The sequence below is a fragment of the Chrysemys picta genome, chromosome 1 (genome assembly GCF_011386835.1).
Source record: "Chrysemys picta bellii isolate R12L10 chromosome 1, ASM1138683v2, whole genome shotgun sequence".
In the NCBI taxonomy this organism is placed as follows: domain Eukaryota; kingdom Metazoa; phylum Chordata; order Testudines; family Emydidae; genus Chrysemys; species Chrysemys picta.
Genome location: NC_088791.1, coordinates 118,744,756 through 118,802,253, shown reverse-complemented (window position 1 = coordinate 118,802,253; position 57,498 = coordinate 118,744,756). Strand labels below are relative to the sequence as shown.

General features: G+C 42.9%; 1 protein-coding gene across 1 annotated transcript; it reads left to right on the top strand.

Moving 5' to 3' along the window:
- The first annotated feature begins 12,800 nt into the window (after positions 1 to 12,800).
- On the top strand, positions 12,801 to 55,222 carry LOC101953145 (solute carrier organic anion transporter family member 1C1-like). Its single transcript, XM_005296590.5, has 15 exons — positions 12,801 to 13,111; positions 23,371 to 23,516; positions 24,130 to 24,271; positions 24,340 to 24,472; positions 25,738 to 25,868; positions 26,639 to 26,785; positions 35,347 to 35,445; positions 36,132 to 36,377; positions 37,674 to 37,838; positions 38,955 to 39,150; positions 42,169 to 42,334; positions 45,412 to 45,593; positions 48,916 to 48,980; positions 50,581 to 50,698; positions 52,740 to 55,222. The coding sequence occupies exons 2-15, from the start codon at positions 23,406 to 23,408 to the stop codon at positions 52,960 to 52,962; spliced, it is 2,124 nt and encodes a 707-aa protein (XP_005296647.2). The 5' UTR covers positions 12,801 to 13,111; positions 23,371 to 23,405; the 3' UTR covers positions 52,963 to 55,222.
- The last annotated feature ends 2,276 nt before the right edge of the window (positions 55,223 to 57,498 follow it).

Genomic DNA, 57,498 nt, shown 5'->3' with positions numbered 1-57,498 from the left:
GTAGCTTCACTCACGTTCCTGTTTCTAACACAGACTGGAGCAGCTGCTGTCCTCTCACATTCTATAGCAGGGGTGGCCAAACTTACTCACCTTCTGAGCTGCATATGACAATCTTCAAAAGTTCGAGAGCCTGCCAGGGCTCAGGGTTTCAGTACCGCAGGAGGTACCTGCCAGGGCTCGGGCTTCAGCCCTGGTCCTGCTGAAGCCCCGAGCCGCATCAGGTGCCTTCTGTGGGGCTGAAACCCCAAGACTCCCCTACCTGCTGGGCAGAAGCCAGAGGTGATGCATAGGCACCTGGGGTTACATGTGCCCTCAGATTTTTGCCAGGGTTTGCTGGTCCCACTCAGTTACATGGTGCCTCTGGGCCCCCTTCCTGCACCACAGCAGCTGGAGCTGTGGCCATGAGGAGAGGCAGTGGCAAACAGCTGGTAGCAGCAGGGAGAGCCTCTGCTTTTGCTGCTGCCTCTTCCCACAGAGCTAAAGCAGTGGCCCCTCCCTGCAGCTCCCAGCTGTTTGCTGCTGCCTCTCCACACTGAGCTAACAGCTGAGAGCTGCAGGGAGGGGGCTGCTGAGAGTAAGGGGGAGGGCAAACCTTTAAATTGTGCCCCCCCACTCTCAGCAGGCACCAGCTGTCTCTGCCAGATGCCCTGAGCTCCCCTACCCCCACCAGTCTGGTAGGCGGAGAATGGAGGGGCATGGGTGACTCCAGGAGCCGCACTTTAACTGGGAAAGAGCCGCATGTGGCTCACAAGCCATGATTTGGCCACCCCTGCTCTATAGGAAGAGTGAATGGGAGAGAGTGCATTTTGCTTCTGGAACAGTGTGTGACCCTGATGATCAAGCCCCCTGTACCCTATGGCAAGCTGGATCTAATGTCAGCAGCCAGGTCTTTTGGTTTGGTAGCACTCTGGTGTGGTGTGTATGTGTGTATATATATATATACACACACACCACACCAGAGCGCTACCATATATATATGCCAGCGTCTTTGAAATTTTTAAAATGGAGGGTTTGAATGAATTCTTTGTGAAACTGAATAATGCTTTCAGTAAGTAATGCATTCAGTAGCCGCTGTGCTACTACTTTTGACATTAAATTCAATTTATTTTAAGTCTCCACATTTCCAGGGACTGAGTCAACCTCTGCATTACTCCAGTTTTACACTGGTACAACTCCATTAACTCAATGAAGAATCAAACCCTCAGTGTTCAGTATGCCATATATTTTTATATTGATAATGTAGACCTGCATCATAGAAGATTTTCATCAGGAAGCTGGAGGTTTCAGTAACTGGATAGAGGAGATCATTCTGGCTTTTAGGCACATGAGGTGGTGTAAGAAACTACTTGGCATTGTGGCACATTAGAAGGATGTTTTTGCTAAAAAGATCATCAGCGCAAATAGTTTGAAATGTTAACAATTAAATGATTAGGTTTCAGAGTCAACACACCATTGAGCTGAATAGGAACAATTTATATCAGTCTTAGAGTTCTTTATTTAGGCTGCCTGAAAAGTAACAATCTTGCTTTGGTTCAAATTTGATTTACATTTCTAGGCTGCAAGGTCTAGACATTTTATTTTTAATGAAAGTTGGGGGGCATGATTCTGTCGCAAGAGGTGGATTCTGCAGCCACAGATTAGTGGAATGCCTGGGGTCCAGCGGTTGATGCTAGTGAGAAGCATGTACCAACATGTGTAAACAAATCTAAAGATGCATAAGAACAAGCACAGAGAGTTACAGCTCCAGACCTCATTCTGTAGGGGCTAGAAGTGGAACGAATTTTTCCTACCAGGCTGTGGAGCTGCTCCAATGCCACTACTTCTGCCTTGAAGTTGCTGTAACCCCTGCTGCTGCTGCTGCACTCCGTGGGACAAAATAGATGGTAATCAGTCCCACATTTCCCCCTTTCATGTCCTGTGGCCATCCCCAGCTGCAAGGGGCACGGAGGGGGCCTCTGGAACTGGGCTATGCAACAGTCAGGGACTCTGCCTCCCTTGTGGGGGTTTCCCACATATTCACATTGTACAGACCCACTCCCATCCTTCTGCAACAGGGACTTTCTACACCCACAGAAGAAAGGGAAGGATCTTCCCCAAAGTGTATACATTAGATCATCTAAATTACGTTTTACTTTTGGGGTGCTTATGTGTGTTTGAAACATCTGGCAAAATTTGCATTGACTTTAATGGAGCTATAATTTCATCCCTGGAGGTTAATGTTTCCCGCTCCAGTTATGTGGTACTTCACTGTTGGGTTTTTCACAGCTAATTCTTTTGAAAAAATAGGCCATGCCCCTTCTCGCTCTCTGCAGCAGCCAGCAGAGCTGGACTGGAGCACTGTAGGAAGCGGGAGGAGGGGTATATAATGCATCCAGTAATAGCAAGCACAGTTTTGTGTATTTACCCCAGACCTCCGAGGCATTGTGCTTGCCTGAAGCATGGTGCCTGCTTCAGTTTCTTCATTGTTCTTGTTACCTCAAGTTATTTGCTTAAAGTCACCATCCTGCGCTGTGGTAATTATATTCTTCCAAAGCTAGAGTTAAAATCTCACAAACATTTCTCTCCAGTCAGTTTGGTGCCAAGGTAACCTGGGAAACTTGAATAGATACAGGGCTCTGAAGTCCCACAGTTGTGTGCAACAACAAAGCTTAGTTTGTTACCAGTTTCAAGGGAACACTGCCAAGGATTTCTGGACTATTTAACTCACTGTATTTTGAAATTGTACTAATCAGGTAGGAAAATCCTCAAAGTTTTAAAGATTAATTCTTTTAGTTGATATGTTCACTCTGTTTTTAATCTACAAAATATGCTTCTCAGTTCATCTGATTCAGTATGTGGACATTAGTAAAGGGACACCATAAACAGACATTTTGAAATCAATACCTGTCTATTTAATCTATTTATCTATTGAGAGGCAGGCATGAGAGAGAGAGAATGGTGTACAGGTACCACAGGTCTTATCAGCATTACTTTGAGATGGGCATATTACTTGCAAGTGCCAAAACCGTATGTGCATTATACAGGTGATCACAAATGACTGTTAATAAAACCTTAATAACATGTCACACCATCATATGTCTGTATGTCCCATGTCTGTTACAGAAAGCTTTTGTTTTTAGTATTGTTTTTGGAGATTAAAAAATGTATTGAAACTATTTCTTGTATTTCTCCAACTATAAAGCCAGGTGACTCAGATTTTCATTTGAGTTTATAGGTGTTCTCTGGCTAATGACCTTGAGATATATCCAGCCTTCCAATAATAAAGAGGTTAATTCTGCTGTTTATTCTAATGTATTTCTAGTCTCTGGCTCCATTAATTATGCCACCTCATAAAGTGCACCCAAACACCTTGGCTGGGATTTTCATAAGAGCCTAGGGGAGTGAGGTAGTGAACGTCTATTGAAAATCAGTGGATTTTGGGTTCTTAAGTCCCAGCCTTAAGGAACAATCTAAATGATTCTGCATTATGGTGGAAAAGCCAGGTTTAGATACAGGGTAATATTTTCAAAAGCAAGGTAGTCCCACTTTCAAAAAATGCCCTAGGCATTTAGGAGCCTAAGTCCTGTCAGCTTTCAGTATAACTTGGTTTCATATATGCCTACGTCACTTTTGAACTTGGAATCTCAGCTCCTATGTCAGTTAGGAGTGTTTGAAAATTTTAGCAATTAACTTGTTTCAATTTTCCAGGCTGGTAGTAGGCTAAGCATGACAAAGTTATCTGCCAAATATGCTATAGTCCTTGACAATTTACAGCTCCCCATGCCAGATCACATGTGTAAAGGGCTTTTATTAGTGCCTAGGGGAGCCAAGGCCCAGATCCTCAAATGTATTTAGGTGCCTAAATAGGCAAAAGTACCTATTCTCCAAGTTGGAGGTCATGTATCACATAATTATTGCCTCCAAAGATGGGTGTTTGGGAAATACAAAGGGAAAATGCCAGTGATGCAGGGCAGAAAGGTATGTATTGTGGGTGGGGAGTTATTTAATTCTTCAAGGTTGGGCAGTGTGACAGGAAAGTCCTCATTTGGAGAACAGTGGGCCAAAAGCCCATTATGGGTGCGGGGGAAGGGGAAGAGATTGAACTCAAAGACGGTGTTTTATGTAAAATGTCTTGATCCCAATTGTGTGCGTTTTTAACAACTGGCCTGTTTAACAGTGTTACCATTTAACTGGCTCCAAACAGACTTTGAAGCTAGACATCTCACCAAGATGAATGGCGAAGCAAAGCAGTACAGTTCATACTGTACCTTTCTGTTACTATTGTTTTGGGGCAGTTTTCTGGAAGGCTGGACAAACAGGCAACAGTAACTGCTAGCTGCAACATGAAGGTTCTTTTGGATGGAAAAACAACCTGTAGAAACTTTACTCAATAAATTAAATAAAAATCTTGGGCTTCCACAGAAAACTCCAGAAATTGCTAAGAGTGCCCGATAGAGCATGATCTGTGCTTTATTATTTTATTTGACATAGTTTGCCATGTCACATTGTATCATTGTTCTCAAAACACCTCTTAAATAATCTAGCTAGCAGGGAATTCAGCATCTTGCTGCTGCTACCTTATATTATAAAATCCGTACCCCCACTGATAACAGGTGTATCCAGGCAAATAAGTGCTTAAGAACTGTATTAAACCTAAGTATTTTATTTATTTATTTGCTATTTATTATAGGGACTACTAAGGGCCAGTTGCAGGCAGTGGCAAATCCCACGCTGAGTTCAATAGGATCATTAGCCCCAAATTTCTTTCCTTTTTTTGGTAATTATTTTTATTGGTTGCCATGTAAAAGGTTGGCCTCATAAAACCTTTCTCCAGAAACTAGAAAAAATGGAAGGTTGTTACACTGGAGAAAAGTCTCAGGTTAATTAGACCAGTGGTTCTCAACCTTTTTTTCATTTGCAGACCCCTAAAAACTTCTGAATGAATGTGCAGACCCTTTGGAAATCTATTGTCTGTATAGATGAATTCGGTTCGGTCAGTTTTCACGACCCCTTAGAAATAGTCTGCGGACCTCCAGGGGTCCCTGGACCACAGGTTGAGAACCACTGAATTTGACTACCTTTTCTTGTCACGTTTGCTAGTCGGAAATGGCTTGAGCAGTGAAGGTTAGACGTGAGTATGAGCTTTCCCTACATTCAGAGATATTTGGGTCCATCTCAGGCTTGTCCATACTAATCAGTGCAGATATTTGTATTTAGAGAAGGCTTTACTTTTTCCCAGCGCATCTTCTCTTCTTATTTGGTGATATCCTACTACTGAATTTGTGACATCAGACATTTCCATGGCAAGACTGTGATGCCATTACCAAAGGATTATAAATTTACTAAAGGATTAGAGAAATGGAGAGTCTGGTACATGAGAGAGAACTCTTATGTTTAAACATGGTTGGCTGAAATAATACCAACAGGAGCTCTGAAAATGGCTAGCACATTACAGTTTGTACTCTGTGTGTGTATGTGTGTTGTAAGTTTTCTGCAGTATTACAGGTTGAAGGATCTAAGGGAACTAATTCATAACCACATAGAAAGCTCCTCCCTCCCTCAGCATATTTCAGGAGGAGCTGATGTCTTTGAACTATAACCAGTGTATTCATTCAGTTCTTTTTCATATTTCTGTCTTTTACTCTATGTCCTGTCTTCACTCTCTTCTTAAATGTTGTAATACCTAAAGTATGAGAAACTCCTTCATCATTCATTTTTCTTTGAAAGCAGATTCAGACTAAATACTTCTGCAAAACACTGAAAAAATCTGCGTTTGTTTTATTCTGCATGGCTTTGAAAGCAGATTCTCTCTCTCTCACTGGTTTTGCATTTAATACTTTTTGCCCCCTACTTCCCCAGCTCCTGCACAAAAGGAGAAAACCACAAGAAAAGCTGTAGTTGAGGCTCTCTGACAAAGCAATGCTTTTCAAGAGCTACTTTGTACCCTTTGAATGTATTTTCATAAAGCAGGGGAACATAAGGACTTTGAGTTCCTCATTCTTTACTATCCTTCTCACCCAGAGTGAAATCATAAGTGTTTAATCATTGCTTAAGAAATAGTTTAAGAAATGCAACCTGTTAATCTTGTCTTTTTAAGGGCTAAATTCTCTGCTAGTTAAAACTAAGTTCAACTCCCCTGAGGCTCGCATCAGTAACCTAATATAACCAGGGCCCATTTTACATGAGTACAGGGGATCTGCACCAGTTTACATTAGCAGACAGCTTGTTCCCATGGTTTTAGGATATATCCCCCATCGAGGTGAGATGAGGAACCAGCAGCCACTCCCGCTCTGGCATTCTACCTGAAGCCAGCATAATGCCTCCAAAAGTGCTGGGGGGGGAGTATACCCAAGGGGCCCCACTTACACCCTTTTACCTAGTGCACATTCACATCCCCAGCAACTTCATTAGGCCAATGTCCACCCTAGAGTTCCTCAGGCTTGTGCTTGGCCCCTATACAGAGATGCAAGGGGCAGGTGGGAAGGAAAAGTTCCCTTGCCCCCTACCCTTCCCTTTGCTTCTGCCTCACCCACCATTGTATGCCCATGCAGGAATAGATGCAGTCTAAACCCTTCATTTATTATTTTAATTCTCAGTGTTTCTGGACCACAGGCTCTTTCCAAGAAATATAACTAAATAATTTATCATGAAGTAAAAAATAAATATTCTATAGAACCAGAACTTTCGCTTAAAGTGGTACCAACTAAGGCACACACAAGACATGACGAATGGGTCATCTGGCTAATACATTCAGTACCTTATCATAGTTCAGCTCAGCCACAGACTCCTTTAGTTGTGCGGAAATGCTCCTTCAGAAAAATAGCATCGTGGCAATTTTAAGTCAGTTAAAAACATATTTATTTGATAGGATGTTCTCAGGTTATTCACATGCAGTCCAATTTCTAAGCAAGCGTCTGTGTATAGAGGTAACTACTGAAACGTGGAGGGTTTGTTTACCTCATTAATATTGTGAAATCTGGCTGAGCACACGAGAATGAAGAGAGTTGTTCCTTCTTGCCCTGGACCTTGGGCAGTCGTTTTCACCAGTGGGTATAAAGTTCTACCATTCAGGTTCAGTGACACTTTACCCGCACACTGAGCACGGTAACAGAAAATCAGGCCCAAAGAAAGTATCACTTCAGATATAGCTACAGCTGAGTTACTTTACATCAGATTTTAGGCAGTTCATTGTGTATTTTTTTAGAAACTTACTGCAGTAAAATGGGCTGTAATTTTTGTTATATTCTTACCTCAGTGTATGTTACTACTGTTTAATATGACTTTTATGTACATATAGGCTACATCTGCACTAGGAGCTAGGGGTGTGATTCACCTGCTTGTGTACCTTACTTGCGCTAGGTCTCATCCAGCTAGCCTGAGCATGAATAGTAGTGTAGCCAGGGCAGCACAAGTAGCAGTGGCATGGCTGAGATGTGTTAGAATAATAGAATTACAGGGTTAGAAAGGCCGGCAAGGGTCATCTACTTAAACCCCTTGCCAAGATGCAGGATTTGTTGTGTCTAAATCATCCAAGACAGATGGCTCTCCAGCCTCCTTTTGAAAACTTCCAGTGAAGGAGCTTCCACAACCAGGGCCGGCTCCAGGCACCACCTTGGCAAGCAGGTGCTTGGGGCGGCCACTCTGGAGAGGGGCGGCAGGTCCAGCGATTTGGTGGTAATTCGGCGGATGGTCCCTTCCGCCGAATTGCCGCCGCAGATCGCGATTGCGGCTATTTTATTTTTTTTTTGGCTGCTTGGGACGGCCAAAACCCTGGAGCTGGCCCTGTCCACAACCTCCCTAGGCAGTCTGTTCCATTGTCCTACTGTTCTTACAGTCAGGAAGTTTTTCCCGAGATTTAATCTAAATCTGCCATGCTGTAGTTTGAACCTATTGCCTCTTGTCCTGCCCTCTGTGACAGGAAAAAATAACTTTTCTCATCTTTTTTTTTTTTTTTTTTTGAGCACATACTCACCAGCAGGAGCGCCGCCAGCTTTTCGGCCGCCCTAGGCGGCGGAAGGTCCCACCCTGAAATGCCGCCCCCCCACAGAGGCAGTGGAAGGTCCCGCCGTCGAAATACAGCCACAGTTGCCACCCCCCAAATTGTAGCGCCCTAGGCGACTGCCTAGGTCACCTAATGGGTTGCGCCGGCCCTGCTCACCAGTTTCAGGTGGGTTTGTACTTGGCAGGGCTCAGCTGTGACTCTGCTAGTGCTACCCTTGCTGCCGTAGCTCACTCTAGCATGATGAAAGCTAGCATGGCTGTGTATGCACGAACAGGGATATCACACTCCTAGCTCATAGTGTAGCCATAGAGGGAGATATTCTATGATACAAACAGGAATTAGGCACCCAACTCCCAAAGCATTTTAAGGGCAGCTAGGCATCTAACAAACTCCCCTTTCTGCCTTTGAAAGTGTCCCCATAATGTTTTGCTTGTTTGTGTGGGGATAACCATTGCTTGTTTGTGTGAGCAGCAGGTCCACTTCTAAGAAATAATTCTGTTGGTGAAATTAAGGCCCTGATTCAAGATACTTCAGTGTGTGTGTAGCTTTAAGCATGTGCTTAAGTATCATGCTGAATTAAGATCTAAGACAACAAACCCACTTTTCTTGTGATAGCCACATTATTGGGTCCATTAAAATTAAATGGCCTTTTAGATATAAGTGTTGTGTGGGAATAATCCTCAGGGTGAATAATTTTTTGCTGCAGAAAGGCACCCCACCTGCTTTTCAAGGGAGCTATGAATAGTTGTCAGACTTTAATTTTTATTTCAAGAGACCATTCTCCATATAAGATGGGTGTCCGAGGGGGACTGGGCCTGCCCATCTGCTGGAGTGTTTTTCTATCTTTGTCTCCTATTATTTATCTCTACAATCCAGAGATCTAGAGTAGTTGAACTATTAATATAATGTCACATGAAGGGTCAGAACATCCCATTCCCTGCCACACACACATTTACTGAGATGTAAGATCTCTGCCAGAAAAAAATACAACCCAGTAGTTGAGCATAAATAAGTTAAACACAATTCACTATCCTAAAAGCTATTTGTGTCTTTCATTGCTCATGGAAGTCAATGAGATCTTGCCATTGGATTCAATGGGCATAGGATTAAGCTCTTATTCTCTTCCGCTTATTTCCTCAATTGTCCCTCCAGAATAGTGCTGAGTTGCAGCTGGCGTAGGAAAGCCGGCATTGTGGCTGCTTTTTTGCTCTACCAGCCCTCTAGATAAATAGAGGAGTTTGGTGTACAGGGTGTGAACCAGTTTCAAGAGCACTTAAGTCACTAAAGGGGTGAAACTATTAAATGAAACTTCAAAGCGCCATTGAATTCTGTTGATTGTGGATTTTGTCCATTTTTATACATATGATTATAAAGTTCTGATTGGACATCTAAGTCTCATTTTCTGGGTTTTACTCATCATAGGCATAGATCCTACAATTGGATCCATACCAGCAAAACCCTGCACTGGTCCACTGGCATGGACCTGATTGCAGGATGTGGGCCAAGGCTAACAAGGGGCTCATGACCATTTTTCCAAGTACTCCATAATATCCATATAGTTAAAACACTGTCTTAAAGGCAAGTGTTGGTCACATTACACATAACCCGAAATTAAGTAGCCGGAGGAGAGACTGATTTATTTTAAGTTATTTTGTGGGGAGAGCCCTAACATTTTAGAGAAGCTTTTGTTTTGTTTTTTTTTTGCTTTGCTTTTTATAACTGAAGCATTAAGAACCATGAAAAGCTGGTTTTCTTTAATTAAACAAGCTTATGTACTGAAAGGACAATAGGTCATTTTTTTGACAGCTGCGTCAGATTTCATATCCCTTAATCTGAATTCTTTTAAGAATGAGGAAGTTTCAGTGCTCACATTCATAATGCAGGCTAAAAAAATGGGCTAATTAAACTATGGGCCTATTATTAAAAGACTAACAGTGACATGGTGATTAAAAGGAGTCTGAGTACAATTTACAAGTTTTGTATATCTTCTTATACAGTAGCAAAAATGAACTGCAATTTGATTTGCTCGCACAAACCAAATATCAGATCTCCTAACCCAGTGTAACTTAAATCACAGTGTAGAAATGACCAATTCACTCAATTCATAGACTCCAAGGCTAGAAGGGAGCATTGTGATCATCTAGACTGTATAATACAGGCCAAAGTACCGCCGGCTTGTTTAGCCTAACCAAAAGAAGGCTGAGGGGAGATATGATTGCTGTCTATAAATATATCAGAGGGATAAATACCAGGGAGGGAGAGGAATTATTTAAGCTCAGTACCAATGTGGACACAAGAACAAATGGATATAAACTGGCCATCAGGAAGTTTAGACTTGAAATTGGATGAAGGTTTCTAACCATCAGAGGAGTGAAGTTTTGGAACAGCCTTCCAAGGGGAGCAGTGGGGGCAAAAGACATATCTGGCTTCAAGACTAAGCTTGGTAAGTTTATGGAGGGGATGGTATGATGGGATAGCCTAATTTTGGCAATTAATTGGTCTTTGACTATTAGTGGTAAATATGCCCAATGGCCTGTTATGGGATGTTAGATGGCAGTTACTACAGAGAATTCTTTCCTGGGTGTCTGGCTGGTGAGTCTTGCCCACATGCTCAGGGTTTAGCTGATCGCCATATTTGGGGTTGGGAAGGAATTTCCTCCAGGGCAGATTGGGAGAGGCCCTGGGGGTTTCTCACCTTCCTCTGCACCGTGGGGCATAGGTCAGTTGCTGGAGGATTCTCTGCACCTTGAAGTCTTTATAACCAGGGGTTGGCAATCTTTCAGAAGTGGTGTGCCAAGTCTTCATTTATTCACTCTGATTTAAGGTGTCGCGTGCCAGTAATACATTTTAACGTTTTTAGAAGGTCTCTTTCTATAAGTCTATAATATATAACTAAACTATTGTTGTATGTAAAGTAAATAAGGTTTTTTTAAATGTTTAAGAAGCTTAATTTAAAATTAAATTAAAATGCAGAGCCCCCCGGACTGGTAGCCAGGACCCGGGCAGTGTGAGTGCCAATGAAAATCATCTTGTGTGCCACCTTCGGCACACGTGCCATAGGTTGCCTACCCCTGTTTTAAACCATGATTTGAGGACTTCAGTGGCTCAGACATAGGTTAGGGGTTTGTTGTGGGAGTGGGTGGGTGAGATTCTGTGGCCTGTGTTGTGCAGGAGGTCAGACTAGACGATCATATTGTTCCCTTCTGACCTTAAAGTCTATGACTCTATGACTCTAATTCCTAGAGCAGATCTTTTAGGGGAAAAAAAACAATGATACCCTATCAAGCAAAGCAAATAATCAAATATAATAAGTAAAAGCATGATAATATAATATGTAGTCTATTACCAACCAAAACGCAGTTACAGCTGTGAACATGACTGAATAGATTATTGGCACTTACCTACGAAGATTCTGATAAGAGGTGGTATTGAGTTGCTTAAAATGTCTTTTAGGTTACAATTTCGTTTCGATTTCAGGATTAAAAAGTAAACTATTTAATATGTTACTGAGTCAAATGAACCACTAGCAGACCTCTCAGCTGGTGATGTTCTATGAGTGTGAAGAAGGCTGATTATGCTTAGCATTCGAAGTGTCTGAGGAGTCGTCTGCACTACAACTGGGAATGTGCTTCCCTGCGCAGGTAGACAGATGTGCTAGCTCGAGCAGAGGTAGCACGCTCAAAATAGCAGAGTAACTGGTGTAGCACAGGCAGCAGCTTGGGCTAGCTTTCCGAAAATGTGCCCTCCCGGACCCCTTGGGTACATATTCGGTGGCTAACCCAAGTTGCCACCTGTGCTACCCACAGCTATGCTGATATTGTTAGTGTACTAGTGTACTAGTGTACTAGTGCACAAGCGCAGCTAGCACATCTCTGTCTACCCCTGCTAAAAAGCACGCTGTCCCAGCTACCGTGTTTTAGTAGGGGTATAGAAGTTATGGGATAGGAAAACTCCTTTTATTCTACATTTACAGCATATTTAAAAATCATGGTTGCTAAATTGGAAATAAAATCAATGTTTGTGGTTCAATTTTCTCTAGCTTCTGACAAAAGTAAGCACCAGGCTGTTGCATGCCTTGTTAAAATTTTGTTTCCCTGATAGTCTTTTAGTAAGAGCTAGAATGGCTTCCAGCTCAGTATCTGTATTTGCATAGCACACGCTTCCACCCAACAGAAGCATGCTGATACCTGGTTCAAAGAATGTATGAGCTCTGCTGGATTTGAGAGCTGACGTTCTAAACAGGGCAGGTGTGTGGGGTTTTGTGTATGTGAGAGAGAGCCATATTAGCTATAATTAATGGGATACATCCTTGTGTCTGGCTGAGCTGGAGTTAGCACAGTGCCTATGAGAGGACAAAGGGGGACCACCTTTGTGTTTCCTGCATCCCCAATTTGGTCCCTGGAGTAAGTTAGAGCAGCCTCAGAGCTGCTCTAACACTCACTTGGGACTGTTATGCTAGCCAGTAACTTCCTGAGTTACGGCCATGCCCTCTTTTCTAGGCACACTCCCTTTTCTTCAGCTCCCAATTAGGGCAAATTTACTGCCCCTTTGTGCCATGGGTGTGGCACAAAGGGGCTGTACCAGGTACCAGGATCTCTAGATGTGAAGGGTTAGTTCAGTCCCTAGAGATATTTCAGTCCTTGGCTTCTCTACTGAGACTCTCAGCAAGGGCATCAATTAATGCAAGTTGTGGTGTTTATAAAGTGATGTGGACACTCGTTTAGAAACTGAGCCTTTACCCTCAAATTCCTTTCACACAGGCCACCAAACAGCTATCAGATTTTCAGTGTGAAAGGTTTTTAGTCCAGCTTTAGCATTTACTCTGTAAAAAAAATAATGAGGAAAACATGTTTTTTTTTCTGTGAGAGGCTGGTACCAGTAGCGCTCTAGAAGGCAGAATGCCAAATCAGTGACTCTGCAAGAAATCTGCCTTTTTTTGGAAAGCTGTTGCCTCAGAGGCTTTGGAAAAGTTTTGAAATCACAGTAAAAAAGAACACCGAGGTTTAGGAATGTTGTGGAGTATCCTCTACCTTTTAAAGAAGGCAGCCCTCCTGCCGTGACGTTACACTGGCATCCTGCAGAAAGCTCTGGAGCACTGAGAAGAAAGGGTCTGACACAGAAGTGACACAAGTAAGTTCTCTTTCTCACTCTCTTTCTTTCTCAGCTTCTCCCCCCCCCCCCCTTTTTTAAACGATTAAATGCTACCTATGGGGGGGGGGACTACTTAACACTAAGTAACACTGGATTTGTTTGTTGGTTTTGCTTAAACATGGAAGACACTATTTAAATCCACAAAATACAAAGGTACAATATAACTAAAGCCAAAATATACTTTTTTTAAAAAGGACAATGATTGTGGACAGCTGGTGTTTTCACTGATTTATTTTAAAAACTTGTTTACACAAGTGATTCAATAGTTTCTCAGGATTCGTATTATTACACACTGCTCACTAAAAATATTACTGGCTCACAAGGAAGAGCAGGAAAATGCCTACATAGAGTTTAATGTTTGTTATCATTTAAAGGTGAATCCTTAGTTTAGCAATATAGCACTAAACATTTAGAGAAGAAAATCCAGTCATGCAATTTAAATGATATTTATCTAAAGGAGTCAGATATTGTACACAGTTAATCGTCAGCAAAAGATAAGAGGGCACAAAGTTCATTTGCTTTAGAGAACTCCATTTTTCAGCTCAAGTCTCATTAAGACTAGAGTAGGCTTGAACACACAATACATTAATGATCTAAACTGTGAATGCTTATTGGATTTGATATCTAATTGTTAATGATTAGCACCTCTTCAATTGCCATTAAAACCAACATTTTCCAAAGCTAGTACTGCTGAAATTGGAGGTTTTGGGTGGCTCAGATGTGAATTTTGGCCTTTCTGGGCACTCCTGGAGTTTTCAGATAAGTCACCCCTGGGCTGGGAGACCAGAACAATGCAACGGAAGAGGGACATGGTTAAGCGGTTGGTCAGTCATCCTGACTTTTCAGAAGCCCCAAAATGATTACCAGGATCTCAAACACGTGCTGCTGTTCTACTCATGGCAAGGGCATGACTAAGTTAGCAGGAGCAAGTTAATGCACCGATATCCTTCTCCCTCTGCCAGAGCAGGCCTGTGAACATCCTTATGACTGGAACAGCCTCCAAGGGCTCTATTGAAAGAGCAGGCAAGAAGGAACATGGTGGAAATTGGCTAGGCCTCATGAAAGGGCCCAGTGGTGACTGGCCTGGATAACCCTCAGCAATGGCTGTTAGAGTGAAATATAAAGAACCTAGAAAAATTAAGGCTACATACACAACACTAAGAAGTGACACCTTAGTTGAAAAAACACAAACCATCATGTCAATAATTTCAATACACAAAGAACAAATAGCATTAGACTCTTATGGTGGCATGGTGTCATTGCAGGACATCCTGGTGAGCCATGCTCTGAGGCGGTCACGGAGGGGTTCAATAGGGTAGCTGCTCGGCTGTGATAACCTTCTGTGTGAGGGCACAGAAGAGCTGGGCAGGGAATAGCCAATGTGTCTGATGGTGAGTGTGTGACTCTCTGTGCAGGAGAGAGTCAGTGACACAGACTAGAGGAGAAACCAAACAGGAGCACACATACGCAAAAGGCATTAGGCAATCCGCAACTGAAGAGAGTTCAGGGAGCAGGGAAGGGCAGTGATTGAAAGATGGAACAAACAGGGGCGGCTCCAGGAACCAGCACAGCAAGTGCGTGCCTGGGGCGGCAAGCCGCGGGGGGCGGCCTGCTGGTCGCTGTGAGGGCAGCAGTCAGGCAGCCTTCGGCGGCATGCCTGCAGGAGGTCCGCCGGTCCCGCGGTTTCAGCGGCAATTCTGTGGCAGGTACACCGAAGGCGCGGGACCGGCAGATCACCCGCAGAAATGCCGCTGAATCCGCGTGCCCAGCGGACCGCCTGCAGGTATGCCGCCAAAGGCTGCCTGACTGGCATGCTTGGGGTGGCAAAAAACATAGAGCTGCCCCGGGAACAAACTACAGGCTGTGCCCTACTAGCCTAGGATGGGTGCAATGGGCACTTAGAGGAACAGTGCCATGGTAATATGGTAGGGTTACCATATTTCAAAAATAAAAAAAGAGGACACTCCACGGGCCCTAGCCCCGCCCCTTTCCCACCCCCGCCCCCACCCCAACTCCGCCCTTTCCCCGCCCCTTCCCCAAAGTCCCCGCCCTAACTCCCCCTCCTCCCTCCCAGCCACACGAAAAGGGCTGCCCGAGCGCTACCGGCTTTACGGTTTGCCGGGCAGCCTCCAGACCCTGCGCCCCCGGCCGGCGCTTCCCCAGCACAGCTGGAGCCCGGGAGGGGAAGCGCCCAGCCGGGGGCGCAGGGTCTGGAGGCTGCCCGGCAAACCATGAAGCCGGTAGAACTTGGACTTCGGGCAGCCCCTACGCCTCCGGACCCTGCGCCCCCGGCCAGGCACTTCTCCTCCCAGGCTCCAGCTGCTCTGCTCCTCCCCGGACTCAGACTTTGGCTCTATTTAAGAGCCAAGCTGCCCGAGCCAGCGCTACCGGCTTCGGGCAGCCCCCTTGCCTCCAGACCCTGCGCCGCCGGAGCAGAGCAGCTGGAGCCAGGGAGGAGAAGTGCCCCGCCGGCGGCTGGGGTCCGGAGGCAAGGGGGGCTGCCCGAAGCCGGTAGCGCTGGCTCGGGCAGCTTGGCTCTTAAACAGAGCCGAAGTCTGAGAGGGGAGGAGCAGAGCAGCTGGAGCCCGGGAAGGGAAGTACCGGGCCGGCGGCTCGGGGTCCGGAGGCAAGGGGGGCTGCCTGAAGCCGGTAGCACTGGCTCGGGCAGCTTGGCTCTTAAACAGAGCCGAAGTCTGAGAGGGGAGGAGCAGAGCAGCCACGGGAGGGGAAGTGCCCGGAAGGTATTTTTCCCGGACATGTTCGGCTTTTTGGCAATTCCCCTCGGACGGGGGTTTGAGTGCCGAAAAGCCGGACATGTCCGGGAAAAACCGGACGTATGGTAACCCTAAGTATGGAGTGGTGGACTGGATGGAGCAAAAGGTTTTGGTAGGAATGCAGCAGCAAAGTGCTAGTTAATCTGAGGTCCTAAAAGAGCAGATCTAGGGCAAGGCTCTTCCCTATCAGACACAACTTTAGTGGTTTCCAAATCAACCTATCACTGAGCTTCTCCCAATTTTCATTTGACCTGTATGGCAAAACATGCCATTAATACTTCATGCCCTCAACATGCCTGTCATATGCATTGACAGCAATGGTCTTGGTTTAGGATAAGACTTCAGCATTTATACAAGGGAAGCAGAAAATTATACATGTGGGCAGCAGGGACCTAATGAGTTCTTTACCCATAAAATACATCCCTGTGTGCAACATCCATGATAAGTGCTGTCATTCTTGCCCTCATTAAGCTAGAACTTCATCTCTCATCTTTCTTGGAGTTCTTATCCTCACTGGCATTACAATGTCCGGAATCACCTCCAGGATCCATGCAGAACCTTCTGTGCCCAGTACTTCAGTTGATTCAGTCATGATGTGTGTGTGTTGGAATGTTGAGCACCTCTCTGGAAATGTCCCTGATTTTCCCTTACACTATCCTGAGTGCACAGACTCTATTAGCATATGCTAACGAGTCTTTTCCATATGGCAATGAGGTGCTGGTGGGTAGAGCAGGCAGATGGGCATTTTCAGGTAATTTGCATTTTGAAAAGTCCTCTCTCTGTGGACCTGTGCCTTCCCCAAGTGCCTTTTGCCATGCAGAATCCTGATCCCCTTCCAAATCACAGACTTCCATTCTTCATAATTATTATTGTGCCTGTCTTGTATATCTGAAAATAGGTAGTTTTCACAATTGATACTCCTGCTGTCAATGAGATAGGCTGCATACCCATGTCAGCAGCTACATGATCAATTCCTTGGTACTTTGGTACTTCCCACTGATGACTGAAAGGCAGGGGGCGGTGACTGCTGCTGCTCAAGAATATTAGCATAGTCCTTATGTAGTGTGTTAGATATGCACTGATTATCCTCCTGATTGTTGCCCAGATTGGGATGCATGGCAAACTTGTGATGGATCCAGGTTGCCAGAGCAGCTAATCTGTAAATGGCATTATAATAATCATATTTAGCACTTACATAGTGTATTTCGTCCTTAGGTTTTCAAATCACTTTTCAAAGGAGGTTAGTAGCATTATCCCCTTTTGGGGACACTGGGGCATAGAGAAGGGAAACATGACTTGTCCAAAGTCACCCAACAGGCCAGAGCTAGGAATAGAAACCAGGTACCCATCTAGTGCTCTGTCCACTATTCCACACTGCCTCACCCCTGTGAAGTCTGCCTACAGCAAAGTCTGAAAGTTCCATGTGACATTACGTAGCCAAAACTAAGCACTGAATTTCCTTACTGTGCCTGCAGTGGGACACCTTTGAAAAATCCCCCTAATGAGAATGTAGCATCTCTGAAATCAGACCCTTGACCTGTGTATATTTAAGATACAGGAGATGGATAAAAGTGTCATGGGCCAAATGCTCTACTGGTACAAATTAGCACTGTTCAAAAGACTTCAGTGGTGTTACACCAATTGGTCTCAACAAAGAATTTGTCCCTAAACTCTGTTACTTGTTAAAATCCTCATCAAACCCCAGGGCCAGACCACAACATTTTGGCACCTGAGGCGGGGAGCTTAAATGACACTCCCATACCCCCTTGCTTGGGCCAAAACTTTGAAAGGTCTCAATTCTGCCTTCTTCCTGTTCTACTCCTCTCATGGTACTGCTCTGCTACCTACCCTAATAAAGGAGAACTAACAACTTAAAATGCCTTGTTCAAAAATTTTAAGTAACACTTAACTTTCAAACGCTTGAACAGCAAATGTAACTTTTCTTGTCTGCATAGTAAACACTGGCATTTTTATCTGTTTGAATAATCAAAGTGGTGCTTTCCGTGCCTTCTTGGCTGCAAAGATTTGAACTGCTTCCTGAAAGTCCACAGTCTGGGCCATCTCATGCTCTATTGAGATGGTTGCAAGGCCGACCAGCCTTTCCTGTGTCATTGTGGAGCATGGATGTGTTTTTATTAACTTCAGCTTGGAGAAGCTGTGTTCTCCACTCAGGGCCGGTGCAAGGAAGTTTCGCGCCCTAGGCAAAACTTCCACCTTGCACCCCCCCTCCAGCCCTGCGGCAGCTCCCCCCCCCACCCTGAGGCGCTCCCCTGCAGCAGCTCCCCCCCCTGCCCTGAGGCGCCTCCCCCCCCCCACGGCAGCTTCCCCCCCCACCCGGGGAGCCGCGCGGCAGCTCCCCACCCCAGTTCACCTCTGCGCTGCCTCCTCCCCGAGCACACCGCCCCTGCTCTAATTCTCCTCCCCTTGCAGGCTTGTGGCGCCAAACAGCTGATTGGCGCTGCAAGCCTGGGAGGCGAGAGAAGTGGAGCGGCGATCGCGCGCTCGGGGAGGGGGCGTAGGAACGCTGTAAAAAAAAGTTGGGGGCACCACTTTTTGGCACCCCCAAATCTTGGTGCCCTAGGCCCCGCCTAGTTTGCCTTAATGGTAGCACCGGCCCTGTCTCCACTGGCAACTGTTACAGGAAGTGTTAGAAGTATGCGCAGAGCCACAAAAGCATTTGGAAAGAGGATGGTCATCTTATTTGTGCACATATATTCCAGAACAGCCTTTGGAGTTGATCCTGCTGAAATGTATCTTGAAAGGGCTTTCAGTTCATCACCTAAATCACTTGCATCAATGTTGCGCATGTCATCATGTGTCAACACTGTCTCTAGTGCTCTGCATTGCTGGTGTAGGTCTTCTTCAGGTATAGTGAGGAGTTTTGGAATATCATACAACATCCCAAATATACTGCTGTGTTCCTTGAGCTACATGAAACGTTCTTCAACTGACTGTATTGCACAATCTAGCACCTGGTTAAAGAATTCAACTTTGATTTGTTGTTTGGGGTCTCTTATGGGATTATCCCAGGCCTCGTAAGCAAAATGTCTTCTTCTTCGGTGACTCTTGTATTCTTGAATGGATGGGAAAATAGCTTCAGTGTGAAGTTCCTCTGCCAACTTCTGTGCACTCTTCAGAACGTTTTGAAATCCCTCATCTGACCGGTAAGACTGTAGGTATGGCTTTGCTTTGTCCAGTTGTTCCATTGCTCCAGATATATCAAGGTCAACACCTTGGAGTCTCTTGCTTACAACATTTATTTCAAACAGTATGTCATGCCACAACACTAAGCCACACAGAAATTTGAAGTTATGTATGTTTCTGGTGATTCCATTTCCCTATGCCACTGTTCTCCCATGAACAGTTCCTGTCATAACATTATCCTCCATAATGGCAACTATGGCATCATCTATCTTCCCAATTTGGTGTTTGATAGGCTTTATCGCCTCCACTCGACTTTCCCATTTTGTGGCACTCAGTGGTTTCAGTGTCAGAGAGGATGTTCCCAGATGTTGCTTCAAAATTTGCCATTGATGAGTTGATGCAAAGGAAAATACATAGATGCTTTGAATTACATTAAAAAATTCAACAGCCTCACTAGAAGCTGAGGCTACATCACTGACCACCAAGTTCAGTGAATGAGAACTGCATGGGACAAAAAAAGCTCGAGGATTTAACTCTCGGATCCGTGTCTGCACTCATCTGTTTTTAACTCTCATGTTGGCACCATTATCGCAGCCCTGACCTCTCATGTCAGCTATCGCAATTCCCATATCTTCCAGCTTTTTAAGAAGCACATTTGTCATACCAGCTCCTGTAGTATCATCAATGTCAATACATTCTAGAAAATGTTCTCTGACAGTCACCGTTGCAGGAACATTTTCACTAGGTTATGTTGTTGTTACAAAACGCACCATTAAAGTCATTTGTTCCGTATGGCTGATGTCAGGTGTGCAGACCAGAATAACAGAGTAATATCTTGCTGACTTCAGATCTGCCACAATCTTCTGTTTGACTTTTGTTGCCAGTAACTGTATGATCTCATTTTGAATTGTTTTTCCAAGGTAGTGGTGTGTGTACATTTCTTGGGTGGTGACTCTTCTTAGATACTCCTGGAGTACAGCATCAAACTCAGTCATCAACTCCACAATTTTAAGGAAGTTTCCATTGTTTGGCACATACAGCTGATCTGAAGTGCCACACAATGCTAGGTTTTGGGTAGCAAGCATTTTCACAATGGCAATGAGCCTTTTCAGAACATTTTTCCAGTAAAGAGACTCTGATGCAATCTTCTCTGGATGCTGATCATGTATGGTGACCTTTAACCTTAGTCTCATCTCAAGCTCTTTCCACCTATGGAATGCTCTCTGGTGATTTGATGCCTTCTCATGGCATTCCAGATTTCTAGCTAGATTTTTTCAGTCCTTTGTTCCTGTAGGACCCAATGTGGCTGGAACATTAGACTGGAAGAGTTTTCAACAAAACCAGTATGCAGCATTCTGGATTTTTGAGTACATAAGCCATCGCCTCTCCACTTTGTCACCATTGGGGATTTCACGCCAGTAATGTGTTGGATGGAAACTTCTATTTTCATTGTCTTTGGGGAACATGAAGTTTTTCACTTGCTGTGGCCCATGCAGTACAAGGAAGTCCCTCAGGCTACTGCTCAAGTCGGTGCACAGTCCCGGATCATCTAGACTTAAGGAACTAAACTCAGCAGCAGCTGTTTCTTGTGCCTCCACCACACTCTTCTCTGATCTACACTTTTCTTCAGGAATGTGCATGGTTACATCCATTTGAGATGGAGATATGGACGCTGCAGTAGCTGCCAGATCACCTTCACTCTGACTAACTGGAAGATCAGGCATCTCCTCACCACTCACATCCTCACTGGGTCCGGAAGGCTCACCGTGAACATTTGTGTCTAACGTATCTCAGGAGAGCTCCTTCCTGCTTAGATAGAAAAGCTTCCTTTGCTTTTTCTTTTTCTGAATGCTGCCCCAGAGGGGCGTTTTCTTCTTTCACTCATGACTGCTGTTCTGTGCCAGCTATAGTGGCTCTCAACACTCAATTGAAGGGAACAAATAAGCAGGCTGGTAGCAGGGCCTGAGTGAAGGAAAATATCAGCGTCTTAAGGGCCTAACTGGCTCCTACTACTTCAGTTGACTGCCTGTTCTCCTCAAGTGGGTTCAGGGAAGCAGCAGGAAACAGGAAGCTCTCTGAGAAGCTGGTGTTAATCAGTCCAGGCTCCTGGGGGTGCTAGAGAGGTACATAAGAGGCTCCTCCTCCTCTCTGTCCCTGCAGCTTCTGCTGCTTTCTGTTATTCCCTCTCACCTTTTCTCCTGTCTGTCTGTTATGTCTCTTGCGCCCTCCGTCCGCCAGCACAGCACTCCACCATCTCTGTGCACCAGCAGCAGAGACAGTTTTCTACACTCTGGGTCCTAGTGGCACCCTCCCACAGTCTGGCATCTGAGGCGGCTGCCTCAGTTCGCCTCATGGTAAAGCCAGCCCTGTCAAACCCTATGATTCTGTGATTTTGGGTCAGCATTTCCTTTCAGGTTCACTGTAGTTTCCCCTGATTTGGGTAGCTCAGACCATCCCATTTGGTGAAGAGCACCCTTCTATCTGAGTCTTTAAAAAAAAGGTTTTACAGCAACATTAAAATAGGCTTCCAGGTATTAGCCTCACATGAAACATATTGTGAAAAATACTCCTTGAATAGCAGTGTGCTCTTTTTCAATCTAGTTTAGGCATCTTTCACTATGGTATTTTATGACTGGGATATCAGTGCCCCTTGTTTTATTGTCTCCTTTCCACCTCTGCCATTGTTTATAGTTATCTGTCTAATTCTGGGCCTGATCCTGCAAACACTTATGCCCATGGGTAATTTTACTCACACAGATAGTGCCACTGAAGTTAATAGACTAGCATTCATTGTGTGCATACATTTTTGCAGGATAATGCCTTTAATCTGCATATACTACAGCTGTGCTGAGGACAAAAGTTCCATTTATGAAGGACTTTCAGATTTTGAAATTTGCTATTTTCTGAATTGGAACAAAAACTGAAAATGTTCAAATTCTCTGCAAAAGAAAATTCCCCGCACCCCAGTTCCCCCAAAGTTTTGGATCAATTGAAACATTTCATTTCAACAAAAATGTTTTGTTTCAGTTTTGTTGGTTTTTATTTTTTATTAAATCATGATACATAAAATAATATGATTTAAAAAAAAAAAAGAAAACTAATATAAAAATCAAAACATTTTGTTCCAAAAATGTTGAAACAGGACATTCTGACATGGTTGAATCTTTTTTTCGGTCTTCTTCCCAAATTGAAGTAGTTTGATTTCAATGGAATTTCATATTTTGACAGAATATGGTTAGAAGTTTCTCTGAACAACTCTAGTAAACATTTGGTGGCAGGGTAGTGTCATCTTACTTGTCTATAAAGCACCATGCATGCTTTTAATAATAGAATCATAGAATCGTAGGACTGGAAGGGACCTCAAGAGGTCATCTAGTCTGTCCTCTGCACTAATGGCAGGACTAAGTATTATCTAGACCATCCAACAGGTGTTTGTCTAACCTGCTCTTAAAAAATCTCCAATGACGGAGATTCCGCAACCTCCCTAGGAAATTTATTCCAGTGCTTAACTACCCTGCCAGTTAGGACATTTTTCCTAATGTCCAACCTAAACCTCCCTTGCTGAATTTAAGCCCATTGCTTCTTGTCCTATCCTAAGAGGTTAACGAGAACAATTTACCTCCCTCCTCCGTGTAACAACCTTTCATCTACTTGAAAACTGTTATCATGTCCCCCCTCAGTCTTCTCTTCTCCAGACTAAACAAACCCAATTTTTTCAATCTTCCCTCATAGGTCATGTTTCCTAGATCTTTAATCATTGTTATTGCTCTTCTCTGGACTTTCTCCAATTGTTCATATCTTTCCTGAAAGGTGGCATGCAGAACTGGCCACGATACTCCAGTTGAGGCCTAATCAGGGCAGAGGAGAGTGGAAGAATTACTTCTTGTGTCTTGCCTATAACACTCCTGCTAATGTATCTCAAAAAGATGTTTGCCTTTTTTGCAACAGTGTTACACTGTTGACTCTTATTTATCTTATGATCCACTATGACCTCCAGATCCCTTTCCGCAGTACTCCTTCCTAGGCAGTCATTTCCCATTTTGTATGTGTGCAATTGATCGTTCTTTCCTAAGTGGAGTTTTTTGCATCTGTCCTTATTGAATTTCATCATATTTACTTCAGACCATTTCTCCAGTTTGTCCAGATCATTTTGAATTTTAATCCTATCTTCCAAAGCACTTGCAACCCCTCACAGCTTGGTATCATCCACAAACTTTATAAGTGTACTCTCTATGCCATTATCTAAATCATTGATGAAGATATTGAACAGATATTATGTGATTGCCATATAAATAATAACTCACACTTTTTTCCAAACAGGAAGACTTATATATCCAATCTAGAAGAGCAACACCATGGAAACAAGAATGATTCCTGACCAATCTAAAGACAATCCACCTTTCCTGGACAGAAGTATTGGACCACTTCCTGTCAAGAGAATGTATCCTTATTTTTCTAAGTTAAAGGTATGAAGACCACAGCTCAACCTTAAATTGCTAAAAAGCATTGAAAACTGTGGTTTGACATTTTATCAATATTCACTGAGTTCAGTGTGCTAGTACTTCACCCTATTTATTAAAGTTCAGGAAACGTTACTGCTTTATGGTCTGAGCCCAAGCCCAGTGAAGTCAGTGGAAGTTTTCAGTGGGCTTTGGATCAGGCTGAATCTTGGAAATGAGTGCGTTAGAAATATACAGAGTGGTAATAATAACAGTAACTATGGCTACATTAATTATTATTATTGCATTTAAATAGCTTTACACAGAAAACCCTTGCCAGGAAAAGCAACAGCAAAGACTAAAATGTAGGCAGGGAATGCATTCCCCGCTGTGGCTAGCAGTCCTTCTCAGATTGCACATAGAAACAGTGGAGCTGAAGCTCAACATATTTCGTTGCAAAGCATGAGAGTTTGAAGGCCAGCCTAATTATAAAGTAAACTCTGTTGACTGAAGGAAAACAACTGAAAGGAGGTTTTACCCAAACAACACATTTAGTGTCTGTATTTCGTTCCCTATCCCCTGAGCCATCCAATCACTGAGGAAAGATGGTTCTTAATCAACTCAATTTCCTTTTCTTCAGATATTTCTTGGGGCACTAGCATTCTCCTTTTTTGCCAAAGGATTTTCTGGAAGCTACATGAAGAGTATGTCAACTCAAATTGAAAGGAGATTTGAAATTTCATCGTCAGTTGTTGGCATCATTGATGGCAGCTTTGAGATAGGTATGTATCTTTCTCTTTGGAAGCAAAAAGGATGAGCATTTTAATGGACAGTTTGTTTATCTCTTCAGGTAACTTAATGGTGATGATACTGGTGAGCTATCTTGGGTCAAAGGTTCACCGGCCCAAAGTAATTGCTGCTGGATGTCTCATCATGTCATTTGGAACATTTTTATCAGTGATGCCTCATTTCCTAATGGGACGGTAAATATGGCTGATTATTACATTATGCACCATTTAGACTCCAACTTCTGAAGCATATTTTCTTCAGTAACTTGAGATAAAAGCTGAAGATCTGGTTTGACAAATTAAAGTTTCCCCCAAAGATTGGATGGTTTCAGTAGCAGGGTAGGGCATGATATTTTAGCATTCATTGACTCTCTGACTTACTGAAGGCCCTATTCTGAGCCTACCTGGTTCTGTGGTACTGGGGCAGCCAGAACTCCATGTTCAGAGAATGTTATTTGGATCTAGAACTAGCCAACAGATCCTGATGGAACAGTCCTCTTTTTCAATGGTCACCGTACACAGCTGCCAGAAAGAACTAATTTCTGGGTGCTGTATGAGGCACTGCCCCTTTCCCATCCCCACAACTGCCATATATTACAACCAGGGCACTGAAGGAATGACATAATGGAAAGCAGTTCCTCCCCAACATGCCAAAGGGAGAGGCTTGTTTCTTCCCAGAACAGGGCTAGCCAGGGAGGAACTACCATAAAAGAAAGATTGAGTAGGGATACTGAGTGGGGCTATGTGGACCACAGAGCAGAAAAGGCCCCAATCTCTACTCTGCTTGTGGAATTGTAGAGGGCCAGCAGTCTCTGAGAATTGCATGGCACTGCCCAGTGAGGGGTGTATTGATTTAATCCATGCTCTCAGTAGAGCTTTGAAAGATAAACCTTTCCTCACAATGCAAATGTAATATCCAGAGGGAGGGTGGCAACAAGCCATGGACCATATTGTCTTTCATCACATTATTAGAAGCTGCCACTGTACTATACTAAATCCCAGATGCTGTAAAAATAACAACATGGCTGTCAGTATGTGGAAACCCTGAACACTACCGAACACCAACAACATCTGGTCGTCTCTTCTTGACTCCTCTGAATGAAGTCTCCAGATAAAAACATACAGATATTTGAATGTGCAGCCACACCAGACACTGGAATGTGAGTGGTCACAACTGAGTTTAAAATTCCTGTGACCAGGGTTGGCTTAAGGGATGTGCAACCATTCACATCTCTTAGCAAGGGGACAGCATTACAGTCCCAAATGAAGGTGCATCAACAGCTATCAATTCTCTTTGGAGAAGCACTAAGCTGTGACTCACCCAAGCCACAGCTATTTGTCTATCAACTCTGCCTTCATATAATAGACAAAGTAATTCCATGAGCACCAAGTTTATGTACAATTTTCGTAAAAGATGAGTCATGTATATTTCAGCTACATCTTACACCATTATTTTCCAGTTATAATTATGAAAGAATACCACTTACAGAGGACAACTCTTCTACAAGTTTATCAGCATGTTCTCTACCATTACCTTTACATCATCCAACTTTAGATGCTATGGAAATGACTAGAGAGTTGAAAAATTCTGGTAAGCAAAAGCTCTGTGATTGGACTCGGTCTTGGTTAACTTCATTTTATATATTATTTTTTTATTGGAAAGTATAATATTAAAACCACTAAGAAGAAGCATGTTCTCCAATCACCCCTCCCCTCCGTCCCATCCCCCAAAGTTAATGGAAGCCGTGTATATATATTGAGGAACAAATAGAAAGAGCTAAGTGTAGAACTCCTATTATCCAGATTCTAATCTCTTGTTATTCATATACATATTCAACCTTCTGTAATTCCACTAACGTCTGAGGCAGAATATCCAAAGAAAACATACCTATTCTCCTGATTAAACAAAGCACTTAAGTAGGTGCCTAAAGTTAAACACGTACTTAAGTGCCTTACTTTCAGTGAGACGACCTGTCTGAGTAAATGCTCACCAACGTGAGTAAGCATTGCACAATCAGGCCTGTTATTGGGACATCCTGCTTGCAAGATTACTGCTCCCCCCACATTTTTGTGGCCAGCAAAATGTCATCCCCTTGCAATCTAATGATATTTTTCATCGTATCACTGGATCCTGTCAAAATATTATGATATTGCATCAGAACACCCAAGATTTTCTCTTGAATAGCTGGCTACAAAATGGACCCCACAAGTTATAGCAGATTGTGAAGAAAACAGACAGTAACTAAATCTATTATGGATGTTTTTTCTCCACATTGTTCAAAAGGCACCATTTCATTTCTGTTGAAAATAAGTTCTTCTGAAAGCTCTGTTTCCAAAAATGTAAATATGTATTGCCTACAGGATGTGAAAAAGCAGCAAGCTCCTATCTGTGGATCTTTGTACTGATGGGAAACCTTTTACGTGGAATTGGTGAAGCACCTATTATGCCACTGGGGGTGTCATATGTTGATGATTTTGCCAAAGAAGAAAACTCAGCATTTTACATAGGTAATAAATTAATGTACAATATCAATTCCCAAATCAATCTTTTAAACATTTCTGCATCAAAACTAGAACAGTGTTCAGTTTTCAATATTCTGTATTCTTTCCTCACCTTACAATGGTAAGAATGAAATGTTGAGCAAGTTCCATGCTTATCTTTGGAAAAGAGTTCCAAATAGCACCTTTTCCTCCCCCTCAGGGTGTCTTGCAACATGGCTCAGTTTGTTGGCTGACAGAACAAGTGGAGCATAATCAGAGACTTACCCTGCGAGTGGTACATGGGGGCCATGAAGAGCCATGTGCGTCTCTAGACCCACAGACTGTCATTGCTTTAGAGAACAAATTCTTCCTAACCACCCTTCCCCAAATAATTCACTTTAATAATAATACTTTAAACATTTTATTAAAAGCTTTCAGAAAACTTGCAGCTGGCTCTTTGAGTTTTGACACCTAGCACAACTGATGTAAAGTCACCAGTGTCAGGGAGGGACATATTCAACCAGCTGCCAGGATGTCATTTCCAATCAATGGGCATTTCTTTGGAAGCAGGATCGCTTGTTGACCAGCGGAGAAAGACTCCCAACTCATTCATAACCAGTTTAGTACCTTGAACTATTATACCAAACTCATGTGTAACTGATGCATGGCTAAGCAATTGCCCAGAATAAATTTGATGGCGCATAAACTGGCCATGGAAATATCAATATAATATACTAATCTCAGGAAGAATTTACTAGATGATACTTCACCTAAAGCCACTGAAAACAGTCTTCACTTGGGGATGAGGAAATAAAAATTATAGATAGAAAGATGTGGAATATACAGAATGGGGCTGTACAAAAGCCACTAATTCCCTCCTTCAGTTTACCAAGATATTCATGATCACCGCAGAACCTTCTAATTAGGACTGGTCCAAAAGTCCCACTAGTCACGCAGCCACAGGGAAGGACCATGGTACATCAGGGAAATGTAGGTCCCTTAGGGGCATGTGGGACTTGCAACTACAATGTCCTTGAGGCACTCTGGCAGCTCAGACGGACTCAGAGACTAATACTGACTCAACCTGAAACTAAACATTTTCTTTTGGGTCAATAAACTGAAACAAAATTTTTGATTTGGGAATCCTGAAATGTTTCATTTCAACATTTCTGAGTTGAAAATTTTCATAACTTTTCATTCCATTAAAAGTTTTGATACTTTGACATTTCATCCCAATTTGGGATTAAACCAAATGCTGAAATATTGGATTTCCTGCAGGATGTAAATTTCACGTATTGATTCCAGTATCTCATTCCAATACTCTTCTGCATATCTGATGAGCAAGACTCATCCATGCCATATTAATGCCTAATAAGTATCGTCCTGTAATTGAAAAAATTCCACTCAAAGCTATCATTGAATTTTGACCACAAATCTGTGTGTGTGACCTTGGTCAAGTAACTTCACCTCTGTGTGCTCACATTTCCACTTGCCCACCTTTGTCTGGCTTGGCTACTAAGGGCAGGTCTACACTACGATCTAAACTACACAATTTGAGTTACATTAGTAGCATAATGCAGGTCGACGTAGATTAGATCTACTTACCATGGGGTTCACACTACGCTATGTTGACGAAAGATGCTTTCCCATCGACTCCCCTCTTCTGGTTCTGGTGGAGTACCGGAGTTGACGGGAGAGTGATCTGCAGTCGATTTAGTGGGTCTTCACTAGACCCACTAAATTGACCTGCGGTGGATCAATCGCTGCAGCGTTGATCCACCAGTAACTGGAGACAAGCCTTTATTGGAGTGTAAGTTCTTTGGAGTAGGGATAGTCTCTTAAGATGTGTTTGTACACTGTGCCTAGAAGAATGTAGCTCTGATCGCCATTGGAGCCTTTTGATGCTACAGTAATACAAATTATAAATAATTATAACAACATCTGAAGTGTTATAGAATTTAATAAAAAATGAAAGCCTTTCTGTAGCTTTTTAACCATCCAATAGAATTCAATAGAAAATTATATCCCTGCCATAGAATTCTATAAGATTTTTTTTTAAAAAAAGCCATAGATAGGAGATCATTCTCTAATGAATTCCACAGAACCCTACTGGATTCATCCCATTCCATTTCATGGACTTTGCCACAAGGGAGTCCAAGAGGACAGAATTATTAGTGTTTGAATCTGTATAGTGTAACTTTAAAATAAATGAAAGCAGCACAATCTGACTGATGTTCTGATTCTGCAAATGTTTATACACATAACAGCTTTATTCATGTGATTTCAAGTGGCACTACTCAAGTGAGTATAATTATTCATGTGCCTAGTGTTTGCAGGATTACTGAACTAGGAATCCAATACATTTGGATATATCAGATGGAATTTGTTTGTTTCCATTCATTCATTTTAAAAAAAATCAGTAAAACTCTAATACATTAGGCGCCATTGTAAAAATGGACCTTCACTGCAATTTTTATGATTTCTGCATACTTAGAACAAGAGGCAGGTCAGTGAATTTAAATACTATGACCCCAATCCTGAAAACACTTAAGCAGGTGCATAACTTTGCTGGTATAGGCAGTCTCATTGAAGTCTATAGGACAGCTGTATAAATTGTCATTGCTTCTGGGAGTAAATGTCCAGTTTTTAATGGCATCCGCTATATGTAATAACTAATGATTCAGTTGTAACTTATCTGAAAAATAGAAGAGTCAGGTTTATGCCATTTCCTTACTCATATATAAGTACAAAAGTCTTATTATGATTATTACTACATATTTGTATTGTGGCAGCTCCATAGTCAAAGATTATAGCTCCATTGTGTTAAGCAATGTAGGCATGAATAATGAAAAGACAAGAGCTTTTCGGGGGGGTTCTGTCCTAAAGCGCTTATAAGCCAAGGTCCTGGTCCTGCAAAGATATATACACATGGTTAACTTTATGCACTATGAATAGCCCTATTGACCCCATCAAACTGCTCATGGTGCACACAGTTAAATATGTGTTTTAATTTGTGCAGGATTGGGATTTAAGGCCCTGATCCTGCAATTCAAAGCACTCTGCTACACCTGTGCTGAGCCCCACAGAAGTCAGTGGGGCTCCACGCAGGCTCAGGGATGGATCTCCTCATGTAGGTTCATTTGCAGGATCTAGCCGTATGTGATGAGAGACCACAGGTGGTTACAACAGAGACAGAGAGAGGGAGCACACAGTAACAGCAAGAGCGCTATGATAGTAGCAGTCACAGACACTAAGCCACTGTCATGTGTTTTGTGGGCATCACGGCATAGGTGAATTTTCCTATTTTATTAATGCTCTGGTTTCATTACAACCTTAACCTATGTAATTAAAATAGCTAATCACCACGGGCCTGGCGATGATTCACCCTTATTCATAATGAGCAGAACCTGATTCCATAAACAGGCCCATTGACTTTAATGTGGAGTGGAGTAAGGTATTATTCAAAATAACTCAGGGTATAAGAATCTCATCCATTATTATTTAGTTGTATGCAGATGGGGTGAGGAAGAGGAATCAGAATCTGAATGCCTTGCTTTGTTCTGGTTACTTTGTCAGACTTTCCCTGTAATCCTTTTCTAATATGATTGTCTGGCTGTTCTGGTTTACTGCTCACTTTATAGCTCTACTGAGCACTAAGCCTTCAATTGATCCTCAGCAAACAACATGCTTATAAATTAATGAGTTTAATTGTAATTGGGTATTAGTACAATTAATTGGTTTAGCCAGCCATTAAATTTAGCATTCTGCAAGAGGAGTCATTGGCAGTTTTTCATCAGGTGTACCACATTTCCCTGTGTTTCCTCTGCAGAGTAGAGGCTGCTGAATGAAAATTCTACAGAAAGATTTAATATGGCATTGGGGGTCTAATCCTGCTTCCCTTGAAACCAATAGCCAAGATGTGTTTCAGGTGTTAAAACTGATTATATGTGATATTTATTAAACAATATATGGGCCAGATAGCGCTACACTGATTTACAACAGTTAGGGTGACCAGATCACCCAAGACAAATATCGGGACGCGGGGGGGGGGGGGGGGGGGAGTGACGCGGGGGGGGGGGGGGCGTGGCGGTGGGGGGCCAAAAAAAAAAAAAAAAAACCTTCCTCCGCAAGTGCTGGAGGGAGGCCCAGGAGACTCAGGGGAAGCGCGGGGCCGGGGTGAGTAACAGTCCGGCCTGGCCCCGAGCAGGCAGGACTCAGTTGGGAGGTAGGGCAGGAGGAGGGGGGCGGCCCGCGGGGCCAGGCGGCGGCTGTTCTCACCCCCGGCCAGCGGGACTCGGGAGCAGCCGCTGCTGCAGCTCCCACTGCCGCGGGGGCAGGAAGCGGCCATGGCGCTCCGCGGCTGCAGCTCTGGTGCCCCCGAACCCCCCGAGCCGGGGCCTGCTGCGGGACCCAGCAGCGCGTACGCTGGGCCCAGCCCCTGGCCAGCGTCTGGGCTGCTGCCCAGCTGGTGCTATCCCGCGGCGGCCCCGGAGTGGGGGCAGCAGGCCCCAGCCCCCCCGTCCCGCAGGGGAACGAACGGGGCTGGGCGGCCGATGCCTCCGCCCCGGGGCCGCCGCGGGATAGCACCAGCTGGGCAGCAGCCCAGACGTGCCTAGCCAGGGGCTGGGCCCAGCGTACGCGCTGCTGGGTCCCCGCAGCAGGCCCCGGCTCGGGGGGTTCGGGGGGCGCCGCAGCCGCGGAGCGCCATGGCCGCTTCCTCCCCCGCGGCAGTGGGAGCTGCAGCAGCGGCTGCTCCCGAGTCCCGCTGCCCGGGGGGGAGAGCAGCAGCCGCCGCCTGGCCCCGCGGGCCGCCCCCCTCCTCGCCCTACGGCCAGGCCGGACTGTTACTCACCCCGGCCCCGCGCTTCCTCTGAGTCTCCCGGGCCTCCCTCCAGCGCTTGCGGAGGGAGGGGGAATGGTGAGCCCGGGGAAGAGGCGGGGATTCGGGGAGGGAGCCAATCGGGGGAGGAGGGGGCGGAGTCGGGGCGGGGCGGGGGGTGCGAGCACTTCCAGGCTCCGGGGCATTTCCTTGTTTGTCCAGTGTCCCGACCGCATGTCGGTCGGGACGCGGGACAAACAAGGAAATATCAGGACAGTCCCGATAAAATCGGGACGTCTGGTCACCCTAACAACAGTTGAGGAACTGACCCGCCACACGTAAGTGTGCACAATTTATTGGCTGTGGTTATAGCTGTTCAAAAATTACAAAGTAAATAATGAGACAAGGTGAGTGAGGTGGTATCTTTTATTGGACCAACTTCTGTTGGTGAAAGAGACAAGCTTTTGAGGAATATGACAAGAAAATGTCACAAATGAACTTATTTTGATCTCTCTTATATCTGTTGCACACCAGTGTAACAATATTTGCTTCAGTAGAGTGGTTCTTGATTTACAAGGGACATCAGATTGGCACTCAAAATATTTTAAAAGATATAAAACATATGCAGATGTGAAACATAGGTATAAATCTCTCTACAAACATGGAAAATTGTTGTATGCTTGTTTCAAAGTCTGGCTGATGGTTTGATGTTTATTCAAGAATTACACAGTAAAACTTTGAAGACAGATAATATACTGGTAGGTCTGTTCACTTACTAGTGTATTTTTAGAAGACTGTCAGGAGTGCACAGCACTCTGAATGGGAGCTGTCTTACTGCAGATTAGTAAAACTGACATAAATAAATATAAAGGATGAAATCTGGCTCTGTTGAAGTCAGAGAGGTTTTCTATTGACTCAATGGAGCCAAGATTTCATCCCGATTCCCCACTGTGTTACTTCAGGTTCTACAGTGAAGTGGACTGAGTGAAATCAGATGTAATGCAGTGGAGAATAAAGTCCACACAGTGGGATCATAGTGTGAGGCTCCATTGTAGAAGCCGCTGGTCATTTGCTGAGCAGTCACTGTAGTGAGATCTGTAAAACAAGGAGCTTCTCAAATTACAAAATATATAGAGAAAGAATCTTCACATGAAAGGGTAAAAGAAGTTGTATTAGGCATATTAATGTAGATTTCAAGGGTGGCCAATCCAATCATGACTGGCTCCAACTGTCACCCACTAAGAGATTATTTCCTCCCATTGAAAACAACAAAATAAAGTCAGAGAAATCTCTTCCAGGATTAAAAATTTCAAAAATTCCTAAGTGATTTAGGCATCTGTGTCCTGCTGAAAATTAACGGGACTGAGGTGCCCATGTCACTTGGATTCACAAAGGTGCTTAGGTGTCTAACTGCCTCTTTAGGCACTTACGTCCAACATTTAGGTGCCATTGACATTCTCAGAAACACCACTCAGCTCACAGGCGCCGACTTTCCATTGTGCCAGGGGGTGCTCGACCCCTGGCTCTGCCCCAGGCCCTGCCCCTACTCCACCCCTTCCCTCATGGCCACACCCCTGCTCCTCCCCCACCCCACCTCTTCCCGCCCTGTTCCGCCCCCTCTCCCAAGCGTGCCATGTCCTCGTTCCTCCACCCAACCTCCTGCATGCCATGAAACAGCTGATTGAGGTGCAGGGAGGGAGGGGGCTGCCAGTGGGTGCCCAGCGCCCACCATTTTTTCCCCAGGGGTGCCCCAACCCTGGAGCTCACATGGAGTTGGCACCTATGACTCAGCTGCCACCTGACCCTGTAGGCTCCTAAGCTTCCACTAGCGGGCATGCACAAAGCTGCCTAAGTCCTGATGCCACCCCACCGCTAACAAGCTGTTCAGAGCTGTAGCACAGGTGAGTGAAAGCATCGGCAGCCCCAAAGCAAGATTCTCTTTTCAAACTATGTGTTCCCTTGCCTTCTTGTCAGCGGGATCCAATCCTGGAGATGTTCTCAGAGCACACTTTCAAGCTCGGGCCCCACACAAAAGATAGCTGTGTGGATATATGTCTCCAGGATACTCAGTAGTCCAGTGATTGGGGCACTCAGGTGGGATGCAATAGACCAATGTTTGAATTCCTATTCTGCTTGACTTGAACACTGGTTTCCCACATTTCAGGGGAGTGCCCTAACCACTAGGCTACTGGCTCTTATGGAGTGAGTTTCTCTCTTGTTCTCCATGAGAAAGGGCTGATCTGGCTTAGGTGCCTAACTCTAGGAGAGGGGTCACATCTGAGAATTTGGAGTGGAGGGAGGCACATACCTTAGGTGCTTAAATACCTCTGAGGATCTGGGCCTAAGCCCTGCACCTTTCCTTTGCATTCACTCTTGGCTAATTTAGGCAGCTTCCCACTCAGTTTGCTGGCTTCTGATAATCCCTTCTTTAGATGACTTACTCTCCATGAACAATGCATGGGGAGCTTGAGCATCTAACTCAGGGCAGAGATTCCACTGGACAGCAGGGCACCTAGGAGCCTGGCATGGCAACACTGAGCATTACAATATCTCTTTGAATGTAGCCCTTAGGCCCTTTTGACAATTTTACCCCCATTTTGTTCCTTACAACAAAAACTCCACAGATCAGCACAAGCGAAAGGGAAATGCTGCCCTCCATGTAGGAATTAGCTTTTTGAAACTTTTTATTTTTTTATTTTTTTTCTGTATAGCCATGACATGTAGTGATAAATAAAATCAAATTGCGCCGCGTTTCACAAATTAGACTATAAAGCCTTGTAACAAAATGCAGTGTGGGCCTGACTAGTTTGTACTAAACTTTACTGCTCATTCATTTGCTTCTTGTTGCATCTCATCCCTCTCCTTCATCTCTGATGTCTGTTTAGTTCATAAGCAAAGACCTTGGGTGAAATGCTGGCCCCAGTGAAGTCAATAGCAAAACTCCCACTGACTTCAATAGAGCCAGGATTTTCTCTCTTGTCTCCTTGTTTCTCTACTAGCCAACTTTTGGAGCTGTATAAATAAATATTAACATAGCTTTTTTGTTGGTTTGCTAATTTTCTCATTCACTTGTATTTTGTAGACATTTTTATACGGAACTACACTTAAACATAGGCATATTAATTCAGCCTTTTGACTAATTGACCTTTTCAGAGTATTCTATCTAAATTTCTACTTATTAACCTGCACTACTACTTATCACTGTACTTTGGCTCTGAGTGAAGAAAGTGTGTAAGCACATGCTTAACTTTAAGCAGGTGAGGCAAAGGAAATACCTCTCCTTAAAGTTAAATTCAGGGCTTATTTGAGTACACGGTACAGAGAAAGTCATGCATTCCACAGTCATGTAAACTGCTTGTGACCTGCAGTTGTAACCATAGTTGTGATCCCGGCAATAGTTATAAAACTATATGTTTCTTAGTAATGTTCATTAACTGAATGATACAGTCACATAGAGCTGAAAGAAAAAATATTTTTAGATTAAAATCACCATAATACACTCTTTTTCCATATTGTCTCTTGACCCTGATCCTACCAGGTATAATATGTTTTAGCCCATACAAAACCACATTGACTTCTGTTGGGCTCCATATGGGTGAAGGAATCTGCCTGAATATTGTAACAGGCAGGATCAGAGCCTTAAAATATAAAGCGAAGTTTCTAAAACTTATCATTAGAAATTCTCATGCACTATATGCATTTTTTGACTGTTGTTTTTCTGTATAAAGTATATTCCTTACTATATCATGATATCTTCCTTCTCTTACAGGTACCATAAGATCATGTGGAATGGTTGGGCCAACACTTGGATTTCTGCTCGGAGCTTTCTGTGCTAATCTGTGGGTAGATGTTGGAGTGGTAGATCTCGGTAAGACACAGAGATGATTTACTGAATGATAATACTGAAACATCAGTGACTCAGATGTTCTGTATGTATTCAGAAACTGTTTGTCAGTTAGCTCTCTCAGAAAGGGGGCTCTCCAATGGGTGTTACTAGTTCAATAGCTAACATTATTACATGTTAGATGGGAAGCTGGGAATGCAGTGATCTGCATAAATGAAAAGAACAAAGGGGAGACTATGTTAAATGAACATTGAGGACCTTCCAAAGAGATGGTTCTGCTCCAAGTCAAGGAATGGGCAAAGCTTCATGTGGAGGGTACTTTCATCATCTAAATCACTTTGCCCATCTTTAATCCTGGGTAGAGTTTTGGGTCCCATAAAGGGAGAATGTTGCATTTTTATGGGTTTTCTTGGAAAAGCATTGCAATGGCAGACTGCAGCAAGGAAGGGACATCAAGGAATGCTAAGGAACATCGTGGCCCCTGAATAAGTGACGAGTATTTCCTATTTTTGGATGCTTGGTAACGATTTGCCAACAAAATAGTTTTTAAATTTCTGTATCAAATATGGCTAATCTCCAATGTTTAAATAGTGGATACAAATGTTCTTATATAAGTTTAAATTGCACTGTGTACTGAAATATATTATGTCAGTCAATCAAGAAACAAAAATCTGGTGCTTAATTTGGAATATCTCTCGCTCTCTTTTTAGAGAGTTTAACCATAAATCCTAAGGATACTCGCTGGGTTGGTGCCTGGTGGCTTGGATTGGTGATATGTGGAGCAGTCAGTTTTCTGGCTTCATTGCCTTTCTGGTTCCTACCTTATTCCTTACCAAAAGAAGGAGAAGAAAGAAATTTGAAGAAGCTGAGTGAATCATCTGTAACTATTCAAGAAGATCACTGTAAAATAGAACTCCCAAGTCAACCACAGTTAAAATTCTCAGAAGCAGTAAAAGGTAAGAGCATATTGGATGATCTATTTCACAGTGTTGTCTTTCACTATTCATTCAGGGCTGCTTATATGGTTGTACAGCACCTAGCACAATCAGGCTGCATCCCTGGATGTTACTGCAATGCAAATAGTAAATCATCATCATCATCATCCTATGTAGTGCTGGTATAACCCCCTGGTGAGAGTGTGTTACAGGTCCCTCTCTGTGCCACTCCACAGAGAATATGAGGTGGTAAAACTCCCACCACCATCTATGGAGGTTTAGCTAAAGCTGTAACAGCTCATGCTTTTACGTGTAGCGGTCCCCAGTTTAATGTCTTGGTGTGTTAGCCATCACACTGGCATGGCATGTTACATGCATAAACATAAGGTAAGAGGTATTGAGCAGGGAAGACAGTGCAGAAAACCTGATTCTGCACTAATAAGTCCTTCATTCCTCTGAAATTACTCCCCTCTATTAATAAGATCAAAGTAAAAGAGGGAAATACCAAGCACAGTATTGCCAACACCTACAATTCTCATGATATTCAGTGTTTTTCTTAAAGCCCCAGCTCTCAAAGTCACATGATTATGGGACACTCTTATCTATCTTCTTTTTTAAAGTAAGCTTCTAGCCCTCATGATTGAAGAGGAAAACTTGAAGATGCAAACCCTAAATGCTCACCTGAAAAAGAGATCTGTGTAGCTCAAAAGCTTGTCTCTTTCACCAACAAAGGTTGGTCCAATAAAAGAGATTACCTCATCCACCTCATCTCTCACAAAAAAAGGCAAATAAAATGAACCCTACAAATATTATTTAAAATATGATTTTTGGGACCCCACACATGAGTTTGAACACCTAGGGTTGGTAATACTTCAAATAACTTGCAACCACTGACATTATTATTATTATTAGTAGTAGTAGTCCAGTGCTAATTAGAGCCCACAATCAAGATTTGGACTAAGTACTGTCCAAGCACATAAGAGACAGTCCTTGCCCCAAAGACTTTACAATCCAAGTAGGCCACTGACAGAATCAGGGATATAAACCAGGTCTCTTGATTCTCAATCTAGCACACTATCCACTAGACTTCATGTACTAATATCTCTCTAAGTCAAGTATGGAAGAAGAGGAAAGTCCTCACTGTTATAAGGATGCCCTTTGATAGTGTTTAGTATAAGGGGGAGAAAAATAAATTTAACTTTCTAACACAGCCAGTAACTAAATCAGTGTCTGGTTCATCAGCTGAATAAGGACAAAGCTTTCCATATGGCTATTTCATGTTTAGCAGAGAATAAGACGCTCAACTTTCCTTTCCAGATTTCCTACCAACTTTGAAGAAACTTCTTGGGAACCCAGTCTTTCTGGTGTACTTGTTCCTCACTATTCTGCAGTATAATTCTATGGTTGGGTTGATAACTTTTGAGACAAAGTTTATGGAACAGCAATTTAACGTATCCGTGTCAAGAGCCATCTTTCTAATTGGTATGTGTCCCTCTTGTTTCCATCTTACAATGAAAAATTGACATGTGTTATTTCATCTTCTATCTTAGGACCAAATCCTTGTTCCACTCATTTCCAAGAGAGTTTTGACACTCGCTTCAGTGGAGTTGAATTGGGCCCTTAGATATAACATGGAGTATAAAGGATTCCTTTGTGGGTGAGGGTTAAATCTTAAATTGAGGCTTATTATTTACCTACAGTATTTTTTAAATATTTAGTTCTAATGATCATTTTCCTGTGTTTCTTCATATATAGTAAACTGGCTGATAATAAATCTCAGACTGCTTTTTTCTACTATTGATGGGATAACGTCATCTGAACCCTTTGGGATTTTGAGAATATTGAGGCACTTGGATTCAGATTCCTGAATCTGAACCAATCCCTACTGCTTTCATTATAGGTTGGATGGATCCAAACTGGAAGGGACTTATTTCTGGTCCTGGTTTGGATGCATCCAAAATCTCACAAAAGAAGAATGGCTATAATCTCACAATAACTGCTTGTAAGATTTCTGAAGTTTGGGGTCAAAATTTCAGGAGGAGAGTTTGTGAGGTTTCAACATCATTGAATCTGAGCCCAAACCTTAGCCAGGATTCAGGCTCCAAACCTACAAATGGAATCCCAACTCAAGCTCAGTCCAAAATCCAAACACTGCTTCTTTTCACCATCTTTGTTAGCTACCTATGGCCAGACCTCAAAATGTTTGGAGGCTCATGTCAGCTGAGTAAGTGCCCACAAGGTGAGATTTTTATCTGAATTGTCCGAACTTTTAGCACCTGCAAACCTGTGCTGGAAATCACATACAAAAAGGCAAGGAATGTAATGAAAACAGTCTTTTTCTAAGGGAATTGCAGGCATAAGGAGAAAATGAAGCATCAAGCAAAAATGAAACAGAACTTTATTGAACTTCAAAAACTCAATATGAAGAATAGGATGAGGTCTGGATTAGTGTCTATTTCAGCTAACCTGAATTTTTACATATTCATAGTTAAGAAACTAAAAGACACAAAATGAAAACCACTAACTAGCACCAGACTTATTTTAATAGGGTGCTGTTTTAATAAATGTAAACATCATTCTGTTCCCTTTTGTTTGCAGGTGTGATACTTTTACCCATTACAATTCTGGGGATGTTTCTGGGAGGCTTTATCATTAAAAAGTTCAAGTTACACATAACTGGAATGGCAAAATTTGGATGTGCCACCTTTATAGCTGCATACCTGTTAAACCTCTTGTACTTCACATGTGATTGTGAGGTGCTCCAGGTGGCTGGTTTAACAGTCTCCTACTCTGGGTTTGTATTCTCTCTGGGTTTGTATTCTTGTCTTCATCGTACAGAAACACACTTTCCGTATCTTTGAATTCTTCTCATGATAGCTACGTTTCAAGATGGCCCGAAAGTAGAACGCTAGGGAGCCGTTCAGATCTGAATTTAGATCTAAACTCTGTGACCCAGGCCCTTGTTTGCATACTGTAATTTACTGGTATATAACTTTATACACAAATATACTATAACTAAACTTTATACTTTAAAACTTTAAGACAAATATAGTGTTTAGTTAAAGAGAGAAATAACAAGAACACATCCTCAGCTGAGGTAAATCAGCTCAATTCTACAGAGGTCAGTGGAGTGACATTGATTTGTGCCAGCTTTGCTGGTTGAGCCCGTACTGACAGTGCACACTAGAGAGTGTTAGTAGTCAGAGGAGATGCTTTAGGATATTCGGATGCTCAGGCTTAGAGATGTATGGAACTTGGTGGTGTCAGTTCGCAAATGGCTCTGCAGACCTTGCTTCACTTTCAGCTCCTGGCAATTCGCACACTCCACATTAGATTCATCATTGCTTTGCACTTTGTATAGACATTTATCCCTGTGCGTGTAGGTGCAAAGCACTATCATTGGCAGACATCAGTGGAGACATTGGAATTGATAACATTTTACCCCCAATTTACAGAGGTGTAAATGTCCACCTGAGCCGCAAGGCAGTGGAGATTCAAACTCCCAGGATTTTGTGTTGAGTTCAGTCTAATTCAAAGCAGACATTCAAAAGGAAATTCACCCTGAATCCTCTAGTAGAGTTGGGCAAATAACATAATTTTTGGTTCAGTGGCAGTTTCAAAAAGTTGAAAACAATGCTTCAGGTCAGTCTGAAAACCAACATTTTCATAATTTTCAGTGAATTGAACATTAAAAAAAATTGGGTCAAATGAAATGTTTTGTTTTGATTTTGGCCATTTACAAATAAAATTAAAGGAAAGTTTGAAATGAAAAGTTGTTTCAAGCTGAAGAATTAAAATGTTTTGTTTGAAAAATGTCAAAACAAATTGTTTTCATTTTTTCCCCACAATTTTTTGTTTTTCCCAAACAAACAGTTCAGCTAAATAAACGTGAATTAGGAGAAAGTTTCACTGTCACTGAATATGCATTTCCCCCCTCCCCCTCCAAAAACATTTTGTGTGAAAGATTTCACCCAGCTCTACTCACTAGGCTTTGCCTGGTTTCCAGCCCAGGTTTAATCAAAACTCAGTCCATTTTTCTTGAAACAGCCTCTACCCACCTAAACATTCCCAACCCTTTTGTCAAACCGGTCACCAATGTTCTCTGTAACCAGGCCAGCATGACTTGGAGTTTAGTTACAATAGGATCTCAGAGTTTTCTTCAGTGGAGACTACTGTGGCCAAATTCAGTCCCTGGCAATCAGGCTGCCTGTGGAATTAGAGATGATGCAGGAGGATTAAAAGGACAGATTTTGATTGCTCCCAAAATTGGGGGTACCCCAAACACAAATAAGTAGGTCAAGTAATTGCTTCTCCATACCTTAACAACTCACTCATGGGGGATTTACCACATCATGGGACCTTTCTGCTAAAGTGAAAGAGACCTTGTGCTTCACAGATTATTTCAGCCATCTCGGCACTTTGCAGCCACATTAACTGTGAGACGAGCAATACCATAACTCAGAGGAAAACACAACTAAAATACTTTTCATTTGAAAAATTCGGGGGGTGGGGAGGGGAGAAGTGATTGTTTTTCCTTCAATGGCATGGCTTTAAATTGGGCATCCAGGCCTAGATTTTCAAAAGCAATTTGTGCTTTTTGGTGCCTGAATCTTTGAGTATCCAATGTCAGACACCTTAAAAGCATCCAATTTTCAGAGAATGGGGGCACAGCACTTCTGGAAAATGTGTTCATGCATCTCAAGTTGGACACCAAAACAAACCAGGCACCCCCAATCACTTGTCACTTATGAAAATCTTGGTTCTCATCTGCAAGATCTTAAATTGGTTCCTTGATCTCACTTGCACCAGCATAAATCAGGATTAACCCCACGGAGGGGTTATTCTGGGGTGAAACCAATGTGAGATCTGAATAAGGCAACAGGTGTCCAGCCTGACCAGGGGACTGCTGAGTAGAAGACTTCAGATGAGAGCAGTACTCATGAGTCAGTGCTTGTCTACACTTAACACTTCAGCAGAACAGCTGTGCCACGGCAGCTGCCCTGCTGGAGAGCTTTAGAGTAGACACTACCTATGCTGAAGGAAGGGATTCACCTATTGGCATAGGTAATCCACCTTCCTGAGAGGTAGTAGCTAGGTTGATGGAAGAATTCTTGCATTGACCTAGCTCTGTCTACACACTTAAGTCAGTTTAACTACGCTGGTCAGAGGTATGGATTTTTCACACCCCTGATTGACGTAGTTAAACCTACCTAATTTTCTAGTGTAAACCAGGTCTCGCACACATGTATCCAACAGATCAAGGAGCAGCATTGCTACTGCTACTCTGACCAAACAACTGGAGCTATAACAATCATGTAGGGTTTATACCACTACCTCACATTTGTAGGGGTAGTCGGACAATGTGGAGGGAGGAAGGATAGAGTTAGTCTGAAGCTGGCAGTGATTTCATGTGTGATTTCTCTTTTCTCCCCCTATCCCCCCAGGCTGAATCTTCCACTAAATCTATTAGCAATCCCATTTTGTGTCTGTTCATGTCATCCTTGTCACTGATGATCCCACCAAAGATCGCTAGTCAGACATGGTTTGCAATTTGAAGCTACAACCCAGCAAAATTCTTAATGCTTTATGATAAAACCAAGAGAACCTTGGCTTAGATCAATTTAGCTGACATTCTACATGCAATTACTATCTATCAATTCTTCATGCTCCACTGAATGCAGGCTCCCCACGGAGACTGCTTTATTCCACCTCATTTCTCTGTGCTTGGTCATTCATGTGTTGTCTATGTTTATTTTTCTAATAAGGAATTATTTTATTTGATCAGTTAAGATTCTACTTGTAATCTCTCCAGAGTAAAACAATCTTCCTTCCCAAAAAACAACTTAATTGCCAGCTGCAATTCTGACTGCAGCTGTGTATTGAATCAATGGGATCCTGTATGTGGGGACAATGGAATCACTTATATGACCGCATGCTTTGCTGGGTGTAAATCATCGATCGGGACTGGAAAGAATATGGTAAGTCGGTAGATAGCTATAAAAGCATTTCTGTTGCTTATTTTTAATTCATTTTATTTTATGCTTAAGCAACGATGTAGCAATAGATACCCATTCTCTACCAATGTACCTCTGAACTAGTGAATGGATAAAGCACAAAAGCATCCAACTGGGAATTTCAAGGGAGCTAAAAGCCTCGCTCCACTTTCAGAGGAACCCAGGGGAGTTAGGCATCCAATTCCCATTGGAATTCAATAACCTAGATTCACTCTTAGATTTACTTTGCTTTAAAGTTTGTTTTATTTTAACTTAGGTTTTTTTTTTTTTTAAACAATGTTTTCTTACTCAGGAAAGTGACTGTAAATATATATTTCTCAGCAAATCTGTTACTCAGATTGTAGGCAGATAGAATGCTGAATACTTCAGTGACAAAAATATTTTTTTACTGCCTTTGTTCCTGTTAGCTCACAGGGGCAACACTGAGTAAGAGGATTCTATAGAATTTTGTGCATTATTAGCAGAATTGTTAGCTATATTCCAATCAGTCATACCAGCGCAAATATATAAAAGAAAACGAATTTCCTCAAATGTTTATGATGGTTTAATTTGGCTTGCAGAATCTTTATTACTGAGGACAATATGTGAGATAAAGATCCTAGTTTAGGGTCTGATATTCATTTGCACTTAGGGGAAGATAAGGTGTGATTCTAAATCTGTTAAATTAAATTGGGTACAAAAAGATACGTATCCCAGGGCTCCGGCGGCTATTTAAAGGGTCGGGGTGGTAGAAGCAGGGGAGTCCTTGGCCCTTTAAATAGCCCCCAGAGCCCTGGAGTAACAGCGAGGCTCCAGGGGTTATTTAAAGGGCCCGGGGCTCCCACTGCCTCTATGGCCCCAGCCCTTTAAATAGCCGCCGGAGCCCTGCTGCCAGAGCCCTGGGGTAGCAGTGGCAGCCGGGGACTCCGGCAGCGGTTTAAAGGGTCCGGGGCGGTAGCAGCGGCTGAGCCCGGGGCCCTTTAAACTGCTGTTGGAGCCCCTGGCTGCCACTACCCCGGCGGGAAGGGGGAGGGCACTTACCGGTACAGGGCGGGCCGGGGCTGGCTCTGACCCCCACATCCCAGCCCCTTCTGCCCAAGGCCCCGACCCTTCCGGGGGCCAGAGCCAGCCCCAACCCAGCCCCGTACTGGTAAGTCCCTATTTCTACTTTCACCCCTGCACAAAACTGAAATAAGAGTGTCTGCACAAGTGTTTGTATCAGTTTAAATCAGTTTAAAAGCAATTTGAGATAAACCTGTGCAAATTTCAAGTAAGAAGGCCCTTTTACGTTACACTGGTACAGTTGGCATATATTGCCTCAGGTGAATAATGAAGTTGGAAAAATTGCATGTCTATATTAACATTTACAAAGGCGCTTGCCAATTAAACCCAAGTTATCCATCAGTTAACTCAGATCACAAACTCAGATCACAGTCCTACCTATTATGAGTATGGTCAACATCGTTGTGAAATAAGCAATGTAAGGTTAGGTGCTTGAAATAAAACGTATGGCTAGGATTATCAAAGCAGTGCAGGAAATTTAGCTCAGCATAGCCATTGAAATTATCCCTGTATTGTTCTGAAAATCTCATCTGGTAAGTTGTTCTGGGAAGTGGTGAATGTGAGAAGAAAACTTTCAAATCTAATCTGTGATAAACTCAACAGGGTTTCTATGACATCACCTGACCATTATAAAATATAAGCCAATACTTTCCAACTTGGTGGCATCTAAATCCATATTCCTAGGCACCTAAATAAGAGTGCTGGGTTTCAGAGGTGTTGAGCACCCATAACTTCTACTGACTTCAATGGCCACCTATAATTGTGTGTCCATGCCACTCAAGGTAGAGTAAGTTAAGTGAGGTCCATTAACCTGATAGGCTGCACCCGGGGAAGAACCAGGGATTGAAAAATTAGTCTAGCTGAGAAGGAATAGCTGGGGCTGGTAAAGGCCAGAATCTGTAGTCACTGCCTGGGAGTAGGGAGTGTGTTAAGTAATCTGTTGACACTCCCTGGGAGGAGGAATTTGGATTGATAAACCCAGCCAGGGGACAGGCTAGAAGATAAAAGTAGGAAGGAGTCCATGGGAAACAGCAACAGGGTCTGGGTGTAAGCAGACCACTGTCGCTGGCAGGGCTGGCTCCAGCGTTTTTGCCGCCCCAAGCAGCAAAAAAAAAAAAGCTGCAATCGGCTTCATTCTTCAGCGGCAATTCGGCAGCAAGTCCTATCCTCTGAGAGGGACTGAGGGACCCGCCACCTAAGAGCCGGACGTGCCGCCCCTCTCCGTTGGCTGCCCCAGGCACCTACTTGCTGCGGTGGTGCCTGGAGCCGGCCCTGGTCGCTGGACATAGAGTCTCGGGACTGGAGCCTGGAGTATTGGGTGGGCCTGGGTTCCCCTACCAGCCACTGAGCAAAGTGGCTTAGACTGGGCAGTGGAGACAAAGACTTCATGGGACAGTTTTCTAGGGGGGACTTTGATACCCAGCAAGAGGAAGACTATAGTGACCTGGCTGGAGGGAGTACCCTGAGTCCCAGAAAGAGAGGGAAGGGCCATGGTGTGAGGAAAGAGATATCAGACCTGGAAGGAGCTAATCCCTAAACAGCCAGGAGGATGCTCCCTAGTGCTGAGTGAAACCTGTTACATCACCACACAGGCCAATTTTATTTAGGTCCCTAAACATAGATTTAGGTACCCACATTTGAATATTTAGGCCCTTAGTAATCTATACTTATTTATGTACTTTAGATGGCCCCCAAATCTTATATATGAACAACCTTGAACTTTAACTTTAACCCATCTTTAATCTAAACACAGAAGTTCATACCCCAGTACAGTAATAGCATGGATGCCTAAACTGGATTCACAGCTGGTTTGTGTCACTGGAGCAATGCAAAGCGGCAGACACATACAGAGTAAGCTGGCCCGCAGTCTGCAAAGCATTTAGGGGTCCTCTATTCCCATATGAAATATACTGTCTTCTTAACTACCATCAAAAGTCTAGATGCTTGGAAATCTATGAGTACTCATGAAGTAAGTGAGTCATCTTCTCTTTCTCTTTCAGGTGTTTCACAACTGCAGCTGTGTGCAAGCTGAAGGGCTCGAGAGTGGAAATTTCTCTGCAGTTCTGGGACAGTGCCAAAGAGAAAGCTGTACTAAAACATTTCCCTATTTTTTGGCATTACTGAGCACATGTGCACTTATTTTAGCTTTAGGAGGCACTCCTACATACATGATTATGTTTAGGTAAAATACTTTACCTTGCCCTTGACCATAAAGTTTGGGGCAAACAGAAACAAAGTATTAATGTACCATTCTGTCACTTCATTTCTGCTTTAAAGAATGAAATTCTAATCTCAGAGAGGCAGTGGGTGTTTCTGCACTTCCTACACAATCCACCCCTGTGCAAAGGGCCAGCAAAAGGCCAAGCCATCATTTGTCTCACTTAAACTCTATTTGGGACTTATGTGATGGATTGGGTAGGCCTTGTTCTGACAACCCTCTCCACTTAATTATGGCTGGGGGCGGGGAGGGTGGGGAAAAGGAAGGGAGTATTAGTCAGTAGTCAAAGCAATGGATTCTTTTTCTGACTTTGTGCATGACCTTAGCAAAGTTACTTCTCTGTACCCAAGTTAACCCATTTGTAAAATGGATATAATACCTACTTCACATAGGGTTTTCTGAGAAAGAACTCACCTTTATAAAGTGGCTTACACAAGGCAAAGTGCAGTGCATCTGAGATTAGAATCTCTGATCTGTATTGCTCTTTTACAGTTATATTTGTGGCTTTCGGTATACTTGAATTACTTCAATACACACCCTGAAATATCATATCTCCTATTTTATCTCAAGTTGGAACAAAATGAATAGTTTCAGCACCAATGAAAATTGACTGGTACAAAAACTCAAATACCAGTGCTCTTTAAACATAAAAGTAAAACTAAAACTGTTTGCCTTACTTACCAAAGTCTGTTTCTGTTCATTCATAAACATAGATTATAATCTTAAATTATTGGTGCACAGCACCACTTATTGCTGCTTCATTTGTGGTGATTTTAAATGCCGCAGTTCTCACCACCTGTGTAGATTAGAATCTGTTACAGCTAACCTGCTGCAATTATGATGTATTCCGCTGGCTCCCCATTCATTTTAGGAACCAGTTTGAAACTGCCTTCTATTCTCTGTTGACTTGCTTTAATTCACCTGATGGATTGGCTATGATGTCACTGCCTAAAAAGGTATGTTTTTACACTGAGATAGCTAACTCAAACTAATTATCTCACTGTAAAATCCTAGTGGAGTTGAGGCACAGGTAGGTTTTCCCTTGATGTATCTGTGACAGTTCACGGCAACTGCACCTGTATTCTCCCAGCTCCTCAGCTGTCACCTATCTTGGGCAGAAACCCATGTCTCTTTCCTATCTGACTGGAATTCTTCCAGACTTTATAGTTCCCTGCCTAAACTGAGTTCCTCAGCAAGCCAGACTGTCTAAACAGGCCTGCATTTGTTTTTCTTTCTCCTCAGAGGTTATCAACAGTTGTAATTGCCTACAGTTATAAGTTGCCACACAGCAATTTCTAAGCAAGCATATTTATTCTTAAGGTGAAAGCATTACAGAGAAAACATATTTAAAACAATAAAGAAAACCCTACATGCTAATCAGCTTACTAGAGATCACCCCCCAACTCCAACAAGGGCTCTGGTAGGTGGTCAGTTCTTCAAATCCCACCAAGGCATTTTTGTGTGGTTACAAGTTAATAACAGCTTTAGCTCAGAACAAGCACCACCTTCCTTTTATACAGCTTGGGCCTTTGATCTTGTCCTCACGTAACATGTGATCAGCAGACAATGGTTCTCTCCTTGAGGCATAGTTTCAAAAGGTTGTGTCCGGAGGTGAGAATTTGCATTCATCTTCCCTCAGGGATTTCCTAGGAAATTCTCTTAACTTTGTTTATCCCAAAAGTTCCTTCTTGTCTGCCACATTGTTTAAAATAGTCCTTTGAAGCTCATAACTATTTCCAACTTTTACACTGGCCATATCTCCCCATTAGAGAAGTTACATAAAATCCCACCACAACACATAAACTTTGCATTTAATACAATGGACTCCAAAGAAACTTAAGTCTAATGCAAGAAGATATTTTTCAAGGATATTATAGGAAATTGCACTATCTGTCACAGTAGGTAGCTGAGGTCCCCCACCTGTGAGTTACTGTGACTAGCTAGTTAGTTATCGAGTTAGTTATCTCGCTGTTAAAATACATCTTTTATGGAAATGTTCCTGTGCAGAGTGTTGCATGTATAAGCTATGGTAAAAAGTTATTGGCAGGACAGGGAGTGCAGCAGGACCCAGTCATTTGCATGCTTCACAGTCATTAAATTACTCCTGCCTAGCAGCAAAAGGAAGGCAAAAGGCAGCAGTATGTAATCAAGAGCCTCATTTGCATGTTGAAGAGCACATTGAAGCCCATGTCTCCTCACACGCATCCAGGCCTTTCACCATTTGAGAGTAAGGGAACTGGCCCTTAAAGGGTGTGAGATTTAATACTTTTGAGTGCAGAAGACTTGATACTTAAACTTACTTGGGCCTAACTCCCAGTTACACTAAAGCCATCTTACACTGCTTGGGTAAACACCACCGTAAGGCCACTGCACCAATATAGTTAAAGTGGTACACCCTTCTCATCCAGTGTGGATGCGTCCCATAGAGGAAAAGGAGTAAGCTATACTGCTATAAGGCACTTTCATACCAATATAACTGTGTCTGCACCAAGGGGTGCACCAGTATAACTATCGGTAAAAATAATCACATGCCCCGAACTGACATTTATACCACTACAAAAACTGTAAATGACAATTGGTCCCATTTATTTCTACACTTGTACTGGAATGCAACACCATTGTACTCATTGCTCCATGCCCTGTTAGAATTAAAGGCTTTGTGTCTATTCCCTTCCCTATTTCTTCCAATTTGTACCAGCCCACAATCTTACCACTTTCCGCTGTGATGTTTGCCACAATTACAGTCGTCTCAAATAGCCTTCCTGTGTCTGCCTCAGCAACTTTCCAGCCCCTTTCAAGTGTCATCTGAAACGCTCTCTCCATGCCCTTGCTATGCCTTATACGTTTGCTGTGCCTCAGGCCCTGAAACAGTAATGCCTGTTAACTTTAACCACATGAGTCGTCCCATTGAATTCAATGGGAGGACTCAGGGCTAAGTGTCTGGCTGGATCAGGTCCTTAATAGTATTATGAGAGAATGTTTACTTTTCTTTCTTCTTATGATGGCTTCACATACATTTTTACACCATACACTTGATCGTCTGAAAGCCTGTTCCTACTCCTATTTAGATCAATGCTGCTTCTGCACTCATCTTAAATGAAACCTTTGAGGAGTGTTTTCCATTACAGCTTGTATGCAATATGGTATATAAAATAAAGTTGTGTGGCACTCGTTACAATGGAGCATATATGGACATGCACAGTGTAGATGCTGTCAAAACTGCATTATAGTAAGTGCTCTTCTGATGAATATAAAATTAATGTGATCTTGTCCTCCTACTTTTTAGATCTGTTTCACCAGACTTGAAATCATTTGCTGTTGGCATTGACGCTTTGTGTGGAAGGATACTAGGTAAAACATTTTGTTGTTTTGTTTTTTGTTCATCCTTATTCGTCTTAGGATTTAAATAGAACACAATAAAGTACACCAAGTCATCTTAGGTCCATATGGACTTGTTCTATGTCAGAACCAAAAAACAAACAAACCCCCAAACCCTACCAAAAATTTGATTTTGTTAAATTTGTAGAGCGTATTGAATATGTCCCACCTCAATATGCTTCATAGGTATGTCCTAGCACATGATGATGTAATATATTTGTCTGTTTAAACAATCTATGTAATGAGAGTCAGGGAAAAGGAGGGGGCTTGAACTGCAGCAGTTTTTTGTTTTATTCATGTAGGCAGGCACCTGGGGATTATGATTTGGTGTTTCAGACTTTAAAATGGGATAAGATTACCCAGCTCCTTTAGGGCTGCATCTCCAAGTACTCTCTCCCCTACAACCACATCCCCACAGCTTCCATGTGCTCTGACTACCTCCTCCTCCCCGTTACTGTCACAAGGATCTCCCTCTGCTCCCATCCCTGCCTTATCTGACCGTTGCAGGAACCCATTTCTGAATGAGCTCTCACTGGGCTATTTTCATATTTTTTTTTAAGATTTTTTTTCCTTACAAAGCTGAACGCAGATCATTGTAAAATGTGATTGATTTTTGTTTTGAAAATGGAAGTGTTTGGCAGTCAGTCAAGAAATGGTTTAGGCCCCAGTTCAGCAAAGTACACGCATAAGCGCCTGAAGTCAATGGATATGTATACACTGCAAAAAAAACCCACAATGCCGAGTCTCAGAACGGAAGTCAATTGGGGCTTGGCCTGCGGGGCTAAAAATTGCAGTGTAGACATTCCCACTTGGGTTGAAGCCTGGGCTCTGAAACCTGGTGAGAGGGGAGGGTCTTGGAACCTGGGCTCTAACCCAAGCCGGAATGTCTACACTACTGTTTTTAGCCTCTCAGCCACAAACCCATGCACCAAGTCAATTGGTCTGGGCTCTGAGACACAGTACCATGGGTTTTTCTTCGCAGTGTAGGCATACCCAATGAGACTTAAGCACATGCTTAAAGTTAAGTACGTACTTAAGTGTTTTGCTGAACTGAGCTCTAGCACTGATCTATTTTAGTTACACTGCTTTAATGGATACAGTGATGTACATGGGTTGTGGTGAATTGTGACACACAAATGAAAACCAGGAACAGACTGATGCTCGAGAGAATGTGAAGAAGAGGAGCTTTAAACTTTTTTTTGAGAGAGGCAAAAAACTGAAAAAGTGGAATCATTGGAATCATTAACTTTCTTTTCTTATTTGGGAGTTATAATAATGCTTGTCCAGCCTCCTGAACCCTCCATCCAAGGAATTCAAACCAGTTTACGTGCATTAATTAAGTTGATAACAAGGCTGGGAAGTAGGAAATCACCATTTTACAGCTGGGCAAACATAGAGGCTGATCAACTTGCCTAAGGTCATGCAGCTAGCAGAGGTGGGAACAGAATCCAGGAGACCTGAGTTTACATGCTCCTGCTCTAACCATTTGTTAAGGGGATCCTTCCTCCACTATGAACTAAGCTCTGTTACTGTTATAATGTTACGCTCATTCTACTACGTATTTTCATTGCAGGTGGACTTCCAGCTCCCATTTATTTTGGAGCTTTGATAGATCAGACCTGCTTGAAATGGGGAACAAAGCGGTGTGGAGGATCAGGGTCTTGCAGAGTGTATGACACGAAAGCATTCAGGTGAGATGAAATTAAGAATAAAGGCTAAAAACAACAGGGAAAAGAATTTGGCTTACCAAGCAGTGTTGACTTTAGAGTATTCAGAATAGCTCCTGTCTCCTGTTCTTCAATCAGCTGCAGCTTCAGAGTTTATACTAAGTTTTCTACTAGTTATACTACATTTTTTGTTCATTTGTTTTTGGGGGGAGGGGGAATGGACAACTGGGTTTTTGATTAAACAAAAACGTTCATGAAAATCATTTGTACCATCTTTGAAAATTTTCAAATTTGTGTCAGAAAACAAACCATTACAAAATAAATGTTTTCAGCCCCAAACTATATGTTGGGCTGTTCCTATCGGTTTTTAGCCAAATATATTTTGGGTTTTGTCTGAAAACCTCAACTTCTAGTTTTTGAATTTTACTTTTTTGATGAAAAGTCAAAACTTTCTTCAGAACAAAAACCATTTTCCAAACAGCGCTATTTCTCAGGGGGGGGAAAGAAAGTCACAAAATTGATTGGACAATCTCAAAGCATCTAAACTTTGGCTAGGTCTTAGGAACAACATTCTTTTCATTAGCTTTAACATATGAAATTGCAGAAGGTCTCTTCTTTATTCCTAAAGGTCGTATTACCAAAGGTTGCATTTTTAATAGTTGTTAATTTAATCCTTAGAGCACCAAGGAACACTGATATTATGGCAATGGGAAATTGAGTTCAGTGGAGTGCTTTGTGTGTTAGGGGTTGGACAAATGAGTGTCTATCACACACAATTTATTTTAGGGTTTTCTCTACCACCCAACTGTGCCTTGGACCGGTTAAACGGCTAACACTTTTCTAAGGTGGCTGTTTCTATACAAGTAGAGTAAACGCTCCCTGGATAAGCCGTTCTTTTCTAACTTGGCTTTTTAGTGCAGCTGTGAAGTGGCTCAGATATAAAAAACAGGACTGAAGAACAAAGCGGGTGTTTTCAGGTTGATTCTGTCCTGTGCCAAAAATGCACTCAGTCCAGGAGAAAGGGGAGCATCACAGTGCTGCCTGCAGTCCCCATGCCAGGCAGCTCTAAGTTGTGCCACTGATGGACCCTATATCAATAGAAGATAGGCCTAGCAGAACTAAGATGTGTGATTGATGTATGATCTATTAACAACCCTGCATCAGTAGAGGATTGGCATTGCAGAGAGAGCTCTGCTCTGTTACAACCTCTCCCTGCCCCGACATACTCCCCAGGCTGGTTGGAGGGTGCCAAAAGCAGCACCTTAACCCCCAGCAGGGAGCCCTTTCTCTGATGGAAATTATCAGTTAGTTTATGGCCTCTTTGCACCACCTGAATTGTGCGGAGGAGGAGTCCTAACACATCCCAGATCCTAGCCCTTAGTGTTTTGTTTGTGATTTAGCAGGATTCAGAGTGTCTCAGCAGTTTTTCATAAATGCATATTTTACACCTTACACTCAAATTCCAGTAAGACCTGGTAAGTATTGACATTTTAGGGATCACCCAGACCTGTAAGAGGTTCTGTGACTACCTGTCATGTAACCATGGGTACCTTAATGCTCTGCTGCTACAGCTCAGAGCCCTGAAACCGGTAACCAGACCACAAGAATAAGATCTCACCCTGGCTTCCACCTGCCTTAACTATCAGACACTTGGATTTTTCCCCTCTGGTTCATCACTCCCAAATATGTGAAACCAGACCACCACCTCCTTCCCCAGACACCAGCGTTCTTTGGCCTCCACACAGCTTGCTCAACAGAGACCTGGTTGAGGTAAAAAATAAACAAAAGATTTCTTTAAGAGAAAAACCACAGATTCAAAGATGAAATAGTAAGGGGAAGCAAACACATACAAGTTACACAGAAAATAAACATAATGGTGCAACCTCAGGCTTTACACTTCCATATTAGATAAATTCCCTTTTCTAAAACAAGATACCCATTGTCTTTGAACAGTTTCCCATCATTCCCCTCCCGCCCCCTGTTCTCTCTTTAGGGGGGTGTTTGGACCCTGACTTTGTCTCAAGTATCAATGATAGAAACATTCACGTTTTCATTTTTTTTCTAGAAATGTCTATCTTGGACTCATTGCAGGACTGAGGGCAGGATGTTGTTTCTTATATATAACGCTCTTCATTTTAATAATAAAACGATTCCAACCAGAGAGCAATGAGCTGATAGATTTGAAAAGTACAGAAGTATCATCCAGGAAGGGATCAACTAGTGGCAGTAAAAATGAAACTTTTCCTTGTGCAAAAGCTTTGGAGGCAAATGAAGAAACATGTCTGTGAGAAGGACACAGGCATTTTCTAACTCTGAATGCTCATGTGGAGGTTTTACAAGTACAGCATAGGGCCAAATACTGACGTCTACAGCTTTTTGGAATTGCAATGAAAATTTTTCAAGTTTTAACCCCTCACCTCCCCCCGAAAAAGCAGGAAAAATGATAATTTTATTTTTGTGTTTTTTAAACAATTGTAAGGCTAGTTGAAATGTTTCCAATTTTAAAATTTTAATTTAAAAACAGGTGGGAAATTTAAAATAAAAAAATGCACAACAACTCTTCCCTGTTTTTCAACCCGATTTAGACAAGTTCTAGCCCTGGGTCTGATCCTGTAATCCTTATTAAATCATATAATCCTTATATATTCAATTGTTCTTCCTGAGTTCAATAGGCACACTCATATGAATGAGGATTACTAACGTGAATAAAGGTTGTAGGGTTGGTCCCTCAGTCATCAAACACTTCATAACAACTTCAGGATTTGGCTCAAACATTAACCAGTCAAAATAGACTGCAGAAGAGAGACTATACTGTATTAGTTTTAAAGTACCTTTCAGTATTGAATCAAACCTTTTCTCATCATTAGTGTAATTATTCTGATCCTGTGCAATGAGGTGGCAGATACTGGAGTTACATTTCTTTGATTTTTAAAAAAAAATTTTTAGAACGTTATCAATGTAAGTTTGTAATAATTGAAAGACTGCAGTATATATATTCGTCATCCCCCAATAAAGTGCCAAAAAAGGCCATTAAATAAAGTGCTAAAAGCTGTCAAATAGAGCTTCGGTGACATGCCAGAGAAGAGAGAGCCTTAATAACAAACACGTCTATCATTTATTACTAAAATATCTCTTTAAAAAAGCATCACTACGTGAAGTGTGATGTCCCCCTGACAAAGACTGCTCTGTGACTTTTCAAAGGGAATGAATATCACTAATAAGAACAATTGGGGTAATTTGTCACTGCTGTTGCAGCATGGTGTGTCACATGCTTAGGGATTGTCTACACTCCAGAGCCTTTGCTGACAGAGCCCCCTAATGGAGATGCAGCGTAGGCTGACAGGAGTTCTTCTACTAGCATAGCTATACCACCTCCCCGAACAACATTAGCTAAGCCAGGAGCAGCATTCTTCTGTTGGAGTACTCACATCTACAGCAAGTGTCTTCTGAGCCACCATAGTTATGCTGGCAAAACTTTGTACTGTAGACTAAGTCTCGATCTATTTTAGAGTTAAAGCCTTCTCTCCCCAGGCTCTATGCCCAGCTCGAGGAGCCGTGAGAGCCATGGCTGGATTGGAATAATCTTCTCCATACCTTGGGCAATAGTTTATAGAAAATGGAAGGAAGCTCAACATGTCTAAAAATGAGCTCTTTCTGTTTCCCCTACATGGGGAGAAATAATGGGTAGCGATCGATTTATCGGGGATCGATATATCGCGTCTCATTAAGAAGCAATATCTCGATCCCCGAACGCGCTCCCCGTCGACTCCGGAACTCCACCGGAGCGAGCGGCGGTAGCGGAGTCGACGGGGGAGCCGCGGACGTCGATCCCGCGCCGAATGGACCCCAGGTAAGTCGATCTAAGATACTTCGACTTCAGCTACGCTATTCACGTAGCTGAAGTTGCATATCTTAGATCGATTTCCCCCCCCACTGTAGACCAGCCCCAAAGAGCCTTTGGCCTGTGCTTCCGCCAACGCCCCCAGTAAACAAAAGCACAGGAAGCACCCATGACATGGCACGCATGCTGGTCACCTGTGTGAGAGTTCCTCAAATTTTGGTCCCCAGTTTTGCTGCTCACAGAGTTAAACCAACATGTTCAGACTTCGGGATTCTTTTATAAAGGGACGTTTGACGTCAGGCTACAATCAGATAGAAGAAAACAGGCTGTTTTATGTGTTGGAATATAAACTACATTAGCACAAACTATGTCAGCATTAGAGATGGGCCTGAATCAAAATCCCAGATTCAACCACCCTTGAACTTTCAGGGATTCAAAATCAGTGGGCCTCATTCTCCTCACGCTTACATTGGTGCAATTGCATTGACTTCTCTCGAGTTACTCCTGATTTACACTATGCAAATGAGGAGCATCTCAGGCCCTGGTACATGAATCTGAACATAGTGGCTTGAACTGAGCTTGGTCTACATGCAATTCATTTTACTTTTTGGGGTGATAAATTAAAATATGTTGATTCCTGCTGATCAGTGAATGTATGCGGCACGATGTTTTGTTTATATATTAATAAAGTATTTTTGACAAAACAAGAGCACTGTTTGCACACTCTTATCTTACCTTTCGCAGTAGGGTCTGTTTTGCTGAAGATAAAGCACTAGGTCAGGCTAGGCGTGGGGTTTGGGTCAGACGTGGAGATCCAAGACCAAATCCGAACATTTAGATGTTTACATGTTCTGATTGCCATGTGATATGTCTGCCAGGAAGTTTTAAAAACAAATGCAGTTCCTGAGACCATGATCCAAAAATAGTTCCCACAATAATGGATGCTTGAGTCACTCTGGTAGAACTCCCCCCACAAAGCCAAATAAAAATCTGTAATAGTTACACTTCATAATGTAAAACATGGTTTTCTTCTCTAATTCTTAACAGCATGAATGTGTTCACATTACATATATTCTGCATGTTTTCAGGTGTCACAAAGTTCCCCTGATCAGCATAACCCTAAGCCACTCTTGTTGCTCTCTCCCATTTTCTTTCAGCTTTTATTACCCCTTTCATTTCCTGACTGTACAGGAGGGTACGGATTGCACAATATTCTGATGGGCTGAAGCCAATAATGTTCTATCCTACACTGATTTAAATCAAGTGTAATTCCACTGAAGTTACCTCAGTGTAAATTAGATTAGACTCAGACCAACTCTCTCAAAATTTGATCTTCCAACGTGGTGGCAGGTCTGGCCCGGATCCAGCAAAAGCACTTAAGCACGTTCACAACTTTAAAGCACATGAATATAGTAGTGCAGTCACAGATAGACAGAGTTTACCCACTTCCCCTTTGGGCTGTATGGGGTTTAGTTGAAGCGTTTACTCACTTTTGTTTTTTTAAACACCACTCCACCATTGCATAAACAGCCCCATCAAGTTCAGTGGGACTACTCACGCCCTGACAGTGAAGCGCACACCTAAGTGCTTTGCTGGATTGTGGCTAGAGTGCTCAACACCGCACATGATCACACCTTGATTAGTACGAGGTGGACTTATGCTTCTTTTCTAAAGATAGGTTTCTTTCTACACATCAAAACAGCCATTGCTCTTTGAGATAACATCGATATTCGTAGCTCCTCCTTTCTATCCCCCATTTTCTCTGGGGCTGCAATCTCCTGTGTGATAATATTTCTTCCCTATCATAAAAACAGGCAAGCTAAGAAATAGAAAGGTGCCCTTATTCTTGCAGCTAGGCCTCTGTAGGTATACCCGGGAACGGAGATCAGAAACACAAGGCTGTCCACAGCTGCTTCGCTGGTGTAAATCAGAGTAGTCCCACTGGGATCAATGGAGTTATGCTGCTTTGCAGCAGCTGAGAAGCTGGCTGAACTGTGGTGTTCTTATCAGACAGAGTAAAACTTAGGACTTGAATCTTGGGTTTGGCAGAGCTATGCTCAGCACAGGAGGTGGGAGATGGAGCAGGTGGAAATGTGGCTTTACACCAGTTTGGTGCCCAGTGTATGTTAGAAGACCCAGAAGGCTGCTCTAGCTTAAGCCCAGATACCCATTGTTCCCAGGTGGCTGTTCTGGCAGCTGAGAATTGCCAACATGGAGACATGCTCCAGCCATGCCCCTGGTCACCTGTCCACGCTTCCTATGCAGAGGGCTAGTAGCTGAGTGGCCAGGTCTATGCCAAAGCGTGAGTCCATAACATCGCCCTTAATTGTTATTATCAAAGCCCCTCTGAAAATAGCCATGGAAGAGAGGAACTTACTCCAATAGATAATGCAGCCTTCACTTTGGCATTTCTTGACTTTTCAATGTGTAAGAAAAGCAGCTGTAATGATCTATGACTATTAATACATATCTTCATGTGAAATTTCCAAGATGTTTACGAAAAAAACCCACACATTAGAATCATCCTACAAGCTCCTCGACCCCCACAGATTTTGCTTCCCTATTTTAAGCAAGTTCTGTCTACCAAAGCACAAAAATAAACCAGGGCTGGAATTCCAGCTGTAGTGAAACAAGCAACAAATGCGTCAAGATGTCAAATTAAATTTCAAAAGCACTAGTACAAAAATAGCAGAGTGAAAGTATGCGAACAGGTTCAGTCTGTTGGAGTTTGAAATACATCAAATGTTGCAAGAAAGTCCTTTTGCTTAGTTATGGTTTGGAGCATGCTCAAAGTTCTCTCTAATCTAGATTATTAAAAAAAATTCTGTGTCACACATTTTACTTTAATTGAGTAATTAACTGAATATATAATTGTGATGTTCCCCTCTGGTGTTGTCTGGACCGGTGATCTCCTAGGTCACTCCAATCCTTGACTCTGGGAGCCAGCCTTACCCTGCGTTGCTGTGAGAACCCCCACTCCTGG

What these genes read in the sequence shown, in the direction of transcription:
- LOC101953145 (XM_005296590.5), top strand. Translation starts at nt 23,406, where the DNA reads ATGGAAACAAGAATGATTCCTGACCAATCTAAAGACAATCCACCTTTC. An exon ending in TGATGGCAGCTTTGAGATAG is followed by an intron (nt 24,272 to 24,339) that starts GTATGTATCTTT and finishes TTATCTCTTCAG; the next exon opens with GTAACTTAATGGTGATGATA. An exon ending in CCTCATTTCCTAATGGGACG is followed by an intron (nt 24,473 to 25,737) that starts GTAAATATGGCT and finishes ATTATTTTCCAG; the next exon opens with TTATAATTATGAAAGAATAC.